Raw genomic sequence first — 72,089 nt, 5'->3', positions numbered from 1 at the left:
TGCACTAAGAGGCATTATGTAGCAGGAGCCTGAAAATAGACAATGTCATGGATGTGGTAATCAAAACGGTTAATTTTATTAGAGCCAAGGGACTCAACCATCAACAATTTAACACTCTTTTGTCCGAAAGTAATATTGGACACGGCCTACCCTACCACACTGAAGTCCGCTGGTTGATCAGAGGGGTAGTGCTCAAAGGTTTTTTTCAATTACGTGCGGAAATTGGACTATTCGTGAACGAGAAAGGGAAGCTAGTGGCAGAGTTGGATGGCCCAGACTGGCTTCATCATCTTGCATTTATGGTGGATATGACAGAGCACTTAAATGTGCTTAATGTTAGCATGCAAGGCCGCAACAAACTTGTTATGGAATACTACGACAGCATTTGTGCCTTTCAAATTAAATTAGGGAGATGCAACTATCCCGGAGCAACCCAGCTCATCTCCCCTCTTTGCAGTCTGTGTGTGTCGCTCATGGGAACAATGACAACATGGACAGGTACAAGGACAAAATATCACGGCCGAAAAGTGAGTTTCAGAATCGTTTCCAAGTCTTCACTCAGCTCGGGAAGGAATTCGCACCGTTTTATCTGAATGGTGTCAAGTTAGGAAACAACGAGATCTGGGTGTCCTAGTGCACCAGTCACTGAAAGGAAGCATGCAGGTACAGCAGGCAGTGAAGAAAGTCAATGGAACGTTGGCCTTCCTAACAAGAGGGCGTGCAGCGTAGGTTTACTAGGTTAATTCCTGGAATGGCGGGACTGTCATATGTTGAAAGACTGAAGCGACTAGGCTTGTATACACTGGAATTTAGAAGGATGAGAGGGGATCTTATCTAAACATATAAGATTATTAAGGGGTTCGACACGTTAGAGGCAGGAAACATGTTCCCAATGTTGGGGGAGTCCAGAACCTGGGGCCACAGTTTAAGGATAAGGGGTTGGCCATTTTGAACGGAGATGAGGAAAAACTTTTTCAGTCAGAGAGTTGTAAATCTGTGGAATTCAGTGCCTCAGAAGGCAGTGGGGACCAATTCTCTGAATGCATTCAAGAGAGAGCTTGATAGAGCTCGTAAGGATAGCGGAGTCAGGGGGTATGGGGAGAAGGCAGGAACGGGTACTGATTGAGAATGATCAGCCATGATCACATTGAATGGTGATGCTGGCTCGATAGGCTGAATGGCCTCCTCCTGCACCTATTGTCTATTAAATCCAAACTGCGCTCACAGCTGAAACACAGACATCGAAATGACATTATGAAAATCACAACTGCCCAGAAACTGGTCCCTGATGTTGACAGGCTGGTTAAAGCAAAGAGATGTCAGGTGTCTGGAAGCAGCAAGTGAACAATGAGTGATGCTGTTCGATGCACTGCGACATGTAAGTTAAATGCATTATGAAATATTGAGTTTCATAATGTTGTGATTCATTCATTTCCTGACTATTCTATTATTGTAAATGTGATCACTTCAATAAAAATTAGAGGCTAACTGTGTTCATTGTCTGAGTTTGATTGCTGGAAGCAGGCTAATAAAAATTAGGTGCAGTTGTGTGGGCTACATTTACAATTTGTTTCGTTTGGTCTACATTTGTGTCTGCTAATGTTCGATTTCAATTGGTTTATTAATGGAAAGGGTGTCGCTCCCAAAACAATCTTAGCCAAAATAGCATTGTTTTTTCTCTCTCTCATCATAACTTTCTTGTAGCTTACGACTGTAAGTTAATACCAATCATAAAAGTAATGCTTGCTAGGCAATCTTCTTCATAAGAAACAAAATTCGTAAAGTGAAACACTTTGTAGTTATAGCAGAGACTGAGACACATGAGAGCAGGTTGAAAAAACGAAGGCAACGAAAGCTGTTCGCACGTGTACTATTGATCTGGCCCGCATTAAGTCACCTTTTGCCCATTCCGGCCCGTGACCTAAAATGAGTTTGACATCCCTGTTTTAGTGCATCTTTAGTTTTGCATTATGTGGGGGTTGGGGATGGGGGAAACTTTTTTTAATCTCTTTCCTTGACGGAGATGCGACTTTTCCGTATCGTATCTCCGTCCGCACTGCAGCCTAACATCGAGGAGCTGGCGGCCTCGCTGGGGATCGACGTCGGGAGCTCCAACCGCGGGAGCCTGCGGACTTAACATTGTGGAGCTCGCAATCCCTTTGTCAGGGATCGGCTTCGGGAACTCCAACCGCGGGAGCTTGCGGACTTAACATCGTGGAGTTCGCGGTCCCTTGGTCAGGGATCGACTTTGGGAGCTCCAAGCCGCAGGAGCTTCGACTGCCCCGATCACGGGAGCTTCGATCGCCGGCTGCGGGAGCTTCGATCGCCCCGACTGCGGATGGTTCGACTGCCCTGACCGCGGGAGAAAAGAAGGTAATACGTCTTTTTCATCATCGCCTTACATCATGCGCCTTCCATCATCGTGCGCTGCGGTGGATGTTTATGTTAATTTTTATGTAGTTGTTTGTCTTGTTGATTTTTGGTATGACTATGGTAGATCAAATTCCTTGTATGTTTTTACATACTTGGCCAATAAATTAATTACAATACAAAATACAATTACAATCCAGTGAGAACCTTTAGGTGGAGCTGCACAAATGCAGAAGTCGCAAACTTTCTCACAGCTGATCAGTGCTGTTCAGGTTTGTAGGTTAATTGGTTTTGTATAAATGTAAGATTGTTCCTAATGTGTGTAGGATAGTGTTAGTGCGCGGGGATCACTGGTCGGTGCGGACTCTGTGGACTGAAGGGCCTGTTTCCACACTGTACCTCTAAACTAAACTAAAGGCTCATGACCTGAAACCTAATTCAATTCTCTCCACAGGTGCTGCCTGACCCACTGAGTTCCTCCAGCACTTTGTGTTTATCTCAAGATTCCAGCATCCGAAATTTCTTGACTCTCCAGCTCAATTGGCTTGTCTACTGACAAGCTTTCATCATGACCCCGCAGTTCTTCTTTAGGCCAATGGTCAGACTGAAATCATCGGAGCCACGAGGAAAATAATCTGCGAGACTCTGTCATCCTCTATCAACATGGAAGACTTTGAGGAGCTTGAATATCTTTAGCTGACAGGAAATCTGTTTGAAAATTTGAAGTAACATTTTTTTGCTGGACCGGCCAACATGTCCCATTTACACTGTGGAATTCTCTGCCTCAGAAGGCAGTGGAGGCCAATTCTCTGAATGCATTCAAGAGAGAGCTAGATAGAGCTCTTAAGGATAGCGGAGTCAGGGGGTATGGGGAGAAGGCAGGAACGGGGTATTAATTGAGAATGATTAGCCATGATCACATTGAATGGCGGTGCTGGCTCGAAGGGCCGAATGGCCTCCTCCTGCACCTATTGTCTATTGTCTATAGTCCTACCTGCCTATGTTTGGCCCACATCCCTCCAAGCCTGTCCTATCCATAATAGTGGTAAGTGATGGAAGTCACACCAGGAATCATCAATATTTTAAGAAATGACGGCCTTACGGCAGTTAAAAGAACTGGTAGTGGAGAAAATAAAATGAGTAAATAGTGAAAATGAGGATGGTAAGAGTAATATTGCAAGAGCATATTGCAACGGCAGCGGCCGACACCAATACAGATAATTTTCCTGCTTCTCTACGCCATCTGTGAAACAGTGAAAATACTGACCTATAATAGGTCTGCCAGAAACAAATTACTAGATGACTGGTTCGAATCCGCATCAGAAATAAAAAGGATCACTGTTCATCAGTTCAGATGTTTGATGATTGAGCCCGTGGGTGAAGTGCTTAAAGTGGCTCCACAAGGGTTGAGGAAGCATTTAGGTTGCGTAGCGAAACAGCAGTGCTCTTTGCATTAAAACATATCTTGACCTTTCCAGTAACTCATGTCTTTGATGCTTGCTCACAGAATTTGCCGAGAGGCTAAAAGTCATACGCGTAGAGTCTGAGTGGCACTTTAGTAAACAGACTAGACAACATTTAGTTTTATATTTCTCTATTTCTCTACATGTTGCATAAATGTAATTTCAAGTTGAAGTCAGGGAAAATTGCTCTTTATTTCATCCATAAGGATAATCTTCATAACCCCGTCAAGGAACAAACTTGTTCCTGTGCTCTTATCGTACATTTAAACACAGTTCAGCAAGAAGCTTCTGAATGTAATTTTGAGGGTTAGACAAAGTGAACGGTTTACTTTGATCATAATAGTCTTTCCAAAGGCAAGTTTTGTTTAACATTACCATTAAATATATACCTTTCCTCAAAAACCTTGTGGTCTAAAAATTCAAATGTACCGGAGACATGTTTTTAAGTGCTGCATAATTAAATTGATGTGTAAAATTGAAGTATTAAGAGCAAAAGGCACTTTCTAATGCCCAACATGACACAACATGGAATATTGAATTGTGTGCTTCTGCGCATGAGGCAACCATGTACAAACCATGCTTCACACAGAGGATGGTGGGTATATGGAACGAGCTGCCAGAGGAGGTAGTCGAGGCTGGTACAATAACAATATCCAAAGGACACTTGGACAGGAACATGGATTCGAAAGGTTTAGAAGGAACGGGCCAAACACAGGCAGGTGCGACTAGCGGAGATGGGGAATTTTGGTCGGCATGGGCAAGTTGGGCTGAAGGGCCTGTTTCCATCCTGTATGAGTCTATGACTCTAAGGCCTTTGGCCAATGCAGTATTGTCCTGAGGTTCTCGATATACATTTTACACAGTTATTACAACATCCATATTCAGTACAACATCCATATCCATATTCAGTATTTGATACCGAGAGAGCAAGTGTAGTGCGTGGAATTCTGGTCAATGGATCGCTTTGATCCTTGCTTCCCTATCCCCACGATGAATGATGAAAGCATTGGAAATTCACAATCCCTCCTCCAAAATCCCGGTGGCTCCCTGTTGGAGCTCTGACTTTTTTTTTCCCACAGATAGTTTTGTACTTTGTTTACAACTGCAGAAACTATGCGTGGATCATTGTACACAACTCAAGGCCTGAGAAACAGGACATTTATGCACAAATTATCTTGCCCACTGGGCATGATTTGGTATTGGTCCCCTACAATCTTGGATGAAACCGCCTCTGGCCTCCTGTGCAGTGCCAATTCAAGAGGCATTTGTGTGCTTGATGCAATATCTAGCCCTCTGTCATAAACTAATGGTCTATAATAATACCGTTGCTTGTACCATATAACCATATAACTATATAACAACTACAGCACGGAAACAGGCCCGTTCGGCCCTACCAGTCCACGCCGACCACTCTCTCTGACCTAGTCTCATCTACCTGCTCTCAGACCATAACCCTCTAATCCCCTCTTATCCATATACCTATCCAATTTACTCATAAATAATAAAATCGAGCCTGCCTCCACCACTTCCACCGGAAGCCCATTCCATACAGCCACCACCCTCTGAGTAAAGAAGTTACCTCTCATGTTACCCCTAAACTTTTGTCCCTCAATTCTGAAGCTATGTCCCCTTGTTGGAATCTTCCCCACTCTCAAAGGGAAAAGCCTACCCACGTCAACTCTGTCCGTCCCTCTCAAAATTTTAAAAACCTCTATCAAGTCCCCCCTCAACCTTCTACGCTCCAAAGAATAAAGACCCAACCTGTTCAACCTCTCTCTGTAGCTTAAGTGCTGAAACCCAGGCAACATTCTAGTAAATCTCCTCTGTACCCTCTCCATTTTGTCGACATCCTTCCTATAATTTGGCGACCAGAACTGCACACCATACTCCAGATTCGGCCTCACCAATGCCCTGTACAATTTTAACATTACATCCCAACTTCTATATTCGATGCTCTGATTTATAAAGGCAAGCATACCAAACGCCTTCTTCACCACCCTATCCACATGAGATTCCACCTTCAGGGAACAATGCACAGTTATTCCCAGATCCCTCTGTTCCACTGCATTCCTCAATTCCCTACCATTTACCCTGTACGTCCTATTTTGATTTGTCCTACCAAAATGCAGCACCTCACACTTATCAGCATTAAACTCCATCTGCCATCTTTCAGCCCACCCTTCCAAAAGGCCCAAATCTCTCTGTAGACTTTGAAACTCTACTTCATTATTAACTACACCACCTATCTTAGTATCATCTGCTTATTTACTAATCCAATTTGCCACACCATCATCCAGATCATTCATGTAAATGACAAACAACAGTGGACCCAACACAGATCCTTGGGGTACTCCACTAGACACTGGCCTCCAACCTGACATACAATTGTCAACCATTACCCTCGGGTATCTCCCATTCAGCCATTGTTGAATCCATCTTGCAACCTCACTATTAATACCCAACGATTTAACCTTCTTAATCAACCTTCCATGTGGAACCTTGTCAAATGCCTTACTGAAGTCCATATAGACAACATCCACAGCCTTGCCCTTATCAATTTCCCTGGTAACCTCTTCAAAAAATTCAAGAAGATTAGTCAAACATGACCTTCCAGGCACAAATCCATGTTGACTGTTTCTAATCAGGCCTTGTTTATCCAAATAATTATATATATTGTCCCTAAGTATCTTTTCCATTAATTTTCCCACCACAGACGTCAAACTAACAGGTCTATAATTGCTAGGTTTACTTTTAGAACCTTTTTTAAACAAAGGCACAACATGCGCAATGCACCAATCTTCCGGCACCATCCCCGTTTCTAATGACGTTTGAAATATTTCTGTCATAGCCCCTGCTATTTCTGCACTAACTTCCCTCAATGTCCTAGGGAATATCCTATCAGGACCTGGAGACTTATCCACTTTTATATTTTTCAAAAGTGTCCGTACCTCCTCTTCTTTAATCCTCATAATTTCCATCACTACTCTACTTGTTTCGCTTACCTCACATAATTCAATATCCTTCTCCTCGGTGAATACCGAAGAAAAGAAATTGTTTAATATCTCCCCCATTTCTTCCGGCTCAGCACATAGCTGTCCACTCTGACTCTCTAATGGACCAATTTTATCCCTCGCTATCCTTTTGCTATTGACATATATCTGTAGAACCCCTTGGGGTTTACTTTTACATTACTTGCCAAAGCAGCCTCATATCTTTTTTTCGCTTTTCTAATTTCCTTCTTAAGATTCCTTTTACATTCTTTATATTCCTCAAGAACCTCATTTACTCCCTGCCGCTTATATTTATTGTATATCTCCCTCTTTTTCCGAACCAAGTGTCCAATTTCCCTGGAAAACCAAGGCTCTTTCAAATTATTATTCTTTCCTTTCCACCGAACAGGGACATAAAGACTCTGTACTCTCAAAATTTCACCTTTAAATATCCTCCATTTCTCTATTATATCCTTTTCATAAAACAAAAAGTCCCATTTCACTCCTTTTAAATCCTTTCTCATCTCCTCAAAATTAGCCTTTCTCCAATCCAAAATCTCAACCCTTGGTCCAGATTTGACCTTCTCCATAATTATATTGAAACTAATGGCATTGTGATCACTGGACCCAAAGTGCTCCTCAACACATACCTCCGTCACCTGACCCGTCTCATTTCCCAACAGGAGGTCCAACACTGCCCCTTCTCTGGTAGGTACCTCTACGTATTGCTGCAAAAAACTATCCCGCACACATTTTACAAACTCCAAACCATCCAGTCCTTTAACAGAATGTGATTCCCAGTCTATGAACGGAAAATTGAAATCACCCACAATCACTATTCTGTGCTTACTACTAATATCTGCTATCTCCTTACATATTTGCTCTTCCAGTTCTCGTTCCCTATTTGGCGGTCTATAATACACCCCTATAAGTGTTGCTAAACCTTTCTCATTTCTGAGTTCCACCCAAACAGCCTCCCTAATCGAGCCTTCTAGTCTGTCCTGCCAAAGCACTGCTGTGATATCCTCCCTGACAAGCAATGCAACACCCCCACCTCTTGCCCCTCCGATTCTATCACATCTGAAACAATGAAATCCTGGAATATTTAATTGCCAATCGCAACCCTCCTGCAACCATGTTTCACTGATCGCCACAACATCATACTTCCAGATGTCAATCCAGGCTCTAAGCTCATCCACCTTTCTTACAATGCTCCTAGCATTAAAATATACACATTTAAGGGACCCATCATTTCTTATTCTCAGTTTATTTCTTTTCACTTCTTTCTCTCCTACATATTGGGTCTGAGTGTTTCCCTTTTCTGCCTCCTGCCTCACACACTGCCTATTAGCTATCTGTGTTTGAGTCCCTCCCCTCAACCGTACTAGTTTACGGTACAATGAGACAGCTTTTTGATATTTGACCAGGACAACATTAAAGAAAATTCAGATCAACAAAGTAAAACAGTAACATCTGCAGAAGTGAATGTCAAAAGTTACCATAAGGAAAATGTGCAGCAAGTGAGCACATTTGATATGGTCAAAACATATGCTTTGTATCAAGTTTTTTGCAAGAAAATTTTGAAAATGGGTTCCTTATATTCTCAATAGAAAACAGCCTGTTTATAGTATCTATTTGTGCAGACGATCTGATTTCAGGAAATACACTTCAGATATTTAATTAATTGTTATATCCTGATTATATGTAGCAAATAGAGGATTTTTTCCTCTTATTTATCAATTAAAGCACCTGTTACTATCATTAGACGTGTTACTACACAGAGTACATCATCAGATACCACATCACAAAATTAGCAACAGGCTATGAAACAGATCGCAGCTTTTAAATATCACGTCAAAAATATATGAACCCAAACTAGTTTAAGGAAAATTCAATATTTAAACAGTCGAAAAGCTTCTTCAGTCAACCAGCTTTTCACCAATCTCAACATTTTCGCATTCACTATTCTAAACCTTGACTAGGGCGTCAGGGTGGAGCAGTGGTGGACTTGCTAACTTACCGCGCCAGAGACCCGGGTTCGATCCAGACTACGGGTGCAGTCTGTACGGTGATGTACGTTCTCCCCGTGACCGTGTGGGTTTTCTCAGGTGCTCCGGTTTCTTCCACTAACTCCAAAGACGTGCAGGTTTGTAGGTTAATTGGCTTCTGTAAATTGTCCCTAGTGTGTAGGATAGAACTGGTTTACAGGTGATGACTGGTCAGCGCGGACTCGGTGGGCCGAAGGGCCTGTTTCCATGCTGTATCTCTGAACTAAATTAAGTATTATTTTTTCGAATTTTCACCATTACATCATGAACATTATTTCAAAAAACTGCGCGAAGCTACGTTCTGTATATGCTTTTCACAATTTTTGTCCTGACTATTCATATTAAAATTCAATACAACTCTCAAGCTCATCCACTTAATTCTTTGCAAGTTACCTTGAAAGGTGTCATTATATTTACCAGTAGCTCGCCGTTCAGTGCTATAAATACATTTTGTGTTAGTCAGCTCTCAACAACCTCGAGCCCATGATATATATGCATAATGAAAACATTACAGAAGTTTGAATATAGATTTAAATCATCTCTTGATCTGGATGATGTAAATCAATTGTAAAATCCATAAATCAGATGCAGACGTTTAAAATGCTGCCCAGTCGCCATTCATCCCATGACCAAACCATCAGTCAAACTTTCAAATGACAGGCATAATTTATGCCTGAAGCACCTGAAGATTATATAAATAGGTTTAACCCTATTAGTTATGGACAGGTCATGGGTGCAAATCCTGACACTCACATGAAATTCACCCTGAAGCCCGAATTTCCTGATTAGACTGAAGGGAATTGACACCTGTCAGAGTTAATGAGCATTGTTCCCTCCTCTCGGGTCTGGGGCCTAGATTATTATTTTTAATTTTGTTGTTGGTCAACTTCATGTGTGAGAATGATCTGGTTGGGGATCTTGCTAGTTTTCAGGGAAGGAAACAACATGATGCAGGATTTAAGGACTCGCTCGTGCTTTAAAGAGTCTGCTGTTATTGCTCATTTCAGAATCTGTGCCAGGACTGCAGAAGGACAACAAAAAAAACCAGAGGGGCCCTCGGGTTCTCTGAATGAGTAGTGGAGATACTAAAGTGAAACCGGCATGAAGGTTATCGCTTAGTGCCAGATATTGGAGCAACACAAAGAGTTCACTCACTCACAAAGGGTGGTGGGTGTATGGAACGAGCTGACAGAGGAGGTAGCCGACACAGGTACTATTGCAATGTTTAAGAAACAATTGGACAGCACACGGATAGGACAGGTTTAGAGGGTCATAAGGTCATGTGAGAGGAGCAGAATTAGGCCATTCAGCCCATCAAGTCTACTCCGCCATTCAATCATGGCTGATCTATCTCTCCCTCCTAACCCCAGTCTCCTGCCTTCTGCCCATAACCCCTGACACTTGTACTGATCAAGAATTTATCTATCTCTGCACTTAAAGAGGGATATGGGCCAAACGCAGGCAGGTGGGGCTAGTGTAGATGGGACATGCTGATCGATGTGGGCAAGTTGGGCCAAAGTTGTTTCCACACTCTATGACTCTATGATTCCATGAGAATCATAGAGTCAGAGAGAGAATGAGACTTTACAGCAGTCTTGACCAATTAGGTGATTTTGCCAGCTTGAAAGAGTAACAGAAACTACCTACATTTTGCAAGAAAGCACTTTCATAACATCTTCCTCAAAGTTTATTAAAGGGCTTTAATTATTTACAATCTGTGCTACTGACACTTCCAATCCTTCACCTGGAAGTATTTCCTCAGGCATATATTAACTGTATTCATTCCCACAAGAGCTATGAATGGAATGCAATTACTTTGTGGATGAACCTGTCAACATTTACATCTGGGTTCCTTGATGCCAAGTTTTGCTACACGTTACAGAAACAAAAAAAACTTCTAATTTTCTAAAATTCTTTTACACTCAACAATGTTAAGTCATTGCTCCATCAAAGTCTTATCATTGACTTGGAAGAACAGAAGATAGGAAAAGCCTACAGAAATGGACAAATCAGAGGGATGACTAACATACCAAAAAGCAGTATTCATGCAAGATTATAGACCTTGAAATGTCAACTGGATTTCTCTCTCTGATGCTGCCTTACCCGCTGAGCATTTACTGCATTTATTTTTTTGGGGGTGGGGAGGGAGGTGTGGGGAAGGGATTTTTTTGTGTTATTTGTCACTAGTGACTTCTCTTATACATTGTCCTATGGTTTATTAACTAACATTGAATCATTTCATGAGTAGCACTCTTTCCACTTAGTTATAAATAAATGTGCTTTACCGGAAATCTGCACAAATGTTAAAATTTCCTAAAATTTCTGTGCAGTACTGTGCACTATTAAAAATGTTTAAAAAAAACAAAACATGATGTTAAACGCGGGCAGAAATTATCCTCTCCAACTGAAAAAAAATCTCATGTTCAAAGAGGAGCAGAATTCTCTTCATTATCCTCATCCCTGGGATGGCGGGACTGTCGTATGAGGAAAGATTGAAAAGACTAGGCTTGTATTCACTGGAGTTTAGAAGGATGAGACGGGATCTTATAGAAACATATAAAATTATAAAAGGACTGGACAAGCTAGATGCAGGAAAAATGTTCCCAATGTTTGGCGAGTCCAGAACCAGGGGCCACAGTCTTGGAATAAAGGGGAAGCCATTTAAAACTGAGGTGAGAAAAAACTTTTTCACCCAGAGAGTTGTGAATTTGTGGAATTCTCTGCCACAGAGGGCAGTGGAAGCCAAATCACTGGATGGATTTAAGAGAGAGTTAGATAGAGCTCCAGGGGCTAGTGGAATCAAGGGATATGGGGAGAAGGCAGGCACGGGGTATTGATTGGGGACGATCAGCCATGATCACAATGAATGGCGGTGATGGCTCAAAGGGCCGAATGGCCTCCTCCTGCACCTATTTTCTATGTTTCTATGTTTCTAAACGCTTACTCATTAGTGTTCAACAAAATAAATGATCTGATCATTTACACTCCTTGTTGTACAGCTTTCCTATGCACAAATTGACTGCTGGATTTCCAACATTATACGAGTGAAAAGATCACTTCAAAAAGTTATCTCATTGGTTGTAAAGAGTTATGGGACATCTTGAGTTTAGTTTAGAGATACACATGGAAACATGCCCTTCTGCCCACCGAGTCCACACTGACCATTGATCACCCGTTCACACACTAGTTCCACCTTGTCACACTTTCCCATCCACCCTCTACACACTAGGGGGCAATTTGCAGAAGCCAATCAACCTACAAAACTGCATGTCTTTGGAACGTGGGAGGAAACCCGAGCACTCAGAGGAAACCAATGTGGTCACAGGGAGAACTTGCAAACTCCACACAGACAGCACTCAAAGTCAGGATCAAACCCGTGTCTCTGGCAGTGTGAGGCAGCGGCTCTACCAGTCCTGCACTATGCTGCTGGAGGTTGTGAATGACAATAGACAATAGACAATAGGTATAAGAGTAGGCCATTCGGCCCTTCGAGCCAGCACCACCATTCAATGTGATCATGGCTGATCATTCTCAATCAGTACCCCATTCCTGCCTTCTCCCCATACCTAATAACCTTGGAAAAGTATACAAATTCATAAGATCGTAAGCAATAGGAGTAGATTTAGGCCACTCGGCTCATCAAGTCTACTCCGCTATTCAATCATGGCTGATCTATCTCTCCCTCCTATCCTCATTCTCCTGCCTTCTCCCCATAACCTCTGACACCCGTACTAATCAAGAATCTATCTATCTCTGCATTAAATATATCCACTGACTTTGCCTCCACAGCCTTTTGTGGCAAAAAGTTCCACAGATTCACCACCCTCTGACTAAAGAAATTCCTCCTCATCTCCTTCCTAAAAGAATATCCTTTAATTCTGAGGCTATGACCTCTAGTCCTAGACTCTCTCACTAGTGGAACCATTCCAAGACATCTGTTCCTGCCAGGAATTTGGATAGCCTGTCACTCACCTGGTCTCTTCCTAACAACATATTGCACATAATTTTCCATGAAATTGAGAGAAATCCATCTGAACCCAGATTCATTTATCCATTCAGAGGGATACCAATGCCACTTTATTCACTGGAACATCTAATTGCTTCTTGATTTCAATTAATCTTACCACTCACTGGTGCGCCCAATGCAAAATAGAGCTGATTCGAAAGCCTGAGACTTAATTTTCCAATTAGGCCTCATTACTGTTCTAATAGAGGCCCATTTACTCACACACACAACAAAAAAAATCAATGGCTAAAAAATTTAGCCCTGCTAGATCTGCAATCTTCAACTAAATATTAAGAGCTGGAACTGCGATGTATGACCTTCTTCACTTCAACACTAATTTGTGATGAGAAAAAGAGAAGCTTAAGAATTGGAGTTTTAAAGGGGAACTGCATTCTCATTTTGGTTTTCAGAACATAGAAAAGTACTGCAGAAGAACAACCCTTCAGTCCACAATGCCTGTGCTGAACATAATAATAATAATAATAATAATGCATTACATTTATATAGCGCTTTTCAAACACTCAAAAACGCTTTACAGGGATTTCTAGAACATAGAGAAGTGAATAAATAGATAAATAAGTAAACGAACAGAGAAAGGAGACAGAAGGTGAGGTGATCTTCAGTGGTTGAAGGCAGTGCTGAAGAGGTGAGACTTCAGTGATGTTTTGAATGTGGTGAGTGAGGAGGAGTCTCTGACGGTTTGGGGTAGTGAGTTCCATAGGGTGGGAGCAGCGATGGAGAAAGCCCTGTCCCCCCAGGATCTGAGTTTGGTCCGGATGGGGGAGGACAGGAGATTGGCAGCAGCAGAGTGGAGGGTGCAGGTGGGAGTGTGCCTGTGGAGGAGGTCAGTCAGGTAGGATGGGGCCAGGTTATGGAGGGCTTTGTAGGTCATGAGGAGGATTTTGTATTGGATTCTCTGGGGGATGGGGAGCCAGTGGAGTTTGTAAAGGACGGGGGTGATATGGTCACGGATCGGGGAGTGGGTGAGTAGACGGGCAACGGAGTTTTGAATGTATTGAAGTTTACTGATGATTTTTGAGGGTGAGCCATAGAGGAGGCTGTTGCAGTAGTCCAGACGGGAGGTGATGAAGGCGTGGATGAGGGTTTCTGCAGCTGTGAAGGAGAGGGATGGACGGAGACGGGCAATGTTTTTGAGGTGGAAGAAGGCTGTCTTTGTGATGTGTTTGATGTGTTTGTCGAAGGAGAGGGTTTGATCAAAGATGATTCCAAGATGCCAAATTAAACTAGTCTCATCTGTCTACACATGATCTACATTCTTCCATTCCTTGCATATCCAAGTGCCAATCGACAGTAAAAGCCTCTTCAACACTGGAGTGCTTACAAGTTTAGCATTATATATTTTTTCATTATTTCTTAAAAACCTAATTTTTGTTTGCCATTATTGTAGAAGAATTTGACGGTGGGGATGGTGTGGGGGTGAAAATCCTATTTTAGTTCTTTTTAGGATAGTTGATGTTTAATGTGCTTCAAGTAGGTTTAGGTTTTGGTGGCTGTGTTCTGCAGCTGCGGCTCACCGGCAGTCTCTCTGTCTTTTTTTTGTTTTGTCTATTGTCATCGTTTAAATGTACGTTTTGATCTATTTTTAACTGTTTATGTGGGGGGTGGTGGGGGGTGGTGGGGGGGGTGGGGGAAACCTTTTTTTCCAATCTCTCCTCAACGGAGATGCGACCTTTATCGTGTCGTATTTCCGTTCGCGCTACGGCCTAACACCGTGGAATCAGCGGCCTCCAGCTGGGATCGACCTTGAAGACTCCGGTCGCAGGGCCTGGACTTACCATCTCGGAGGCTTCGGCCGTGGGCCCTGCAGACCGCAACATCTGGAGTTCGCAGGTCCCTGGCTGGCGACCGGCTTTCGGGAGCTCCAGCCATGGCAGCTTCGATCGCCCCGGAGCGCGAGGTTTGATCGACCCGCTCGCAGGTCCTTCATCGCCCTACGCGGCCTGGCTGCGGCACTTTCCATCGCCCGGTGGGGGCTCAGGACCTTCATCGGCCTGCTCGGCTCGGCCCTGGGGCTTTCCATCGCCCGGTGGGGGCTTCCAAAGTCGGGAGCCTCGATCGCCTCGTGGCACCACGGGAGAAGAATGAGGAGGAGATAAGACTTTTCTTTGCCTTCCATCACAGTGAGGGTGTGCCTGGAGCAATCACTGTGATGGCTGTTTGTGTTAAAATTGTAATTGTGTGTCTTGTGTTCCTTATTGTCTACTGCCGGACCCTGACGTGAGAGGACGCTGGCGCTATTTGCTCGCCGCTTCTCCGTCAGGATAGTTCGTCTGTTTGTTTTTATGTCATGACTGTTTCTGTAAAGTGTCTTTGAGCACTTGGAAAAGCGCTATATAAAATAAATGTTTAGTATTATTATTATTATTATTGTCGATTCAATGATACTGTATTGTCACATGTACCAAGGTGCAATGAAATTCTTTGCTTTTGCATACAATCCGGTAAAATCACACAGAAAACCTCACCTAGGCAGTACACCAAGAGTCGCCACGTTTCTGGTGCCGACAAAGTTTCAAAAGTTCTTGGTACATTCTCATCTTTCTCGGAGCGGTAAACCAGGGCTGCTGCCGCTTGTGGCCATATGTGGCCCCTCTGCCGGGTCTGTTGTTGTCCTTGGTCCCCCCCACCACCGCTGGGTCCCTCTTTGCTCTCGGCGGCCCCTCTGCCAGCTTGCCCCCCCACCTTTCCGAGGTACAGTGAAAAGCCTTGTTTAGCATCAAATCGGATAATACCGTGCACAGGTACAATGAAGCCACACTGGAGGACAATAAGTCGAGCGAAGAAAAAATGATAGGTCACAAGGTCATAAGGAATAGGAGTAGAATTAGGCCATTCGGCCCATCATGTCTAGCCCGGCATTCAATCGTGGCTGATCTATCTCTCCCTCCTCGCCCCCATTCTCCTGGCTTCTCCCCATAGTGCTGAATATTTGGGATATTACAAGATGAAAAGAGATGAGTGAGCCATTTTATGAGCCAAGTTGCAGTAGATTGGGTGTGATGCTGGCAGTACATGGCCTCAGAGTAGATTCTCTCTCAAAGGACAAGGAAACCCGCACTTTCTTTGGCCAAATCACATTTCCAACAATACCTGGCTTGAGCCTCTTGTCTCGTGAGTGCACAAAACAATGGTGGCACAGCGGTAGAGTTGATGCCTTACAGTGCTTGCAGCAACTCTACCGGGTTCGATCCCGACCTCGGGTGCTGGGGGTTAGCAGGTTCTCTCCGTGACCGCGTGGGTTTTCTCCGAGATCTTCGGTTTCCTCCCACACTCCAAAGACGTACAGGTTTGTAAGTTAATTGGCTGGGTAAATGTAGAAAATTGTCCCTGGGGTGTGTACGTCCGTGTTAATATGCAGGGAACGCTGGCCGGCGTGGACAAGGGGCCTGTTTCCGCGCTGTATTTCAAAACTAAACTAAACTAAACTAAAAAGCATTGCAGGATTGTGGACCTGTGTTTGCAACCCCTCACATGGAGGACATAATTTCACTGTGGAAATCTTTTTGTTTTCCCGCAAATGACTACCTGGAACGGCTGGCACTTTGTCTGTGGAGGCCCTATAACTCCCCACGGGAAGAAAGAGTAAAATCATTGATCTGATCACCCAGTGCCTCTGGCATGCACCACAGAGAATTCAGAATTAGTGAATCTTCAAACACTTGAATGGAAGATTATTATCTAGAAAGTTCCTGGTGGTTGTGGGCCTTCGGTGAAAACCTATTGTCTGCTCCATGCTCAAACTAGTATATCACATTTCAGAAATTTGCACTAAGCAGAACAAGAACAGCAGCTATATTCTTAAATCAGCGGTATTATAAAAGACAGATTTATGTACACGGCATGCCCGATAGAATAGGAACCGTAAAATTTTAAGCTTAGTTGCATTTTATAGGGCACAATGGATAAAACGGAATTTTACACCAATAAACTTTGAATTGCCTGTAGCTTTATAGAATCAGCTCTTTGCTCTTTCACTTCTCTTCTTTCTTGAAGGGATTTATTCCTTGCCAGAGTGCGGTTCTGGGCGCGATCTGGGTCGCTCCCTAAACAAGGGCTGTTCATGGGATTATCTTGACATTTAATGTCACCATGTTATCTGATGATCGATCAGCCATGATTGAATGGCTGGGTAAACCCGATGGGCCAAATGGCCTAATCCTGCTCCTACAACTTATGATGGAGATATAGCACGATAAACTATAATTCCAAGATGGCGCCCAACCCAGACGTCTATTTGCGTGCTAACCACAGAAGCAGATCTACACTCACATGGCGGGACTGTCGTATGTTGAAAGGCTGGAGCGATTGGGCTTGTATACACTGGAATTTAGAAGGATGAGGGGGGATCTTATTGAAACATATAAGATAATTAGGGGATTGGACACATTAGAGGCAGGAAACATGTTCCCAATGTTGGGGGAGTCCAGAACAAGGGGCCACAGTTTAAGAATAAGGGGTAGGCCATTTAGAACGGAGATGAGGAAGAACTTTTTCAGTCAGAGAGTGGTGAAGGTGTGGAATTCTCTGCCTCAGAAGGCAGTGGAGGCCAGTTCGTTGGATGCTTTCAAGAGAGAGCTGGATAGAGCTCTTAAGGATAGCAGAGTGAGGGGGTATGGGGAGAAGGCAGGAACGGGGTACTGATTGAGAGTGATCAGCCATGATCGCATTGAATGGCGGTGCTGGCTCGAAGGGCTGAATGGCCTACTCCTGCACCTATTGTCTATTGTCTATTGTCTATTGTCTATTACAATCGCTCCACACTCTTAAATCTCTACTCCTACAGCACCATTTCTGGCTTTATTTTGCACTAACTGTTATTCCCGCACATCATGTCTCCGTACACTGTGAATGACACGATCGTAAACATGTATTGTCTTTCTGCTGACTGGTGAGCACACAACAAAAGCTTGTCACTGTATCTCAGTACACGTGATAATAAACTAAACTGAACTGATGGCATTTAGAAGCTAGGGTTCAATCAGAATACCAAATCTGCAATCCCTCCCAAACGATCTCCCGCAATTGAGATGCATCTACTGTCAGCCGGCTGTGTGTTCCAAACATCGTGAATGATTACTCAAACAGCTGAAAATGAAATATCTTGCATTTGGGTAAGAGTGCACATCATATGGGGTGGAAGATCACTTCTAAAACAATGTCAAGGTGGTACAATTCAAACTATGAGCTGTGTGATATAAACTTACAACAAAACTACACTGCAGCCAGCTGAGGAGCACAAAGAGTCAAGAGAGTAATGCGGTGGATTTCATTGCTGTAGACCATGAAGATGATGCACCTCTACCTGGGAGTACTAATATCCAGATGGGAATGTAGAACAGATGGGAGTGATCATGGCAGGACCAGGAAAGTTGCCACACCATCAACCACACAACTCCAAGCTGAATGTGCAACTATCATTCACTGTACGGGGAAACCAGAAATGCAGGAAGATCATTGAAAGCATCCAAAAATGAAAGGTGTTCAACGATCACAGATGTGCAAAAACACATTGAAAAGCACATGTGAAAAATTAATTCTCCAATTGTGGTAACTTACAACAATCCCCCCCTCCCCTCCCCTTTCTACCACAAACTCCCTGAGCCCCACCTGGACTCACGCCTATTTCTCCCCATCCCACCTCCCACATTCCTTCCTCTGGCTTCACAATTTGCAACTCTGCAATCCTTTTGTCTCACACCTTCTTGTTTTAATCTCAATGGTCAATGGGTTCTTTATTGTCACGTGCACCAGTTACAATGAAATACATTTTCTCTATACAGATCAGCAAGTCTATCCCCTTACATACGCACGATCACCCCTGGTTAGTACAGTATGCACAGAACACAGGCTTGGATAGAGTGGTTGTGGAGAGGATGTTTCCACTAGTGGGAGAGTCTGGGGCTGGAGGTCATAGCCTCAGAATTAAAGGATGTTCTTTTAGGAAGGAGATGAGGAGGAATTTCTTTAGTCAGAGGGTGGTGAATCTGTGGAATTCTTTGCCACAGAAGGCTGTGGTGGCAAAGTCAGTGGATATATTTAAGGCAGAGACAGATAGATTCTTGATTAGTACGGGTGTCAGAGGTTATGGGGGAAGGTAGGAGAATGGGGTTAGGAGGGAGAGATAGATCAGCCATGATTGAATAGTGGAGTAGGCTTGATGGGCCGAATGGCCTAATTCTACTCCTATCACTTACGATCTTATGAACAGGCCACTGTCCATATGCAAGAGGTGCCATTTTGGTGCCATTTTACAGTCCCAGCTACAGCTGGCCACAAAGTCTTTTACAGCCGTCACCCTTTTCCCTAACTATCTGCCTATCAAAACCCTCCCTCGCCCGCTTACAGATGCAAACTCCGTACAGACAGCACCCGTAGTCAGGATCGAACCTGGATCTCTGGTGTTGTAAGGCAGCAACTCTACCTCTGCACCATCTTGCCGCCTGAAGTTTTCAGTAACATCAAAACTCTTATGTTCATCTAATACGATCCTTATTAGTTATCAAACATGGGCCACATTTATTTTATTCCTCAAGAGAATTTATACTGATGGAGAATTCTGAATTATATCTTAAAATATTCACTATTGCTTATCTCTCATCATATTTCTTAATTTAATTGCATAATCTACCATTAGCTGTGTAATTGGCTTCATTTAAATTAAGAACCTAGTTTAGGGCTCAACCATATTATTCCCAAAGTCAAAACGTTTTCATCAAATTATAATCACTCTTTCTCGAAGAATCCTTTGCATTAACTTCACTGGTTATTCTTGTTTCATTAACCAATGCTGAATCTAGAAAAAAAAACTTGCCTCCTTACGAGCTCTTTGTATTAATCTGGAAAATAGTCTGACTTTCCAAGCACTAATCCAGATTCCAACATTTCTATTGCCATGGTTACTGTTTGGCTAACACAACACTCAATGTGAATCAAATCTATGGCAATTCTGAGTTGTCTTTCTTTAACTATGTTCCTACAAATTCTTCATTGGAAACAATTATACTTTAAAATGTAGTTATAAATCATTAAAATAAATTATTAGCTATTCAGCTATTAACAATCCTTTTCAACTGTAAGAAAATCTGTCAGCTGCAGAACTGTTGAACATAGAGCATCGGACAGTGCAGTGCAGGAACAGGCTCATCGGCCCATAATATCCATGCCAAACATGATGGCAAGTTAAACTAATCCCCTCTGCTTGCATATGATCCATATCCTTCCATTCCCTGCATATCAAAAATGTGCTTGTTCAACTTTTCATCCAAAGCTATTGTCTATTAGAAAATAAATTGCTGCACATTTTATGTTCGCCTTCACAGAAAAGAAACAAACTTTGTTTTGTTGAACTCTGAGTATTAAAACCAGATCAAAATCAACAATCATTTCATATGTTCAATGTAAAATGGATGTAATAGATTTAACTTTGGGCTGCCGTTCAAATTGTGGAAAATTGAAAGAAAACAGTTTCCGTTTTTTACAAACATTGAATGTGAACAAATGGAAACAATTTTCTTCCAGAAATGGGGGAGTTATGGCTTACTTTCTTTTCTGATTTCTTGATAAATAGGGTCATGGAGTCATACAGCACTAAAACAGGCCCATTGTTCATGGATCCACGAAGCCCAATCTAAGCTGGTCATAGAATTGTACAGCATGGAAACAGGTCCTTCAACCCAACTTACCCATGTCAGCCTTGATGCCCATCCTATACAAGTCCCACCTGCCAACATTTGCCCTTTATCTTTCTAAACCATCCCTATCAATGTACCTGTCCAGTTTATTAAGGAAAGCTCTAAATTGGTACGAAAAGTTTCATCTATCCACAAAACTTGTGCTTGAGCTCTGCTTCATGAGTCATTTATTCCTACAGAGTTTTGCTGAGCAATAAGTGTGATGTCCGATTTCTGAGGCTTTCAACCAGTGCAGCATTTAGGGGACTGTTGTTCAGCACACTTTGACTATTCCATCCAAACCTCTTCCTGATGGTTTTCCTGTAACTTCTTAATTGCTTCAAAAGCAGACAACCTATTGAAAAATCTACCACAGGAATAGGGCGGCATGGTGGCGCAGTGGTAGAGCTGCTTTCTTACAACACTAGAGACCCGGGTTTGATCCTGACTATGGGTGCTGTCTGTACGGAGTTTGTACTTTTTCCCCGTGACCGCGTGGGTTTTCTCCGGTTTTCTCACACATTCCAAAGACGACAGGTCTGTAGGTTAATTGGTGTTGGTAATAAGATTGTAAATTGTCCCTGGTGTGGAGGATAGTGTTAGTGTGTGGGGTGATCGCGGGTCGGCGCGGACTCGGTGGGTTGAAGGGCTTGTTTCCACGCTGTATGTCTAAAGTCTAAAGGAATTGATTACCAGGTGGACAGAAAAAGAAATGTTAAGAACTTCTCAATGCTCCCTTGAAGAACCACTAAATCCACACTGGATCAGAGAAATCCTTGCCCATGACCTACTAAAGTAGAAAAGGAGCATTTGTGTTGCGTTTGTGAAACCCTCAAGTCCTTGCATCTGAAGCATACAGAAGTGGTATATGAGAAACAGTGGAATAGATGCACCACTTTCCCAAACAAAAACACCGGTCTCTCTATCAATCTCCTCTTAATCCACCTTAATGCCAAAGTCTGCTACTCCCATTCATACTCATCAGTCAACCCAGTACCTGTGGAAACGGAATGGAAGTAAAGTCATCCTTCATCTCATGGGACAGATTAAGAAGAATGCACGCGCTCTAAATGGTGCCTATAATGGTCTTTACAGAGAACTATGTTGTGCTGCTGCAAGTAAGGATATCCTGGTTCCATTTCAGGACATACGACAATAAAGCACTCTGGACTCTTTTGTGTTCTTATGGGGAAGAAGATTATCCAGATATAATAATAAATACCATATTGTTCCTTTACTTAAATCACGTGAGTATAACGTTTAAAAAAATATATTAGAGCAAATTGATAGAGAGACCGGTGCAGATGATCAGCCATGATCACAATCAATGGTGGTGCTGGCTCGAAGGGCCAAAAGGCTCCCTTTTCTATGAAACCTCTTTTCTATGTTTCTCTGTTTTGCAAACAATGTTTTGGACCAGGCTCCAACAGTCACCATGACCAGGTAGCTTTTCCTCGTTCGGTAGCTAGTCGACGATCATTTTTTTCTGATTTCCCTTTGTTACCTGAGCAGAAATATTCAGAACAAAGCTTAAACCTGAAAATTAGTGGCATTAGAAAAAACACAGATGTAACCATTCCCCACCACCAGATACATTATTATCACAATTGCCAAATCATTATAGCTTTAAGCTGTTATATAATCATTTCTGGAACACATGAACAAAGGGATTCAACAGTGATGAATGAAGGAATTTAAATACTGACTATAACTTTTGGAATATAGCCTTTATTGTTTCAAAATCTATCTTGTTTATTTAAAGTTGTACTTTCCTGCACATGGTTTATTTTTCATTTTGTAAACTGTTCACCTTATTGTGTTCTTATGGGGAAGAAGATTATCCAGATATTATAATAAATACCATATTGTTGCTTTACTTATATCACGTGAGGATAACTTTAAAACAAAAATATTAGTTCAAATTGCTTTGTTGAGTATGGGTTCATGGTGAACTTTTTAATCTGAGTTGATTCTAAGTTGATGGTCTGGTAATTCTATTGAACATTACAACATGTTGGTGCATGAAAAAGAAGTTGGTTGTTAAATATGACTGAGCTTTTAATGTAATGAAGGTATTTATTTCACAAAATGCTGGAGTAACTCAGCAGGTCAGGCAGCATCTCAGGAGAGAAGGAACGGGTGACGTTTCGGGTCGAGACCCTTCTTCAGACTGAATGTAATACATTAATACATGTAATACATTACTTTAATGTAATGATATTATATCTCTAAATTAGTTTAGAGATACAGCATGGAAACAGGCCCTTAGGTCCACAGAGTCCTTGCCGAAGAGCGATCCCCATACAATAACACTACCCTGCGCACCAGGGGACGATTTTCATCAAAACCAATTAACCTACAAACCTGCACTTCTTTGGAGTGTGGGAGGAAACCGGAGCTCCCGGGGAAAACCCACGCAGGTCACGGGGAGAATGTACGAACTCCGTCCGTATAGACAGCACCCGTAGTCAGGATCAAACCCGGGTCTCTGGTTTGCTGAGCGCTTTTGGGGTAAATAAAATTGTGTTTAGAAGTTTATCAATGCAGGTGAGGTTTGCAGCCAACAGGTCCATGGGTCGTCTAGTGTATAATAACATCAAGAATTGTGATGTCAAATGGAGCACAATGCCTTCCCTTTTGTTATCAGACTTCTGAACGTTCCTTCCATAAGCTAGGATACAGTCTACCTAACTTATTGCGGGCGTTAGATGTTTTCTCGGGACCACTCATGCCGTGATGGCGAGAATCATATTCTGCACTCTGGTATCTTTCTCTTTGCTCTACCTATTGTACTTGATTGTATCATGTATCATATTTTGCGATCACTTGGATAGCACATGAGTAAAAGTGGGATGGCACAGTGGTGCAGCGGTAGAGTTGGTGCCTGACAGCGTCAGAGACCCGGGTTCGATCCTGACTACTGGTGCTGTCTGCACGGAGTTTGTACGTTCACCATGTGACCGTGTTTGGGTTTTCTCCGCTTGCTCCGGTTTCCTCCCACATTCCAAAGATGTACAGGTTTGTGGGTTAATTGGCTTTGGTAAAAATTGTAGATTGTCGCTAGTGTGTAGGATAATGTTGGTGTACAGGATGATTACTGGTTGATGTGGACCCGATGGGCTGAAGGGCCTGTTTCCGTGCTGTATCTCTAAAAGTCTAAAAAGAAGTGTTTCACTGTACCTCAGTACATGTGGCAACAATAATAAACCTAAACCTAATGATGTTTTGATGTCAAAATGGGGACTGTATAATTTAATTCATGTTCAAAACTACATCATACAGAAAAGGTACATGAAGACTATGAAGTTTGTACTCTGATACACATTGTAACTGCAGGATTGATTTTATTTCAAGAGTTTAACATTATCTGGGATGTTAGTGTGAAGTCCAAGATGTCAATCTCCAATATTTTTATGTTTGCAGAGTGGTAACATTGATTTCAACAACAAGAAGTGTTGACCCACGCCAAACAATAAATCCATTGATTTAAAGTATGAGTGGTGACTAACATGGTTGGTAATGGGTTTAGAAGGAGCTGCTGAGGACAGCGGTGTTAGGTTGTTTAGAGTTAATACTGGCTGAACTATAGTGCACAAGGGAATTGATCTGTCGGCATCAGCTTACTGGTGATGATTGAGAGTATGGGCAGGGAGTTCTATTTGAAAGGGCAGGGTCGACCCCTCGGTGTGATGAAAAGATTAAATGAAGAAGCATGGAAAGAGAGGTGATGAAAAGTGATGAGCACAAGGGAAAAGCGCAAGTGAGGGAAAGTAGAAGCTAGGAACAGAAAATGATAGAAACCTCTTTGAAAGCCAGTGTTCAGGGTGATCACTGGTTGGCCCGGACTCGGTGGGCCAAAGGGCCTGTTTCCACACTGTACTTTACTGGTTTTAAAAACCACAACCAAATAAACATCAAACACAGCACATTAAGAAAAGGGGGTGGAAATGGATATAAAGTGGAGGGGTGTGATTACTCACGGTAAAATGGACAAGAAAAAATCTTTTGGTACCATTTTTATTTATGAAGCTATTATAGTGTCATAGAATCACGCAGCATGGAAGCAGGCTCTTCGGCCCAACTTGCCCGCACCGACCAACATATCATATCATATCATATATATACAGCCGGAAACAGGCCTTTTCGGCCCACCAAGTCCGTGCCGCCCAGTGATCCCCGCACATTAACACTATCCTACACCCACTAGGGACAATTTTTTACATTTACCCAGCCAATTAACCTACATACCTGTACGTCTTTGGAGTGTGGGAGGAAACCGAAGATCTCAGAGAAAACCCACGCAGGTCACGGGGAGAACGTACAAACTCCTTACAGTGCAGCACCCATAGTCAGGATCGAACCTGAGTCGACGGCGCTGCATTCGCTGTAAAGCAGTAACTCTACCGCTGCGCTACCGTGCCGCTCTGTCCTATCTACACTGGCTTCACCTGCCTGCGTTTGGCCCATATCCTACTAAACCTATCCATGTACCTAACTAAATGTTTCTTAGACGTTGTGACAATATTCCCACAATGAGTTATGAAAAACAAATTATTTCCTCGGTTCATGGTGTCTTACTATGCATGTATATCTTAAATTGATCTCATTGCAAGAAATTTGTATTTTACAATCTTCTATGTTTTAATTCATTTTAAAACCCATTTTAATTCATCTTACTAGGCATTTCCAACACGACCAGCATGTATTAAGCATCTCAAATTGGTTTTGAGAACGTGGTGGGTGTATGGAACGAGCTGCCAGAGGAGGTAGTTGTGCCAGGTACAATATTAATAATCAAACATACAATATCAACATTGGACAGGCACATGGACAGCAAGTGTTTGGATGGATATGGGCCAAACATCGGCAAATTGGGCATATTGGTCAGCATAGATGCGGCATATTGGTCAGCCGAGATGGGGCATATTGGTCAGCATAGATGAGTTGAGCCGAAGGGCCTGTTTCTGTGCTTTGTGACTCTACGACTCAAAGCTGTGGTGATCTACTTTCTTGAAATACTGCAAGTCTTCTATGAAGGCATTTGTAATCACGTATAGTCTTTCTGCAGACTGGATAGCACGCAACAAAAAGCTTTATGTACACCTGACAATAGACTAAACTAACTAACTGTGCAAGAAGGAACCAGCTAACTGGATGAGGAGTTGCAGGGTTTAGAGATTGTGATGACGATGGAAAGATGACAGGTTTCCCAGTCAGTTTGGTGAGAGACATGGTGGTGGTCCCAGGGATCTGCTGCCTTTGAACTTCGAGGTTAGGAGGTGATGACAGAGGAGCCTGAGGGAGTAACTGCAGCTCACTTTGCAGGTGATACCCATTGCAGCTTTGAAACACAGGATGGTGGAGAGAATGAATGCTTTGTGAGGCTGACAGGGTACCAGTCAAGTAGGCTGCTTTGGCCTGGATGGTTTTGAGCTTCTTGAATGTTGTTGAAGCTGACCTCCCAAGTGGAGGGTATTCCACTATGCTCTAGACTGGTGCCTTACAAAAGGTGTAAGGATCCAGGGGGGTGGGGGTTAGGAGCTGGGCGACTTGCCACCGCATACAAGGGCGGCACGGTGGTGCAGCGGTAGAGTTGCTGCCTTACAGCGAATGCAGCGCCGGAGACTCAGGTTCGATCCTGACTACGGGCGCCGTCTGTACGGAGTTTGTACGTTCTCCCCGTGACCTGCCTGGGTTTTCTCCGAGAGCTTCGGTTTCCTCCCACACTCCAAAGACGTACAGGTATGTAGGTTGATTGACTGGGTAAATGTAAAAATTGTCCCTAGTGTGTGTAGGATAGTGTTAATGTGCGGGGATCGCTGGGTGGCGCGGACTCGGTGGGCCGAAGGGCCTGTTTCTGCGCTGTATCTCTAAATCTAAATCTAAAATCTAAATCTAAATCTAAAAATACTTTGTACTCTGTACCTGACCTGTTCTTCTAGCCACAGTTTTCGGTAACATTTGTGGTCAATCATGACCCTCAACATATTGAGCGGGGCACTTGAAGATGGGAACACTATTGGATGTCAAGTCAGGCAGCATCTCTGGAGGACATGGATAAGTAATGTTTCGGGCCGAGATATTGGATGTAACTGGCCTTAAATGTTCTGGAGTTGACATTGGCTCCTTTGCCAACTGTGCACTCAAATGTTTCTGAGTAATTTTATCTACAGGAACAGATTTGTAGCCTCACATTGAGGGATCAGGAAGGACGAATGAAGAGCGCCAGAGACCTGGGTTCGATCCTGACTATGGGTGCTGTCTGCACGGCATTTGTACATTCTCCCCATGATCTGCTCCCCACGATGTAGGCTTTCTCCAGGATCTCCCATTTCCTCCCACACTCCAAAGGTGTACACGTTTGTGGGTTAATTGGCTTGGTATTATTGTAAATTGTCTCTAGTGTGTGTAAGACAGTGCTAGTATGCGGGAATCACTGGTCGGTGCAGACTTGGTGGGCCGAAGGGCCTGTTTCCATGCTGTATCTCTGAAGTAAACTCTAAACTAAACTAAAGAGAAACACGATGATTTAAAACAATAATGTCATGAAGGCAGCTCACATCCATAACAGGAGGTTAACATGTCAGATGTTCTTGTATCAGTTGGACATGAACCCACGAACCAAAACTGCCCTCACCATTTCAAATCCGATTGTGATAATTGACTTAAAATCAATGACTTCAAAACAAAACTGGCTTCATTACATAATGCGAATTGTATTTAATCTGATACATAATGAAACACATTTTTGCCTCTGGATAACTTTACTTTTATTGTCGATTATTTAATAATGTGTCATTTACAGCAGATTACAATGGCTTAAACTGAAAGATATTTTTGTCACCGGATTTTTAAAATAAAATTCATGTAATTGGTTCTCTACCATCTGATATAATCGGCAAATATAAAAGTTTCAGGAATAGTGTTGTAGATTGCATTTACATAGCTGCTGATGTCCAGCAGTTAATTTATTTTTTATATTGTCTATTTGCTATTTTCCCTGTCTAACTTATTTATTGGAGTTGGAGAGATATTGCTCCTAGTTTGGAGCTACAGTGGCACAGCTGGTAGAGCTGCTGCCTCACAGCACCAATGCTCAGGTTCGATCCGGACTTTGGATGACGTCTGCGTGGAGTTTGCACATTCTCCATTGAGTCATAGAGTGAAACAGTCCCTTCGGCCCAACTTGCCCACACCGGCCATCATGCCCCAGCTACACTAGTCCCACCTGCCCGCGTTTGGTCCACAACCCTCTAAACCAGTCCTGGAAATTGCCCCTGGTGTGTGGGAAGTGGGATAACACAGAATTAATATGAACAGGTGATCATACAGGCCCAAACTTTCCATGCTGTATTTTACAATCAAAAACCATAATTTTATAATCTGTCAAACAATTACATGTATTTTCTTGCAGAGAACAAAAATAATTTTTCAGTGCAGTTACATTTTAGTGCACAAGGAATCATAGTTGTGTAAGGCCATTTCGTCCCTCAAGCCTGCTATGCCATGCACTAAGACCATGTTTCGTCTTTCAGAGTGCCACTGTCCTGCACTAACCTTATATACTTAATTATCTTAACGTCTAAAAAAATATTGTCCCTTTAGAGTGATCCAGCGTGGAAACAGGCCCTTCAGCCCAACTTGCACACACCAGCCAACATGTTCCAGTTACTTTAGTCCCACCTGCCCGCGTTTGGCCCATATCCCTCCAAACCTGTCTTATCCATGTATCTGTCTAACTGTTTCTTAAACGTTGGGATAGTCCCTACCTCCTCTGGCAGCTTGTTCAATATATATGCTCTATCTTGAGCATATTCAGTAATTGAGCCTCTAGAGCTATTTTCTAACATCCAACGCCCTCTGAATGCGGAAACCTCGTCTCATCTCTGTCCTGAAAGTCCAATCCAATTGAGACTGTTAGCTTTAACTCTAAACATCTCAAACAGAGGAATCATTAACTCCTCATCTGCCCTATCAAGCCCCATAAAGATCTTATATGTTTTAAAGAGATCATTTCTCATCCTTCCCCTGAAGAGATTACAGGTCCAGTCTATTTATACGCCAAACTTGACATTCTGTGAATCAATCTGGTGATTTTTTTTGCATTCCTTTAAGCATAAGTATGGGTGAACCCCCATCTTACGTTTCTTCAGGTAACAGACGTTTGCTCTTATAGAATAAGAAAATAACTGCAGATGCTGGTACAAATCGAAGGTATTTATTCACAAAATGGTGGAGTAACTCAGCAGGTCAGGCAGCATCTCAGGAGAGAAGGAATGGGTGACGTTTCGGCTCGAGACCCTTCTTCAGTCTGAAGAAGGGTCTCGACCCGAAACGTCACCATTCCTTCTCTCCTGAGATGCTGCCTGACCTGCTGAGTTACTCCAGCATTTTGTGAAATAAATACCTTCGATTTGCTCTTTTAGAGTTCACAAACCTCTGCTCAAAAATGTGAAATATCATATCATATCATATATATACAGCCGGAAACAGGCCTTTTCGACCCACCAAGTCCGTGCCGCCCAGTGATCCCCGTACATTAACACTATCCTACACCCACTAGGGACAATTTTTACATTTACCCAGCCAATTAACCTACATACCTGTACGTCTTTGAAATACGTAATAAAATTCACCATTAAGTGCAAAAAAGTAAATAACTTTTTTCTATCCTACACACTAAGAACAATTTTACAGAAGTCTTTAACATAAACCCGCACGTCTTTGGAATGTGGGAGGAAATCGAAGCATCCGGGGAAAACCCACACGGTCACCGGGAGAGCGTGCAAACACCGTACAGACAGCACCCGTAGTCAGGATCGAACCGAGGTCTCTGGCGCTGCAAAACAACAACTCTACCGCTGCGCCACCGTGCCGCACTTGCCCTTTGCTTAGCACATCTAATTCCACCAAAGGCTCTTTACATCCTCGTCACAACCCATAGATACTGTCACATGGCTTCATATCATCAGCAAACCTGGTTATTTTTATAGGCTGGAACTGGATGTCAAGTATCCCGACAGGCTTTGGGACGATGCTACCAGCTAGAGACAGACAGAGCGAAACGCTGGGAACAGGAGAACAAAGAAACACTGTGAAAATGATCACGTGATGGACATCTGGTGAGAACAGAGCTGCAAGTAACTTAATGGCTAGGCAGTACATGGCCTTGAGATGATAAGGTGGCTGGGAACGGCCATTTTGCAAAGGAACTGTATGATGAGAATGAAAATATGAACAGGCAACGTAATTAAGAACTCCCCAGCCTGATAAGGAATGAAGAAGCGTTTTGTTTATTCAGCACTTGGATGAGTGACAACTCGAGATGATTGACTTTAGAATTGTGAGAGCCTTGGGTGAGAACAAAGACTTCCTTTAGGAGTATAAGAAAATAACTGCAGATGCTGGTACAAATCGATTTATTCACAAAATGCTGGAGTAACTCAGCAGGTCAGGCAGCATCTCGGGAGAGAAGGAATGGGTGACGTTTCGGGTCGAGACCCTTCTTCAGACTGATGTCGGGGGTGGGACAAAGGAAGGATATAGGTGGAGACAGGAAGATAGAGGGAGATCTGGGAAGGAGGAGGGGAAGGGAGGGACAGAGGAGCTATCTGAAGTTGGAGAAGTCAACGTTCATACCACCGGGCCGCAAACTGCCCAGGCGAAATATGAGGTGCTGCTCCTCCAATTTCCGGCGGGCCTCACTATGGCACTGGAGGAGGCCCATGACAGAGAGGTCAGACTGGGAATGGGAGGGGGAGTTGAAGTGCTGGGCCACCGGGAGATCAGTGGCGTTAATGCGGACCTTTAGGAGATTGAAGAAAAATTAGTATAAAAGAAGGGCGGGCCGAGACATCGGCAGCGACAACCTGGGAACAACCATCGCAAGGAGGAGGGTCCCTGAGTTCGAAGCTCAGAGAAGACGACCCCCTACCACCAGAGAGAATCAGGCCAATTCATTCATAAGGGTAATATCTGACTCCAAGTCACGAGTTTTGTGATTTAGTTTAAGAAGTGATAAGTTGAAATAGTAAAGTAAATGAGAAGTTATTAGAAGTCAATTGTTTGCATGCATGTTAGACAATAGACAATAGACAATAGGTGCAGGAGGAGGCCATTCAGCCCTTCGAGTCAGCACCGCCATTCAATGTGATCATGGCTGATGTTTAAGTGATCATGTGATCATGGCTGATGTTTAAGTTACTCGAGTGTTAATAAAGATTAAGTTGTACTAAACCTTGGTTTAGAGTCTTTTGTTCGACACGTCAGTTGATACCCTATAGAGGTAATGGGGTCAACATTTTACACTTGATCCCCTCTTCCAAATTACTGACACAGAGTGGAAACACCAAGGTCCCCACACAGATCTCTAGGGCACCCTTCTGGTCACAGCCTTTCAACCCAATAAGCGTCCATTTGTTCATTCTCTTTTTTTTTGTCTATTAGTCAATCCTCAATCCATGTCATATTTTATGCCCAATATTGTGAAATATTTTTTACTATAGTCTCTTCTGCAGTACCCTGCTGAAGGCCAAGACTACCTTCTCAATTGGTTTACCCTCATTGATTGTTTAGATGCAACCTTAAAATAATCTACCAAATTTTACAAATGTGGTTATTCCATGTAGACTCTGCTCAATCCTACTACAATTAAACACTATTAATCTGCACCCACACGGCTCATGTGGTGGTGGACTATTGGATATTACTTCACTTAATACACCAACACATTTATAGTGTAAACAAAAAAAGCTGGAGTAACCCAGCGGGTCGGGCAGCATCTCCGGAGAAAAGGAATAGGCGACGTTTCGGGTCAAGACCCTTCCTCAGACCAAGAGTCGAGGGAGTGGAAACCAAGAGATATGAAAAGGTACATAGAGGCTGTTGATCTTAGATGTCACATGGTGGTTTGGTATAAGGCATTTTCCAGTGAACTAGGAGAGTTAACGGGAGTATACTGACCCCTAAAGCTCCAGCGAGTTTAAAGGAAGTGCAGGAAATGGAATCAAGTGAACGATGTGCTGAACATTTGAATTTCTGAACAATAGGATTGTTTCAGATTTTTACTATATATTCCAAGTGCCTGTTTGCCACTTCCTTAGTAACAAATTGCAGCTTTTTACCTGCAGCTGAAAAGCTCATTTCTCGGCCATTCAAAATGTAACAAAAGCACTAAAGTCAAATACCAATTTTCATTGCTACTACTAAACAGTGTGCATGTGTTAAAAAGGTTTGGTAAGTCATTGCTAAAAAAGCACAAGGGGTTGCTGTCCACTCCTCCCTTCTAATGTCATAAGGTCAAGTCAAAGATTCCCCCAGGGTCATATAAGTATAAGAAAATAACTGCAGATGCTGGTACAAATCGAAGGTATTTATTCACAAAATGCTGGAGTAACTCAGCAGGTCAGGCAGCATCTCGGGAGAGAAGGAATGGGTGACGTTTTGGGTCGAGACCCTTCTTCAGACTGATGTCGGGGGGCGGGACAAAGGAACGATATAGGTGGAGACAGGAAGATAGAGGGAGATCTGGGAAGGAAGAGGGGAAGAGAGGGACAGAAGAACTATCTAAAGTTGGAGAAGTCGATGTTCATACCACTGGGCTGCAAGCTGCCCAGGGTCATGTGATTTGATCCTATTGAAATACCTATGTTCATGTTCTCTTGTGACAGGGCCTTCAGAAAGAAATTTTAGGCCATATTTTAGATCAATAGACGGTCATCAACCTGAAACATTAACTGTGTTTCCTTCTGCATGGAAGCTGTTTGACCTGTTGAGTGTTTCCTGCTTTAGTTTCGTTTAGTTTGGAGATAAAGCAAGGAACAGGCCCTTTGGCCCACCGAGTCCGCACCGACCAGCGATCTCCGCACACTAAAACTTTCTTACACACACTAGGGACAATTTACAAGTTTACCAAAGTCAATGAATCTACAAACCTGCATGTCTTTAGAGTGTGGGAGGAAACTGGAGCACCCGGAGAAAATCCACGCGGGTCACGGGCAGAACGTACAAACTCCGTACAGAAGGCACCCACAGTCAGGATCGAACCCGGGTCTCTGGCGCGGTAGGGCAGCAACTCTACCGCTCTACTGTTGCTCCACTATGCCGCACTGTGCTGTTTTGATTTAATCTCTTCTTTTTTTAAAATTTATATTTTTATTAAGAAATATGACACATGAAAATGAAAAACAATGTCAGTTCAATGATGAGAATCACAGTCAAAGGATAGAGACAAAAATGGCAATACTACAATCAAAGTACTGTGTATCTCAATAGATTGAAATAAAAACTAGTCATACTTTCTGTTTTGACAATTTCGAGATGTCCTTAAATTGAGATTAAAATATGTCTCACAACAATAGTTTGTGGGCAAAAAAAAAGTCCTCATTCTCTACCCCATTTAGCATTTTAAACACTATCGTAAAACTGTCATTTGGCTAGTTTCTTTTCAAGGATGAAGAAGTCTAATTTCAAATCATATAGATTTTGGACTTTAGCAATACTAGCGCAGAAACAGGCCCTTTTGCCCACCGAGTCCGTGCCGACCAGCGATCACACCGTACGTTAACATACGCACTGGAGACAATTTTTACAACTTACCGAAACCAATAAACCTACAAACCTCTACACCTTTGGAATGTGGGAGGAAACCGGAGCACCGGTAGAAAACCTACATGGTCACAGGGAGAACGTATAAACTACATATGGACAACACCCGTAGTCAGGATCGAACCCGTGAGGCAGCAACTCCATCGCTGCGCCACCGTGCCACCTAAAACTCACCCTCGTTCTTTCTTCTACATTCCATTCAAGCCCAGGAAGGCAAACCGACTGGACAATGGACCCCATTGAAGGAGGCCCAAGGTGCTTGACAGTTTTGCCACAACATACAGGCATTGAACTTCAGCACATTCGCTGTGCCTGTTGGCAGCAGCCGCAGTCAGGATCGAACCCGGGTCTCTGGCACTGTAAGGCAGTAGTTCTACCACTTCACCACTGTGCCTCCCCTTTTTTTAGTTGCTCTGCTACTTATGAAACCCTGATGATAGCCAATTAAAATTTAACAATAGACTTTGTTGTAATATTTACATCTTCAGAATGTTTTTTGTTAAACAGAATCAAATCTGTGAAAAGCAGTTTGCCTCAATAGCAAGAAATGTGTCTTAATTTACAGCAAATAGATTGTTACAGCTTGAGAAAGATTTTACTCCACACTTAAAAACTACCAATAAAACTAAAATAGGGAACAGATGAAATTGTTTTCCTTTGCACAATAAAAGCTTTATGGCTTAAGATTGTAAGTGATGCTATTCCAATAAAAAATGTTTCTGAAATTCTCTTTTGCATAACAACTGGTGACTATCACATGTTATTTAACATAATTTATATTTTAAGAAACATCACAAACTAATGCATTATTTATTGCCCCGTGCATTTTCTGGATTCCATTGATACACTTGCAAAACAGATAAAAGATGCTTATGGACAGGTCTGGTCCTTAAAGACACATTGAATACCACCGTTCACACTAGCCCAAACATCAGAAGGAAACAAAAAGAATAAACAGGGAGATATTTTTCAGATTGTAAATCCTCATCATTCTGAAATTGGTCCAGCTAACTTCAAGGGGTTTATAGCATCATAAATATTCAGTGAAAATGCTGTTGATGGCACTTCTACCAAACCCACACACTTCCCACAAGTTCCATCTGCTAATCCTAACGCTACACAAGACATGCCAAGATTCACTGAGAGTGTACGCCTTGCTTTTTTTTGTTGCAAAATATACATTGCCTTCAACCATTTTATCAAGCATCAAAACAAAGCTTTGGTTTCAAAATGAATCCTGCTACTTCTTATTGACAAAGATCAGGCACATGAGGAATAGTTTGGGTAGGTGCACAGAGTCTTTTGCCCAGAGCAGGTGAATCGAGGACCGGAGGACATAGGTTTAAGGTGAAGGGGAAAAGATTTAATAGGAATCTGAGGGGTAACTTTTTCACACAAAGGGTGGTGGATGTGTGGAACAAGCTGCCAGAGGAGGTAGTTGAGGCAGGGACTATCCTAGCGTTTAAGAAGCAGTTAGATAGGTACATGGATAAGACAGGTTTGGAGGGATGTGGGCCAAAGGTGGGCAGGTGGGACTAGTGTAACTGGGACATGTTGGCCGATGTGGGCAAGTTGGGCCGAAGGGCCTGTTTCCACATTGCATCATTCTATGACTCTATGACATAAGATGAGCCCGCTGCCTTTTAGTGCTGCTGCTACTGTGTGCAGCCAATGAACTGAATGGGTGGCATGAAGATATCAACTGTAACAGCTTTCAGCAAGAATTTATTGTGCTGTGGATGTCGGAGTTAATCGCATACTAAGTATACTTTCACTTTTTAAATTATCCACTTTAACATCTAAATGCCCATAAGTTGTGTTAGCCATACCAAAATCCCCAGAATAGGGTATAAGATTTATACTGGTGACCAGGTCAACCAATACAGAGTGGCAATAAAGAGTGCAACAATGATCATAGATTACTCAAGGTAATAAAGTAAATTGACTGCTTTGTCTATAAATATTGTTGAAATTCCCATTTCATTCATAGTTCAGTTTAGTTTAGTGTGGGCATACAGCATGAATGGAAACAGGCCCTTCGGCCCATTGAGTCCACGCCGACCAACGACCACCCTTGCACAATTTCTATCCGAGGGGCAATTTACAGAAGCCAACTAACCTACAAACCTGCACGTCTTTGGAGTGCGGGATGAAACCGGAGCACCCAGAGGAAACCCATGCGGTCACGGGAAGAACGTACAAACTCCTTACAGACAGCACCCATAGGTCAAGATCGAAGCCAGGCGTCTGGTGCTGGAACTCTACTGCTAAAGTTGGTGCATTTACATTGTACACCTTAACAGCAGTGAGGAGATACCATGCTATCCACAGTTGAGAAATCACATAAGAAGTATATGCTTATTGCTACAAGGTGGATGCATGCGGCAGTTATTGTTTAGGCAGCGATATCCCATAAACAGCAATGAGATGAACGACAAGCAAGTCTATATTTTGGTAAAGGGAACAGAAGGAACTGCAGATGCCGATTTTGAGAGTGTTGTTTGTGAGTCTAGGCAACAGATGAACATGCCCTGCACCGAGACAGACAACAGCTGGGAAAGTGCTGGTGAATATTTATCAGGAAGTTTGGGGCTCCCAAGTTCCCTGACAAGTAATACAAGAAACAGAACTGCCAGGATTTCTTAGGAACATTTTCAGATCAACAGAGCGATTCAGCTTGGACACCCACCTGAGTCATTCCAAGCAGGAATGGGAGATTTAGCTGTTGAATTATTTGGGTTTATTTGGCCTTGTAGTTGCCCCACAGCACAGCAAATATTTTGGAAACTTTACGTATACATTCCTTGCACACAAAACATTAACTGTCTGTGTGCTTTTATTTAAAGCACACATTTCAAATTATATCCTGCTGCTGATTATTTCAGTTTTTTGATCATTTCTTTTAAACTCAACCCCATTGCATCTACTAAGCCGGCATCCAGCAACTGTTGTTTATTAGATTAACTACTGGCACTCTATTAAAGTACAGCAACTTTGGATGCCAAAATACTTTACGTTATTTTGTCTATGCATTTTGAAATTATATTTTCAATATCCTCAAGGTTAGCTTACCTTGTGGCTTCATTTATAATATAAGATTTATATAATATAATAAGTGAAAATGGTACAATTATGGAGGGCTTTTACAAAACCAGCTTTTGGTATGGTCAGACAGAATCTGTGGATAGGTTTCACTTGTTCTTACGAACAAAGATTTCTTTAGTGTGTCAGATGCAGAAAGATGGCAGAAGCTTGATGGATCATAAGAACATTATATTTAGTTTAGTTTAGAGATACAGTACAGAAACAGGGCCTTCGGCCCACTGAGTCCACGCCGACCAGCGATCCCCACACATTACCACTATCCTACATGCACTAGGGACAATTTACATTCATACCAAGCCAATTAACCTACAAACCTGTACATCTTTGGAATGTGGGAGGAAACTGAAGATCTCAGAGAGAAAACCCATGCGGTCATGGGGAGAACGTACAAACTCCATACGGACAGCACCCGTAGTCAGGATCAAACCCGGATCTCTGGCTGTAAGGCAGCAGCTCTACCACTGCGCCACTGTGCCACCCCTTGTTAGTAAGCAATGTTCCTGCTCCACCGTTCAAGATGATAATGGCTAATGTAATCTTTTTTCTCAGTATTATTTTCTTTCTTGATCCCCATTAGAGCAACAAAAAACATGTGTGTACTAATAGAAATAACAGTACCTTAACTATTGCCCCCATCATGACATAAAGAGATAGGATGTAAAATTCTGATTGGGTAGACAATCAGACCTTTTCCCCCATTGTGGAAATATTCAACACGAGAGGGCATAGCCATCGGGTGAGAGGGGGAAGGTTTAATGGCGATGTGAGGGGCAAGTTTTTTATTACACAGAGAGCGGTGGGGGCCGGGAACGCACTGCCAGGGGTGGTGGTAGTGGCATTTAAGAGGCCTTTGGATAGATACATGGAGGTGCAGGGATTAGAGAGATATGGATCATGTAGAGTTAGATGAGATCAGGTTAACTTGGCATCATACATGGCACAAACATTATGGGCTGAAGGGCCTGTTCCTATCCTGTACTGTTATATGTTATATGTTATATGTTATGTGTTATGTGTTATGTGTTGTGTGTTATGTGTTATGTGTTATGTGTTATGTGTTATGTGTTATGTGTTGTGTGTTGTGTGTTATGTGTTATGTGTTATGTGTTATGTGTTGTGTGTTGTGTGCTGTGTGTTGTGTGTTGTGTGTTGTGTGTTGTGTGTTATGTGTTATGTGTTATGTGTTATATGTTATATGTTATATGTTGTCTGCCCTCTGCCCTCTGCCCTCTGCCCTCTGCCCTCTGCCCTCTGCCCTCTGCCCTCTGCCCTCTGCCCTCTGCCCTCTGCCCTCTGCCCTCTGCCCTCTGCCCTCTGTCCTCTGTCCTCTGTCCTCTGTCCTCTGAAATATTTTTCTAAATACCCATGGGGACATTTCATGGAATTTCTCTTTTGGCAACAAAACATTGCTGCTCATGTTTAGTGTGGAGATACAGCATGGAAACAGGCCCTTCGGCACACTGAGTCCACGCTAAGCCTACACAATTTCTATCCGAGGGGCAATTTACAGAAACCAACTAACCTACAAACCTGCACGTCTTTGGGGCGTGGGAGGAAACCGGAGCACCCGGAGGAAATCCCACGCGGTCACGGGAAGAATGTGCAAACTCCTTACAGACAGCACCCAAAGGCAAGATCGAAGCCGGGTCTCTGGCGCTGTAAGGCAGCAACTCCACTGCTAAAGTTGTACACTTTAACAGCATCAGGAGATACTATGTTATCCACAGTTGAGAAATCACATTGCTTTAGCCACAAAACAATGCTACTCAGGTTTTGAAAACAGATAAACCTGCAACTGAAACAATACGAACCAAGACGGAATGGTTTTTACCAATAGAGAGAGTTTACGGTCTTTGGGAGGAGATTTTTTCTGAGCTGCAATTACCTGTCATTCCCAGGTAATATAGTACATGCTATTAAAGACAATTACCGGTGAGCATTAAGCATTTGATGTTCATTATCACCATCATTTCTACGGATGTATGAAGATATGATTAATGGAGATGTTGCTGCTTTATAAATTTCAAGTATTTAGTCTTAGTCCATTAATTTTTTGAGGACAAAGTACTTTTCCTCCTCCATCTGTTACAGTGATTTTCAATTAGTATTCTATGATCCACATACAAAATTGGCTGAAGTGTGGATTTTTTCCTAACTGCGGATGTCAATGCACTCAATTTAACATGGAATCATTGAGTCATTGAGTAATCTGGCAGGAAAACAGGCCCTGGGGTCTATGCCAACCATTCTGAAGAAGGGTCCTAGCCTGAATCGTCATCTATCCATATTCTCCAGAGATGCTGCCTGACCCGCTGATACAAATACACCTCACGGACCATCTGATGTTTGATGGATATAATTCAGCCCTCACCCAAAGCAATATTACTTTGTAGTTTTCATCATAATAATCAATAGAAATCTTACAGATTAAGATACTAAAGTAAGGAGGGATGAAAACCTAAGATATTTATGAACTAGAACTCCTGTAAGATGGCCTGGAAATATAAGGCAGGATCCAATGAACGCCTGCCTCTAGCAGTTGTAGCTGTAATTTGTACCGCATAGAATCATCGACAAGCACCACCAGCTCATGTGTGGGAAGCAACTGCAGATGCTGGTTAAAACTGAAGAGAGACACAAAAAGCTGGAGTAACTCAACTGGACAAGCAGCCTCTCTGGAGAGAAGGAATGGGTGACGTTTCAGAGCGCGATCCTTCTTCGGACTTCTTTCTTCCCACCAACTCATGCCTACGTTCAATAGGTTGATCCTGTGGCATCTTCCATGCAGTGCTGGCCACATTGGTACAAGGGGGAGAGAGATCACCCAGCTATCTCTCATGTGTTAGCTGAACCATGTTAACTGTGTGTGGGGTGGCACAGTGCCGTGGCGGTAGAGTTGCTGCCATACAGTGTCAGAGACCCAGCTTAGATCCTGACTATGGGCGCTGTCTGTACGGAGTTTGTATGCTCTCCCCTTGACTGCGTGGGTTTTTCCCAGATGCTCCAGTTTCCTCCCACACTCCAAGGATGTACAGGTTTGTAGTTTAATTGGCTTTGGTAAAAATTGTACATTGACCTTAGTATGTAGGGTGATGCTAGTATACAGGAATTGCTGGTCGGCACGGACTCAGTGGGCTGAAGGGCCTGTTTCTGCGCTGCATCTCTAAACTAAACTAATTAAAAATCCCAACATTAGTGGTGTTATTTTTCAAGTGCTTTGAGGTGTGCACTGTAAATCTTGAAAGCAAATAAGTGAGCTGGGAGCACCATTGGAAACTTTGAGCTTTGTGCTGGGTCTTATATTTTGAAACCTTTTAGTGAGAGAGATAAAATCCAAATTGCAGACAAAGTGAAGATAGGCACAAAATGTTGGAGTAATTCAGTGGGTCAGGCAGCATCTCTGGAGAAAAAGGATAGGTGAGGTTTTGGGTCAGGACACTTCTTTAGACTGTTCCTCATCTCCTTCAATACATCAGAGGGGCCTTTGGTTAAGTGAGGAAAAGAGTGTAAGATCAAAACACAGTTCAAACCTCAAGGTCTACTGGCGACAGTAATCCTTGCCCTCTGGAAGCATAGAGGAGAGGCAGCCCAGTAATTGACTCACTGAACAGTGAAAACACTGGGAAAATCATATTGTCCCAGGAGTGGCCAACAGTGGGTGATCCTAGGATGACACAAAAAAGCAGGAGTAACTTAATGGGACAGGCAGCGTCTCTGGAGAGAAGGAATGGGTGATGTTTCAGGTCGAGAACCTTCTTCAGACCTCAGCGGGAGAGATAGATCAGCCTTGATTAAATGGCGAAGTAGACTTGATGGGCCGAATGGCCTAATTCTACTCCTATTCCTTATGACCTTATGACATGGTACAAGTTCCTCAGTGGGGAATGATGACATCTTGCAAAATGTAAAAATCATTATTATTATGCTTTTCACTGCAAATAAGTCCATCTTCAATTGCATGAACATTATGCAGCGAATGTGTAGTTGATTTTCTTTGTCTCCCTTGCTCTATCATTTTTCCAGAAAAGCAATCACAAGCAAACCAAATATTCCATGAACAGCCAATATTTTTGCAGCACATTTTGCAACCAAATAATTGTGACTATTTGTGTTTTCAAACGACTTCATTTGTATCTCACACCATACTCAGTACACTGCATTGCATAACATAGAATATGTTATTTTGGCACACATTAATCATTGTGCAATGTTGTAACATAGTTGTGTTTATTTCACTGCTGTGCTGCAAAATTCATATAAGTTAATATCCCTTTTCAATGTAAATATACTGCAACAAATATCAAGCATGATATCAATACCAAACATATCTTAATGCTGGAATCTTTTTGCCTACTAGACTCCTTCAAAGCATTGTTGAGATAAAGGCCATTCTATGTATACTCCAGGTTTTGATACACCACAAAATTGTTATCTTGACATTGCCTTGAGTTAAAAGTTCATCGACAGACAGTTTTACCTAATTCCCCTTCTCCTTCATTATGTAGCTCCATTTGAAGTTATTTCAATTAATACAAAATCATTCCATCTCTTAACTGCCCCTTCATATTACATTGTATTTCCATTACCTCATGGAAGCAGGCCATTTGGCCCATTGGATCTATACCAGCTCTCAGAACAATCCTATTAATCACCATTTATTTTCCTGTAACCTATTCTCTCCTTCATAACTCAGTAACTCCCTCTAGATTCTCTTAACACCCAACCAGATCAGAGGCAATTTACAGAAGCCGATTAATCTGCCAACCAGCAAGTCTTTGGGATGTGAAAGAGAGCTGGTACACCTGGATGAAAACTGTGCAGTCACAGAGAGTGTGTGGACGACACCCAGAATGAGGACTGCACCCAGGATTGCACCCAGATTGCTGGAGTGATCAGGCAGCAGCTCTCCTTTGAGATGGTCCAGCAGCTCGTTCAGTTCTTCATAAGTTTGTAAATACCGGGAGCAGAATTAGGCCACGCGGCCCATCAAGTCCACTCCGCCACTCCATCATGGCTGATCTTTCTTTCCCTCTCACCCCCATTCTCCTGCCTTTGCCCCATAATCCCTGACACCCGCACTAATCACGAATCTGTCAATCTCCACCTTGAAAATATACATTGACGCCCTCTACAGCCGACTGTGGCAATGAATTCCACAGATTCACCACCCTCTGACTACAGAAATTCCTTCGCTTCTCCTTTCTAAAGGTATAAAGGTACATCCTTCTATTCTGAGGCTATGCCCTCTGGTCCTAGACTCCCCCACTAGTGGAAACATCCTCTCCACATTCACTCTCTGCAGGCCTTTCACTATTCAGTAAGTTTCAATGAGGACAACCCCCCCCCCCCCCCTCCATCACTCTAAACCCCAGCGAGTACAGGCCTTATCAAGTTCTGTCAACTTGTCAGTCAAAACTAAATGAGAATAAGGCTGGTCAGACCATCTACCATCACCTTGGTCCCTGAATCAGAAATGGTAAAGGAACATCCAGTCCAGTTGATCCTGTGAAATACTCCCAAGGACCATATGGGTACCTCTGCCCAAAGTCGTGGCCTTGAAAACTTACCAGGATTTACAATGGTTCTGACTGTTGAAAGCATCAAGGACAATGCGAGCTATTGACAGGTACAGAAATGCATTTTTTAAAATGCAGTGGTCCGTCACTTTAATGTTATCACTGCTTCAGTTCGCAGTGAAGAAAGATAGCAGCACAGGGTTGGGAGGCTTGCAGATCTAGAAATGAAATGCCAACTTGTTAAGTTTCAACATGCCAAGCTGACTAAATGGAAAAAGCAGCGAACAAATGTCAAAGATAAGTGATGCCATATGCAATAGATCAAATCACAGCTCTGCAGTCCTGTGACGTCCAACATTGAATGATGGTGAAAAAAAATTAAATGGCCAATGGATAGAAGAATCTGCAAAAGCAGACCGAGCTTCAATGATGTTGGGCCCAGCACACGTGCCAAAACCAAGGAACAAGCATCTGGAAACATGTTCAACCTGCGTTGAGTGGATTTATTTCATGTGTTGATATTTTGTCCTTTAGCTTCTCTGGCAAACTTTCCTTTGGTCAACCGAGTCCACGCGGACCAACACTCAGCCGTACGCCAGTTCTATTCCACACACTCACTAGAAACAATTTGCAGAAGTCAATTAACCTAGAAACCTGCACTTCTTCGGAGTGTGGGAAGAAACCAGAGCACTGGAGGAAATCCACACAGTCACAGGAAGAACATACAAAATGCGCAAGGTCGAGACAGACCTGAGCCTTTGATGCTGTAAGGCAGCAACTCTAACGCTGCGCCACTGCACCAACATGAACAGAACATTTAGTTATTGCATTGTGTGTTCATAAAATATGCCATGTCAAGAACTTTGGTAGTGATATACTTGCACTGGGTAGTAGTTGGGTTGGGTAATAATGCCGAAGATAGACACAAAACACTGGAGTAACTCAGCGGGACAGGCAGCGTCTGTGGAGAGAAGGAATGGGTGACGTTTCAGGTCGAGGCCCTTCTTCAGACTGGTTAAGGATAAGGGAAATGAGAGATATAGACGATGATGTAGACAGATAAAAAACAATGAATGAAAGATATGCAAAAAAGTAACGATGATAAAGGAAACGGGCCATTGTTTGCTGTTTGTTGGGTGAAAACGAGAAGTTGGTGCAACTTGGGTGGGGGAGGGATAGAGAGAGAGGGAATGCTGGGGCTATCTGAGGTTAGGGAAATCAATACTGATACCACTGGGCTATAAGCTGCCCAAGGTAAATATGAGATGCTGTTCCTCGCAGTACTGTGCTGTACTGTGAAGTGTTATTTTAGAATTGTTCACCAGAGGGCAGCAACATATTGAACAATCCACGCTGCTAACTTTCTCAATTCCAAAATGAAACAAGTTGATAAATTTAGATTCTCCAACTTTAGATAGTTCCTCTGTCCCTCTCTTCCCCTCCCCCTTCCCAGATCTCCCTCTATCTTCCTGTCTCCACCTATATCCTTCCTTTGTCCCGCCCCCCTGACATCGGTCTGAAGAAGGGTCTCGACCCGAAACGTCACCCATTCCTTCTCTCCTGAGATGCTGCCTGACCTGCTGAGTTACTCCAGCATTTTGTGAATATATACCTTCGATTTGTACCAGCATCTGCAGTTATTTTCTTATACGATAAATTTAGATTACTCAGCAGGATTAGTTTAGAGATACAGGCCCTTCGGCCCACCGTATACACACCGACCAGCGATCCCGCACATTAACACACACACACACACACACACACACACACACACACACACACACACACACACACACACACTTTACATTTATATCATGCCAATTAACCGACAAACCTGTACTTCTTTGGAGTGTGGGAGGAAACCAAAGATCTCGGAGAAAACCCACGTGGTCATGGGGAGAACGTACAAACTCTAGTCGAGTATAATATTCTTTGTAGCAAAGAAATTCCTTAGAAAAGGCAAGCTATTGAATTCCAACAGGTTCGATGTCAAGGTAAAAGAATCTGTGCACTAAAAGTACATTAATCAATCAGCCAGTACTTTATAATAGACCGACAAACAGAAATACAGTAGTATCGATTAGACATTGTCAGGAAAATGTTAGTCCTAATATTTCAGGTGAAATGAAACAAAATTCCAAATGTAGTAACAAGGAACTAACTGCAGGTGCTGGTATACACATCACAACACAAAATGCTGGAGTAACCATTACAGATGTGTGATTTATTTGCATCAATTTGAACTTCGTCTCTAAAAAATTCTGCAACCAAAAATGTACGATTGTTGCAAAGTTTTATGGATTTTCCAAGACTGCTTTGACTGCACTGATCAACTAATTCACTTGTTTGGTCAGGTGATGATGATAAATAAATAAAATCTGATTTTATTTATTCTCCAGCTGAGCATGAAAGGAGTCGTTTTCTGAAGCAAATTCCTTTTACAGCAAATTGTACCATTCCTCCACACAGTTTCTCTCACACTTTGCACCGCTCCCTCCCTGCTACTTTATAGCACCTCTTTGCTCCTGTTGCAGGAATCTGACACCTAAATAAAAAGTGAGAAAGACACAGTTCTCATTTTCATCCTTTGGTCCTGATAGGCGCAGACTTGGCTTTTCTGCATTCCTGAACGCCTGTGTTCAGGAATAGCTTCTTCCATACAGCCGTCAGGCTATTTAACACTACAACATAGAAACATAGAAAATAAGTGCAGGAGTAGGCCTTTCGGCCCTTCGAGCCAGCACCGCCATTCAATGTGATCATGGCTGATCATTCAAAATCAGTACCCCGTTCTTGCTTTCTCCCCACATCCCTCGATTCCGTTACCTCTAAGAGTTATATCTAACTCTCTCTTGAAAACAGCCAGTGAACTGGCCTCCACTGCCTCTGTGGCAGAGAATTCCACAGATTCACAACTCTCTGGCTGAAAAGGTTTTTCCTCATCTCAGTCCTAAATGGCCTATCACTTATTCTTAAACTGTGACCCCTGGTTCTGGACTCCCCTAACATCGGAAATATTTTTTCCTGCATCTAGCCTGTCCAATTCCTTAAGAATGTTATATGTTTCTATAATATCCCCTCTCATACCTTCTATATAATCTCCATATAAGCTCCGAACTACATAGACTTGGGGGTATTGGTTTTGTCGTTATGCACTATTATAGTTTGTAGATATATATATATATATATATATATATATATATACTGCTGCAAGTAAGGATTTTATTGTTCTGCCTGGGACATATGACAATAAAACACTCTTGAGTCTTGACTCCTTAGCTATCAATGAAGTACATAACAATTAGTGGTGTTTTTTGGCTTAAAATTGAAGAATGACATTCATCAGTTAGTGAGTGAAGACTCAGCAGATGGAATCTAATCTCGATAATGGTGATGATGATGTTTTGGGAAGTTTAATAGGGGTAAGGCATACACCATTAAGAATAGGGCCCAAGGGAGCATTATGGAATAGAGATGCCTCAGTGACCATATTCCTAAAGTGGCCAGCACTGGTAGACAGGGTGACAAACAAGACATACAGGTCATTGGTGACCATTCTTGCTTTACAAGCGGTAGAGCTATTGCCTTACAGCGCCAGAGACCCTGATTATGGGTGCTTGTCCGTACGGAGTTTGTACATTGTGACCTGCATGGGATTTCTCAGAGATCTTTGGTTTCCTCCCACACTCCAAAGACGTACTGGTTTATAGGTTAATTGGCTTGGTGTATTTGTAAAATTGTCCCCTGTGTGTTTATGTGCGGGGATCGCTGGTCGGTGCAGACTCAGTGGGCCAAAGGGCCTGTTTCCGCGCTGGGTCTCGAAACTAAACTGGACACATTGTTTTACCCAATTTCTCCCGCAATCCTCGAGTTCAACCTATTGCTTATCGTCTAGAGCACCAGTAGAGGGCAGGCTTGCGCTTTCAAACACCCTTCCACCAGTCAACATGATCTATTTTTCCATGGTTTTGCTCTAAAAATGATACCAAGAGTCTCAGCATTTGATGGCAATAAACCACAGCATAAAATAGCTTCCTGTTCCTCATCCTGTTACTTCAGAAAACCAGAACAAAGATTCACATTTTATTTACACTGACAGATCTTAATCCTGCATCCTTTCTCTCCAAATTTGGCAACTCAGCGGGTTTAAAGATCAACAAGAAAGATGTTAATATCCCAGATGAAAAAGGATACTGCTGTTCTACAACTGGAACTCTGCTACTGAGTCTGAGATGAGCATTTCTCCAATCACATCATTTTTAAATAGAGGAGCTATCAAATTGCTAAGTTGCCAGAAAGTATAACCATCACGAGGAAACAAGAAGTATCAGAAAAGAAATGTCACAATGGTTCAATGATACTTTATTGTCATAATAAATGGGGAGAAGGCAGGAACGGGGTACTGATTGAGAATGATCAGCCATGATCACATTGAATGGCGGTGCTGGCTCAAAGGGCCGAATGGCCTCCTCCTGCACCTATTGTCTATTGTCACGTGTACCTAGTTTTGTGTACAACCCGGTAAAATCATAGAAACAGACCTCACCTAAGCAGTACACAAGTGTCACCACATATTGGTGCCGACAAAGTTGTAAAAGTTCACCGAGCATTACCATCTACTGCCTCTCTCTCCCTCCCCCCCCCCCCCGTTGGGACCCCTTTGTTATGTGTGTGTGTGTGTGTGTGTGTGTGTGTGTGTGTGTGTGCGTGTGCGTGTGCGTGTGTGCCGGCCCCCATCTGCCGTCCCCCCCGCCGGGTTCAGCAAAGTGCTGGAGTAACTCAGGGGGTCAGACAGCAGCTCTGGAGATCATGGATAGGTGACATTTCAGGTCAGAACCCTTCTTCAGACTCCTGACGAAGGGTCTCGACCTGAATCGTTGCCTATCTATGTTCTCCAGAGATGCTGCCCGACCCGCTGAGGTACTTCAGCACTTTGCGTCATTTTTTGGTAAACCTGCATTGACTTGTTTCTAAGTGTCAGGAAATCCCGGGGCCCAGACCTTCAGTTTGAGCGCATTGATTTAAGTACTGAAGAAGGGTCTCGACCCAAAACGTCACCCATTCGTTCTCTCCTGAGATGCTGCCTGACCTGCTGAGTTACTCCAGCATTTTGTGAATAAATACCTTCGATTTGTACCAGCATCTGCAGTTATTTTCTTATAAGTACTAAAGGTTTATTCCTTGGGTGCAATATATGTGGAGTTTACACATTCTCTCTGTGATACCCCTGGGTGATCTATTTTCTTTCCAGATGCCGGAGATATCTTGGTTGATGGTATAATCGAGGACAGTAAATTGTACATGTGCGGCAGGATAATCTGTGTGGGGGACAGAGATGGAGAAGCGAAAGGCAAAATGGGATTAGTACAGATTGGTGCTTAACAGACTGCAAAGCTGTGATGGACTGAAGGGCCTGTTTCCTTGCGACATGACTCCATAACTCCATGAATCAGACTCAATGTACACTCGCTCAACACCGATGCCCAATTACCTCCCTCCCTCCACTGAAAGCCGACTCCCTTCTCTGGGGTTGATAGTCTGTGTACTGGCACTCACTCAAGTACCTTTCCAGCCTTGGTCACTCCATATGCCAGGCCCAAGCCTCTGCGCATTAATTTGGTCCACACCAGACCACCATTGGGGCCCCTGATGGTCAAGGCCTGAGGGGGACATCTTTCCTTCGGCGTAGCTTGATAGAATTTCTCGGCCCACATATTTAAAAACTAAGGAGTTCCTCATCTCTTGAAACAATTACATTAAGGTTTGTTTTTATTACAAAGAACCTTTGGACATTAGAGATTTAGATTTTAGACTTTAGAGATACAATGCAGAAACAGGCCCTTTGTTGCACCAAGTCCACACCGACCAGTTATCATCCCATACACTAGCACTACCCGACACACTAAGGACAATTTATAATTTTACCGAAGCCAATTAACCTTCACACCTGTATGTCTTTAGAGCGTGGAAGTAAACCAGAGAGAACCCACGCAGTCACAGGGAGAATGTGCAAACACCGTACAGACAGCACCCTTAGACAGGATCTGGCGCTGCAAGGCAGCAACTCTACCGCTGTGCCACCGTCTGCTCCTTGAGCACTTTGCAAACTAATGTTAAGGAGTTGACTCCTCTGCATTTTTACCAAGGCAAGGATTCAGTTTCCCTCAGCAGTCAGGTCAGTCTTGACTTTGGATTTATTTTACATGGTGCAGGGCCAAGAATGATTTGCACCATATCTGTGCTGACACTGACCGGGGACAGTGGGAACTTGCTGAGCCTGTGACGTAAGTGCAGCCTGCCTTTACCTTATTTCAGTGAGTGGTCAGGAAATAAAGTGGTGCCGTCAAGGCTCCTCGATGCTCTTAAAGCAAAGGGCTGGATCGTCCAACCTGTGGGGCAGGAGTTACTTAGCCATGAATTTTGGTTGGGAGGTTGCCAGATCGGCAGAGTGACTCAGAGATGACTGAACCACCAGCCTTCTGTTGCTGACAAATCCCGTTCCTTGTCATTGTCTCTAGACCATGACTACTGCAGCTCATGAATCACTAGGGAGTCCCTTTCTCCCCCCCCCCTCCCCCATTCAGCGACCCAGGTTCGGCTGAATACCTCTCTACGCATGGAATGCTGAGTTACCACAGGCCGCTCCGAGTGAAACCCATGGATGCAATGGGATCTTCGGGGTAGTCTGTGACGTTCACACGGGAGGGTTTGGAATCCAAAATGAAGCAACTCAGACTAGACCCGAAGCAACCAGACAGGAGGTTCCAGAATGGAATAGGTTCAACTTTATGCTGAGAATGTCTTGAAAATATTCCATGTATTCTATCCTTATTCAGGACTATGCAATTCAAACTTAACCAGATTTAGTTTCGTTTGGAGATACTGCGTGGAAACAGGCCCTCGGCACACCGAGTCAACGCTGACCAGCGTTCCCTGCACGCTACCACTATCCTACACACACTAGGGACGATTTACAATCTTACCAAGCCAATCAGACTACAAACCTGCACGTCTTTGGAGTGTGGGAGGAAACGGGATTTGAAATAGGTGCAGGAGGAGGCTATTTGGCCCTTCGAGCCAGCACCACCATTCAATGTGATCATGGCTGAATGTGCAAACTCCATACGGACAGCGCCCGTAGTCAGGATTGAACCCATGTCTCTGGTGCCGTAAGGCAGCAACTCAACTGTTGCACCGCTGTGCAGGTAATTATATTCCACTCATGATGCCCCTACAATATTTTACAAAAATCCAGACGAGTATCTGTACCAATGTAAACAAACACCACACGGTGGCACAGCGGTAGAGTTGCTGCCTTACTGCGCTTGCAGCGCCAGAGACCTGGGTTCGTTCCCGACTACGGATGCTGTTTATATGGGGTTTGTATATTCTGCCTGTGACTTGCAAGAGTTTTCTCCGAGTTCTTCGGTTTCCTCTCACACACCAAAGACGTACAGGTAAGTAGGTAAATTGGCTTGGTAAACGTAAAAATTGTCCCTAGTGTGTGTAGGAAAGTGTTCATGTGCGGGGATTGCTGGTCGGCGCGGACCCGGTGGGCCAAAGGACCTGTTTCCGCGCTATATCTCTAAACTAAAAAACTAAACTAAACATAGTAATTTCCTAAAAGTTAATTCCTATAAAGTCTATTGATGGTCATCTTTAAAAAGTGCTTGTTAGTTCCACATCACACCTGGGAGGTTATAATTTTTTTTTTTAAAGCACCATGTAATGGAAATAGGCAGAATTAACATCTGACGTTTGGTCTGTTGATGCTGTTAAATGAATTTTAAGTAATGTTTCACTCAGCTATTTCAACTTCAATAGACAATAGACAATAGGTGCAGGAGTAGGCCATTCGGCCCTTCGAGCCAGCACTACCATTCAATGTGATCATGGCTGATCATTCTCAATCAGTACCCCGTTCCTGCCTTCTCCCCACATCATTGCTGTGAACTGCTTCAACTGAGAACATGTAGGAAGGAACTGCAGGTGCTGGTTTTATATCGAAGATAGACACAAAATGCTGGAGTAACGGGACAGGCAGCATCTCTGGAGAGAAGGAATGGGTGACGTTTTGGGTCGACCTGAAATGTCACCCATTCCTTCCCTGCAGAGAGGTCATGTCCCATTAGTGTTCTACTGAAGAATCTTCCACAATCCATGGCTATTACGTTAATCATGAACTAAAACCTCACTTCAAGTAACTTCATCTTAAAAGCTATATAATTTGTTGCATTTTGCAATTGCAAATGCAATAATTTCCAGGGTGTCACGGTGGCGCAGCGGTAGACTTGCTGCCTTACAGCGCCAGAGACCCAGGTTCGATCTTGACTACGGGTGCTATCTGTACGGAGTTTGTACATTCTCCCCATGACTGCGTGGGTTTTCTCCGGTTTCCTCCGACACCAAAGCCGTACAGGTTTGTAGACTAATCGGCTTGGTGTAATTGTAAATTGTCGCTAGAGTAGGTAGGATAGCATTAGTGTGCGGGGATCGCTGGTCGGCGTGGACTCGGAGGGCCGAAGGTCCTGTTTCCGCACTGTATCTCTAAACTAAACTAAATATGATGTTCTTATGATCCATCAAGCTTCTGCCACTTTTCTGCATCTGACACACCGAAGAAATCTTTGTTCGTAAGAACAAGCGAAATCTATCCACAGATTCTGTCTGACCATACCAAAAGCTGGTTTTGTAAAAGCCCTCCATAATTGTACCATTTTCACTTATTATATTATATAAATATTATATTATAAATGAAGCCACACGGTAAGCTAACCTTGAGGATATTGAAAATATAATTTCAAAATGCATAGACAAAATAATGTAAAGTATACAATTTAAATGCTTAAGTAAAACCAAAAGGATTTTTATATTCTCTATGTTCTCTCTCCATCGTAGAGAGGAAAATGAATGTGAAAAGAAAGACAGATGTATATATTGCAGAGGGGGAGCATCATGGAGTCAGAGGGAAGGAAGAATCACAGAGGGGGAAGTCTGAAGAAAGGGTCTCAACCCGAAACGTCACCCATTCCTTCTCCCCAGAGATGCTGCCTGTCCCTTTGAATTACTCCAGCATTTTGTGTCTACCTGTATACATTGCAGCTGCACAATAAAAAAGTGACTACTAGCTAGACTTTGCAACTGGATTATATCACTATTTTATTTTGCTTAGTAAATTACATTGTTAAATAACCCTATATAAAATTAATCCCAAGAGAAATATTTTAGGTCCATTTAAAAACCCTGACCCGAAATGTCACCTATCCATGTTCTCCAAAATGTTCTCCGGAGATGCTGCCTGATCCTGATAAGTTACTCCAGCACTTTGTGTCTTTTCTTTGTAAGACAGCATCTACAGTTCCTATTAGTTTAAGGTCATAAGAACTAGGAGTAGAATTAGGCCATTCGGCCCATCAATGCACTGCCATTCAATCATGGCTGATCTATCTCTCCCTCCTAACCTGATTCTCCTGCCTTCTCCCCATAACTTCTAACACCTGTACTAATCAAAGTTTAGTTTAAAGATGCAGCATGGAAACAGACCCTTCAGCCCACCAAAACCATGCCGGCCATCGATCACCTGTTCACACTAGTTCTAAGTTATCCCACTTTCGCTTCCTCTTCCTGCACACCAGGGGCAATTTACTGAGGCCAATTAATTTACAAACCCATATGACTTTGGGATGTGGTAGGAGACCGGAGCACTGGGAAGAAACCCACAAGGTCGCAGGGAGAACGTGCAAACTCTACACAGCCAGCACCCAAGGTCAGGATTGAACCCCAGTCTCTGGGGCTGTGAGGCATCAGCTCCACCAGCTTTTCCACCCACACATTCCACGTGTCTACAAATAATACAAGTTTGTCATGAAATCTGCTTGTACTTCTTACCACAGACATTGATGATTATTCTACCCTCGCTGTAAGGCCTTCTGTCCAGAACAAAGTTTTGTGTATACATAATCCTACCACTGACTCTATTCCTTGCAGTGCAGAAGGATGAGCGGTGATTTTCTATAGGTGTATAAAATCATGAGAGGAATAGATCGGGTAGATAGATGCACAGGGTCTCTTGCCCAGAGTAGGTGAGTCGAGGATGACAAAGGGTGGGGAGGGGGGGGGGGGGGGGTGTATGGAACAAGCTGAGCCTGGGACTATCCCAATGTTTAAGAAACAGTTAGACAGGTAGATGGATATGACAGGTTTGGAGGGATATGGATCAAACGCAGGCAGGTGGGACTAGTGTAGCTGGGACACATTGGTCGGTGTGGGCAAGTTGGGCCAAAAGGGGCTGTTTCCACACTGTATCAGTCTATGACTCTATGAATGACTTTGCTGTTGCAACAGAACATCAGCAATGAAAGGACACTATGAAGAGTTCAGCTAATCCGAATATTCTATATGAAGATCAAAATTTTAACTTTATAAGTCCATCCAATTTATATCATTAGTTCTTTTTACTGTACTGTATTTAATCATGGCAAAGTTTGAAGCTGATTTAAAAAGTATCACATTTAAAAGTAATAGCATTGCAATATATCACCTCATTAAAACATGACATCATTCTTTTAATATATATTACTTTAATGTACTTTTACTGTTACCATAGAACAAGCAGCAACTGAAATGTTTAAACCTTATTAACGCCTGTAATTTATAGCATTGGTATGTGGAACACAGTTCTCATCAGCAAACAGCTGGGTAATGTTTGTATAAATGACACCTAATTAAGCACAGAAACATGTATACATACATGTTGCACTTGCTAACAATCTTAAAGGATTTCCTGCAGTTTGCTGAGAAGGTTAGTTTATTGCAAAGTGTTGGTAAATGACTGAAGAATCTGGTACAGGTGGCTACTGATGTGTTGACTTGATTCACAACCTTCTACGTTATGCGGCACCTGTAAAATCACTTTCCTCGATTTCTAATTATATACATTAGAACACGGGTTAGAATAGTCTCATCAATCACGAGAAGGTACATTTTACCTTCTGCACATTTTAATTATTTTTATTAAAACAGAAAAAAATCCAGTCAGGTATTATTCGAAAGAAGCTGACTAAACACATTTTGTGGTGGCACACTTTTTAAAATGAGCTGTTGTGAGACGCCATATGACAGTCCCTCCCTGCCCGTTTAGTTCAATCCACATTTAGTAATGCAAACACCACACTGTCCATGTTTCACTCACCTTACACCAAAGATAATCTCAATCTGCGTCTCATTCTCTCAACAAAAATTGATTAAATCCAATAAATACACATCTAATTTCAGGATTGTGTGCACTAGACCCCAAATAAACGCTTTTATTTTGTGCACACATCGATTTCATATGTCGTAGCTTACATAAAGCTTATTTCCATTTGAGGGTAGTTGATCAGGCATCTTATATGGTAAGCAAAGCAGAATTTAGACCAGTAAAGCACAACCTCGTAGTATTTAAGTTCATAAGTTACAGGGGCAGAATTAGCCAATATAGCCCATCAAGTCTACTCTGCCATTCATTCAATCATGGCTGATCTATCTTTCCCTCTCAACCCCATTCTCCTGCCTTTTCCCCATACCTCCTGACACTGGTTTTTATTGTTAGAACACATACAATCACCACAGTAGTTCTCTCCAGAGATGCTGCCTGTCCTGCTGAGTTACTCCAGCTTTTTTTGTCTATCTTCGGTGTTAACCTGCATCTGCAGTTCCTTCCTACACTACAGTAGTTCTGTTTAATATTTAAAAATGACTCACCTCTGGTGTAGATGGTCAAACTGCATTGAAATCCATATTATTTGCTTATCACGGGATTAAAGGTCAGTAATGTATTCCTACTAGCATTAGATAATGGATGTCTTAACATGATACAGAAATACAGCTGCAGTTTTAGCAGGATCAAAAACATGGATGCATGCTTACACATCTTAATAAGTAAGCAGTGAAAACTACAAGAAAAGAATAATGAAACATAGAAACATAGAAACATAGAAAATAGGTGCAGGAGTAGGCCATTCAGCCCTTCGAGCCTGCACCGCCATTCAATATGATCATGGCTGATCATCCAGCTCAGTAACCTGTACCTGCCTTCTCTCCATACCCCCTGATCCCTTTAGCCACAAGGGCCACATCTAACTCCCTCTTAAATATAGCCAATGAACTGGCCTCAACTACCTTCTGTGGCAGAGAATTCCACAGACTCACCACTCTCTGTGTGAAGAAATGTTTTCTCATCTCGGTCCTAAAAGACTTCCCCCTTATCCTTAAGCTGTGACCCCTAGTTCTGGACTTCCCAACATCGGGAAACAATCTTCCCGCATCTAGCCTCTCCAACCCCTTAAGAATTTTATATGTTTCTATAAGATCCCCCCTCAGTCTTCTAAATTCCAGCGAGTATAAGCCTAGTCTTTCTTCATATGAAAGTCCTGCCCATCCCAGGGATCAATCTGGTGAACCTTCTCTGTACTCCCTCTAAGGCTAGAATAACTAATGAGAAGCATAACATATTTAATAAGATTCAATTTGGGGCAAAAGAACAGGTATCAGTGATAATTGACTTACCTGAAAATTCCACAGAGTTCCTGCTAATTAAAGAGGTAAGTTAATAAGTAATTTGAAAAACGTGTCACTCCATTAGGCTGAATGGTGTGAGCACACAGTTAACAGTCCACTCTGAGTTTTTACCTTTAAATTACGTTCTGAGTTATGTTGAAAATTAAGTTATATTTAATAGACAATAGACAATAGACAATAGGTGCAGGAGTAGGCCATTCAGCCCTTCGAGCCAGCACCGCCATTCAATGCGATCATGGCTGATCACTCTCAATCAGTACCCCGTTCCTGCCTTCTCCCCATACCCCCTCACTCCGCTATCCTTAAGAGCTCTATCCAGCTCTCTCTTGAAAGCATCCAACGAACTGGCCTCCACTGCCTTCTGAGGCAGAGAATTCCACACCTTCACCACCCTCTGACTGAAAAAGTTCTTCCTCATCTCCGTTCTAAATGGCCTACCCCTTATTCTCAAACTGTGGCCCCTTGTTCTGATTTCTAAAAGGTGACCTTTTATGAAACAAAACACCAAGGAAAACTAAAATATGAAATTGCAGTATATATGGAAACATTCAAAAAATATATTGTGTAGGAAGGAAATATATTGTGCTTGCTTACACCGAAGATAATAGACACAAAATGCTGGAGTAACTCAGGTGGACAAGCAACGTCTCTGGGTAGAAGGAATGGGTGACATTTCAGGTTGAGACTCTTCTTCGAGACTGAAGAAGGGTCTCGACCCGAACGTCACCCATTCCTTCTATCCAGAGATGCTGAGTGTCCTAAAATATTATTTGTTTTTTAATGCTTTACTTTAATTACATCATTGTTTTTGTTCTTTCAAACAGATTTTTCCTTTCAGTGCAATTATTTCACATGTTTGTACCAATTTCAATTAATTCTAAATCTTACATTTTATGAGACATGATAAAACATTTTTTTTTTTACCATGGATTATTCAAATAAATTCAAAAAACCTTTCAAAAATTCCTTGAATTAAAAGATAAATAAGAACATAGGAATAAAAATATGTATTTCCAGATGGCAACTTTGGCAGTTTGTTTTGACAAATCATAATAAAAAATTACACAGAAATAAATTAATAGAAATATGCCACCATTTGTGAGAAATCATTATGTTACCATTGGCATAATGTTCAACAAAGGTATAAATTCAGTATCCCTTCCCCAGTTGTCCATCCGAAGAAAATTAAATGCCTTTTAGTTCTACTGCAACGCTGTTTTACTACACTGCGTTGAGCTTTGAGAGGGATACACACATACTTATATCAGCATCACGATAGCAATTGTATTTTCATGTTGCAGTTCACTTCAGCCAAAACAGACATTTGCGATTCTTCGGTGAGTGACAGATTTGCCCCGAGGATCAGCAAAGTAAACTCTTAATAAAACATCATGAAAGTGCTTTCGCAAACGTTTCACGCCCCCCCCCCCCACCGCAAATTGTCACAGTTCGTTGGCCTTTCGTAAGAAATTTTACATGAAATTACACCTACATTCATTACACTGATTAACTACAATATTGTTTGAGTAAATATTTGCACGAAACGTGTGCAGTTGAAGACTCTGGAGATGTGAGTCATTCCATAACCTGAAATATTTAAGCTTGTCTTTCTTTCTTTCTTTCTCTCTCTCTCTCTCTCTCTCTCTCTCTCTCTCTCTCTCTCTCTCTCTCTCTCTCTCTCTCTCTCTCTCTCTCTCTCTCTCTCTCTCTCTCTCTCTCTCTCTCTCTCTCTCTCTCTCTCTCTCTCTCTCCTCTCTCTCTCTCTCTCTCTCTCTCTCTCTCTCTCTCTCTCTCTCTCTCTCTCTCTCTCTGTCTCTGTCTCTCTCTCTGTCTCTCTGCGTAGGCTTGTGTTTGATATTATCTTGATTGCTTCCTTGGCATTTTTGATGATCCATAACTGTCTTCTCTGATTATTTCCAATATCCACCCAAGCAGGGATAAAAGGAAGAATATGCTGCCTTCGACAACTCCCCTAGAAACTCCATTAGCTCTGGAAAGCACATATGACTGCAAAGCATCCAATCAGTGCAGTGGCAGGCAGTCCACAGGGGCATCCACTGTAGCAGTGGAAAAACTAAGTTGTTGCCAGAGACAAAACCTAAGCCTTGGCTTCCTATGAATATTTGAGTATGTTACTAAAAACAGCTCAGTGTGCCCTTACCCACAGTGACAGCTGTAACTGCTAAGAAAACCAAAAGTCTATCAGGACCATTACAGAAGACCCAAACAACCAAATATTTAAGCAAACAAAGCCGCCATCTTGTGGCACATCGCCAGCCAGTCAATCCTTTGCAGTATTCAATAAAACACACGCAGAGACATTTTAATTCAATTAAACCAAGTAAAGATGTTAGATTTTTTCAGATTTTTGTTTTGGACCGGCCTTTTTCAATATTCTGCGTAGTTTGATCAGGTGGTTTGTCGGCAGAGTATAATTGCCTTTTCCCCAGATTGTAAAATATTTATATTACTGTTGCTCATCTTCACAGAAAATTGGCCCCTGTGAATCTTTTATGAATGTCTTTCAGTCAAATATATGTGACAAGGGCATGTTGGGAACTGCGAGCTTCTTGGCCAAAAGGTAAAAGAATAAAGGGGACTGTAAAACTACTGTATGTCCTGAATTAAATAATGAGCCCGAGTGATTTAAAAGAGCTTAAGTGCCAAAGATGACACACCCACTCGCATTTAAAACAAACAAATATACCAATAAGCTGAATAATTTATGCCGCAGCGTAAGGTTGCTCGGTGTTGCACTGTTTCAAATTCGAGGCTGTCAAAGGTGAGGCAGCATAATCCTTTTGTGCCACAAATAGATGCATGTACAAATGTCCAGAAGGTGAACATTACATCGGTAAATAAAGTCCCCATAAATAACATATGTTAGCGTCATTTTGAAATTTCAGATCTTTAGTCTCAGAGCCACTTGTTTGCCTCCATTAACCCACACATGTTCGATGAAGACAGGCAGGCTGATCTGATGCAGAATAAATGTCACCTGCTCGCTCGGGATTCAAATGCTGAATTATATCCAAAATGTTTTTATTACCACGACTATATTTTTCACAATGCTCGAGGGTCTGAGCTATGGGGAGAGGGTGATCAGGCTGGGACTCTATTCCTTGGAGCGCAGGAGGATGAGTGGTGATCTTGTCGAGGTGTATATGATTATCAGAGGAATGGATTGGGTAGATGTGGTCTGAAGAAGGGTCTCGACCCGAAACGTCACCCATTCCTTCTCTCCAGACCCGCTGAGTTACTCCAACATTTTGTGATACCTTCGGGTAGATGCACAGAGTCTCTTGCCCAGAGTGGGGGGAATGGAGAACCAGAGGACATAGGGTTTGGGGTGAAGGGGGAAAGGTTTGGTAGGAATCTGAGGGGTAACTTTTTCACACAAAGGGTGGTGGGTGTCTGGAACGAGCTGCCATGGGAGGTGGTTGAGTCTGGGACTAGCCCAACGCTTGGGCAATACTTGGACAAGTGCATGGATTGGACAAATTTGGAGGGATGTGGGTCAAATGCAGGCAGGTGGGACCAGTGTAGATGGGACATATGGTCGGTGTGGGCAAGTTGGACCAAAGGGGCTGTTTCCATGCTATATGACAATAAAGCAATTATTGAAAACGTCTATGATGTCACATTTTTAAAATTACCAAAAATAATCTGGATTTAAAATAATAATGGAATTGGAATTTCTATTGCATTTTTTTGTAGCAATTGTCTCTTGTTACAATTACATATGTGAGGACTAGGATTTTGTTTTCTCAATGTACTCACTGACACAGGCACGAATTGAACAAGGTAGCACCCTTAAATGAACATAGATTTCCGTATAGGTCCAGATTTTTTAATCTGTCCATTATGTCATACATGACACCAATTTATCTTGCCCATCCTTCTCTATCAATCTCTTAACTTCTATCGCACTGAATTCAACTCCGGACTGTGGAAACAGGCCCACCCAGTTCGCGCCAATCAACTTTAGATTTAGATTTTTTTAGATTTAGAGATACAGCCAGAAACAGGCCCTTCGGCCCACCAGGTCCATGCTGCCCAGCGATCCCCGTACACTGACTCTATCCTACACACAATAGGGACAATTTACAATTCTACCGAAGCCAATTAATCTACAAACCTGTACTTCTTTGGAGTGTGGGAGGAAACCGGTGAACTTGGAGAAAACCCAGGCAGGTCACAGGGAGAACGTACAATCTCTATACAGACAATACCCGTAATCAGGGTCGAATCTGGGTCACTGGCGCTGCAAGGCAGCAACTCTACCATTGCGCCACTGTGCCGCTCACTGACATCAGACTCTTAAACAGACTACTCATATGGATGAACCTCATTGGGATAAATTTCCAATCTTACAATCTACATCGGTGTGATCCTTCGACTTTTGTAATCTACACTTTCTCTGTTACTGTAACACTACATTCTGCACTCTGTTTATTTTCTATTTCTGCTACCAGATGTGGTTATGCATGACTGTGATTTACCTGGATAACGCACAAAACAAAGTTTTTCACTGTATCTTGGCATATGTGACAATAGTAAATCAATACCAATTGTTCAAGCTGTCAGAATTATTCAAATATTTTCAAAATGTAAGAAATAATGCAAAATTAAAAAATAATTGTGAACTAAAACAACTTCAAACTAATAACCAATGAATGAAAATGCATTTCCTCCCCCACTCCAAAGACGTGCAGGTTTGTAGGTTAATTGGCTTGGTATAAATGTAAATTGTCCTTAGTGTTTGTAGATAGTGTTAATGTGCTGGTCGGTGGCGACTCGGTGGGCCGCAGGACCTGTTTCCGCTCTGTATCTCTAAACTAAACTAAACTAAACTCTGTGTAAGAAGGAACTGCAGATGCTGGTTTAAACTGAAGATAGACACAATATACTCGGTAGCGCAGCGGTAGAGTTGCTGCTTTACAGCGAATGCAGCGCCGGAGACACAGGTTCGATCCTGACTACGGGTGCTGCACTGTAAGGAGTTTGTACGTTCTCCCCGTGACCTGCGTGGGTTTTCTCCGAGATCTTCGGTTTCCTCCCACACTCCAAAGACGTACAGGTATGTAGGTTAATTGGCTGGGTAAATGCAAAAATTGTCCCTAGTGGGTGTAGGATAGTGTTAATGTACGGGGATCACTGGGCGGCACGGACTTGGAGGGCCGAAAAGGCCTGTTTCCGGCTGTAGATATATGATATGATATGATACTAGAGTTACTCAGCGGGACAGGCAGCAGCTCTGGAAAGAAGGAATAGGTGACGTTTAGGTTCGATACCCTTCTTCAGACTAAACTCTCGTAGCTCGTTCCCTATACCCACCACCCTCTATGTGGAAAAGTTGCCCCTCAGGTTCATGTTAAATATTGCCCCTCTCACTTTCAACATATGTCCTCTTGTTTTTGATTCTCCTATCCTGGGTAAAAGAGTATGTACATTCACTTTATTTATTTTATACATGATGCAACTATATATTTTTTCAAATGCTTTAACTTTAAAAGATAACTTCTGCTAACACCATCAATGCACTTCGGAAAACAGAAAGACCATATCTTTCTTAACTCTTCAGGGGGCTCACTTTGAATACATTGATCAAACAAAATATGGCCTTTTGTAAACTATACTAACAGATGTTTAGCGAAACAAAAAAACATTATTTTTGAAACAAATATAAATATATTTACAAATATATATATATATATATATATATGTGTGTGTGTGTGTGTGTGTGTGTGTGTTTTATAGGAGCAGAATTAGACCATTTGGCCCATCAAGTCTACTCCGCCATTCAATAATGGCTGATCTATCTTTCCCTCTCAACCCTATTCTCCTGCCTTCTCCCCATAACCCTTGACAACCGTACTAATCAACAATCTGTGAATTTGCGTCTTAAAAATACCCAATGACCGCCTCCGCAGCCTTCTGTGGTACAGAATTCCACAGATTCACCACCCTCTGGCTAAAGAAATTCCTCCTCATCTCCTTTCGAAAGATACGTCCTCTTACTCTGAGACCGTGCCCTCTGGCCGTAGACTCGTGCACTAGTGGAAACATCCACTCTATCCAGGCCTTTCACTATTCAGTAAGTTTCAATGAGGTCCCCCTCGTCCTTCTAAACTCCAGCGAGTACAGGCCCAATGCTGTCAAACGCTCATCACATGTTAACCTAATCATTCCTGGGTTCATTCTCATAAACCTCCACTGGACTCTCTCCAATGCCAGCGTATCCCTCCGCAGATACAGGGCCCAAAACTGCTCACAATACACCAAATGCGGCCTGACCAGTGCCTTATAGAGCCTCAGCATTCCACCCCTGTTTTGACTAGTCTACAGCCATGAATTGATTTTAGCATCTTACATTTGAGTAGAGATCCTGTAAAAGAAACGGCTTGAGATATCTGAAAACATCTCTGAGTAGCCACGGTCTCAGGTTATGTCAAACACAATTCTTGTACGATTTTTCTGACAAAATGGCCTTCCTTCTTCACAATTGGACAAAGAGCACCCTATTTACCATGACCTTTCCAGTAATCTGACAGAATGTGATTGATTGTGGTTATGTGTGTCAGAAACAAACAGATGCTAATGAACTCCACAAAACAAATAAAGGTAATGTCAATTTGGAAAAGTTGCAGATGCAGGGCAGTTTTCAGTAATGAAACGTGATCACTTTTGAGTAGATGCCAGCATTACATTGTATTACAATAGCATTGCAGTAACATGATCCAGATAAATTCAGCAGACCATTTTTTTTCTGTTTGTGTGCAGTTGGCGTGTTTAGTTTTGTTTAGAGATACAGCGTGGAAACAGGCCCTTCGACCCACCGGCCACGCGCCGACCAGCGATCCCCGCGCACTAACACTATCCTACACACACTGGGGACAACTTACAATTTTACCAAAGCCAATTAACCTCCAAACCTGTACATCTTTGGAGTGTGGGAGGAAACGGGAACACCCGGAGAAAACCCACGCAGGTCATGGGGAGAAGGTACAAACTCCGTACAGACAGCACCCATGGTTAGGATGGAACTCGGGTCTCTGGCGCTGCAAGGCAACAGCTCGACCGCTGTCGAGCGAGGGGTTGGACACGTTAGAGGCAGGAAACATGTTCCCAATGTTGGGGGAGTCCAGAACAAGGTGCCACAGTTTAAGAATAAGGGGTAGGCCATTTAGAACTGAGATGAGGAAAAACTTTTTCAGTCAGAGAGTTGTGAATCTGTGGAATTCTCTGCCTCAGAAGGCAGTGGAGGCCAATTCTCTGAATGCATTCAAGAGAGAGCTGGATAGAGCTCTTAAGGATAGCGGAGTGAGGGGGTATGGGGAGAAGGCAGGAACGGGGTACTGATTGAGAATGATCAGCCATGATCACATTGAATGGCGGTGCTGGCTCGAAGGGCCGAATGGCCTACTCCTGCACCTATTGTCTATTGTCTATTGCTGCGCCACCGTGCCACTCCAACTGCTGTCTGATCTTCTCAAGCTCCAATCTCCCATAATATTCCCAATATTAAATAAATATTTTGCTGCCCAAGAATATGGATTGAGCATGTTTATGTGAGATTTCAACTGCAAGTTGGATAGTTTGATAGTTTGATAGTTTATCTCCAAACTAATTGTCTGGCTATCCAAGCTTCAGGCTTTTGTGGGAAAGAGGAAGGATAAAAGCCCTTTCAAAAGCAGCGTTGCTAGCAAACACTTTGTGAGAGCCTCGCAAATTGTTGCCACTATGAGATCTGCAAGTGATGCTAAACATAACAAGCTGGAGTGCACTTTTTACTGTTAAATAAAACTGTACTGCTTCTACAAATGTAAAACATACCGAGCCTCACAGCGTACTGTTCTTTCCGCCAGTTGTTTTGCTGTAAATGGAAGAGACATAACATAGGTTGTATTTGACTGAGCAGCTGTAGAATAAGAGCTAGGCATTCCTTTGTGCAGGGTGCACTCTGGAGATTTTGAACTAAGTTCACTTAATGCCTGCAATCTCCGTTCATTTTGTCTAGCAGCAAGCTGAAGCTGCTGCAATGTTATGCTCGTGTTAAAACTCCTTTGCCATTTGCTTTCCTGCCAAATGGTAGAACATATCGAAGATGCCTGACTCCTACTCTCAAAAAGCTGCTTGTTGTGTAATGTAATCGCGGTTAATAATGCCACCGTCTTATGAGATCAGACTGTTGCTGTTGCCAAATACATTATTTCTCTCTGAAATATGACCGGCACCTTGTCTAACTCCACTGTTCCTCAGCTGTCACTGAGAATTCCTACTCCTGTCTGAATTACATCAGTCACAAAGATCTCTGCCCATCTTGACAAACATCCTAGGAATTGTCTCCAGAAAATTTAGACATGTTAAGCAACAGATACTAGATATGTTTTAGGTTTCTCTCCCACCAGGTGTTTTCTTTTAGCATCCAGTGAAAAGCCCTCAGAATGTGCCAAGTATCCTTCTTCTTGGAATTTCCTTTTATTAATAACACCACAAATCTATTGGATTAGTCTGCCAGCAGTTAAATCTAACGAACAATATATCATTTATTTGCAGATTATTCTTCTCCTGAGTCTCATCCTCTCTCCTCCAATCCAGCAATTAGATACGATGCCTGCTGTCCTTATCCTCCAACCCACCACAGTCAATGGATCGAAGGTATTTATTCACAAAATGCTGGAGTAACTCAGCGGGTCAGGCAGCATCTCAGGAGAGAAGGAATGGGTGACGTTTCGGGTCGAGACCCTTCTTCAGACTGAAGAAGGGTCTTGACCCGAAACGTCACCCATTCCTTCTCTCCTGAGATGCTGCCTGACCCGCTGAGTTACTCCAGCATTTTGTGAATAAATACCTTCGATTTGTACCAGCACCTGCAGTTATTTTCCTACATTCAATGGATCAATACCCACAAGGTAATGCCGCCACTAGACGCATCTTCCCCTTCCCTTTCAGCTTTCTGAGGGAACTGTTCCCTCTGGGACCCACTGTCCAGTTTAGTTTAGTTTAGTTTTGAGATGCAGCATGTAAAGAGGCCCTTCGGCCCACTGTACCCACACCGACCAACAATCACCCGTTCACTAGTTCTATCCTACACACTCGGGACAATTTACAGAAGCCAATTTGCTTACAAACCTTGTAAGTTAATACAAAATTCATTAACCACATTTAACTTATAGATAAGGCCAATGCATAGAATTTTTTTCCCAGGGTAGGGGAATCAAGAACTGTAGGGCATAGGTTTAAGGTGAGAGGGGATATATTTAATAGGGACCTGAGGGGTAACTTTTTCACACAAAGAGTGGTGATATATAGCACAGACTGCCGGGGGATTTAGCTGAGGTAGGTTAGATAGCAGCATTGAAAAGGCTTTTGGACAGGTACAAGGATGAGAAACGTTTAGTGGGATATCAGCCAAATGCAGTCAGCGTTGACTCGATGGGTCGAAGGACCTGTTTTCCGCACTGTATCTTTAAATTAAACTAAACTAAAGTCTGCAAAGTAACCTTCAAATACCAAGCCTGCCGAAATGATGACCTGACAAGTTCCCATAGCAGTTTTTTTTAGTCAATGTCCAAACCACTGTGGCACTTCCACGGCAGCCAACAGGAAAATAGCCTTGGCATTTTGTATGTCTAAACGTACAGTAAAAGGGGCCTTACATCTTTACTGTCCACTCATAGCCGATTCCTTTTCGAAGCAGGGAAATAAATGACACAGGTTGTCACATGTATCATAAATTACATCCTACTGGCTTTGAAAGGCTGTAATTTTTCAATCTCATCTTTTCTGAAGTAACTAAGGAGTCGTTTACTGATGGGTTGTGTTGTAATCAGTCAAGAAAAACTCAGAAGCCAACATTTGCCTGACATTGAGACTGTTAAATTTATAAGTGGATCAATGGGAAAATGATACTGCAGCTCAGAAACTGACATTAATAAACCTGCCCTGGCAGCCGTATGCAACAAAGTAGTTTATAATGTCGGTTCCATTGGCTTTATTGGTTCATTGCAATGCTGGGGCTGAAGTCAATAAGATTTGCTTTGCAGACAAAATTTAGTCAACATAGAAAATAACCTTAGCAGCTTAATTCTGACGGACAACTGGATTATCCATCCATTTCCAGATATGGCCCCATGATATCAAGTCCCAGCAAGGATTTTTCCCATTTAAAAAAATTGTTCCTCATTCCAGGAAGTAATTCCACAAATGATTCTCTCCGCCATCTTACTGTTGCTACCTCTTCTTAAAACTCTCTTCTTATTCCCAGTAGCCACAACTCGAGTGGAAAGTGAGAGAATTCCTCAACTTCTTTTTCATGAGGACTGAGGTCGTCTGTTCAACCACCTCTGCCGAATCTCAGTCAAGAGATCAATCTATTGCCCTAACTCTTGTTGTCTTTCATTGGCTTCTGACTCCACCAAGCCCTCCAGTTCATAATTTGCATCTTTTTGTTCAAATCCTTTCCTGACTTTGCACTTTCCTACTTACATTCACCCTAAGGGGCGGCACGGTGGCGCAGTGGTAGAGTTACTGCCTTACAGCGCCAGAAGCCTGGGATTGATCTTTACGACAAGTGTTGTCTGTACGGAGTTTGGACGTTCTCTCTGTGTCTGCGTGGTTACACACGGGTGCTCCGGTTTCCTCTCACACTCCAAAGACGTGCAGGTTCATAGGTTAATTGGCTTCGGTAAAGTTTGCAAATTGTCCCTCGTGTGTAGGGTAGTGTTAGTGCACGGGAATTGCCGGTAGGTGCGGACTCGATGAGCTGAAGGGCCTCTTTCAGTGTTGAATCTCTAAACTAAACTAAATCACCCTCCATTCCTCAGACATGTCCCTTCTGTAGATACCACACTGCCTTGATGATTTTGGATACCAGAACCCTAAACCCTAAACATCAGGACCACCTTCCCCACATCTCTCAACCTCTGTACCTGGCCTTTTCACTATCGTTCATAAACAAACGTTTTTTCACCATCACCCCCCCCCACCCACCCAGGGCCGTCTTAACGCATGGGCCTGATGGGCACTTGCCCGGGGGCCCACGAGCATAAGGGCCCCATGCTGATCTGTGTATGTTAAGTGACTTGCAATGAATAAATACTACTTTAAAAATGTAGGTTCAATAAGTGCTTTTTTCGCAACATTTTCGGTCACTAAGTGCTTCTCACAGCGATCTGTAAGTGCTTTTCGCAACAATGTAGCACCCTAAGTCCATCGCTAAGTGCTTTTCGGTAAGTGCTTTTCGCCGGCACGACAGGGGGGGGGGCTGGTAGGGAAAGGGGGGTGGGGGAGAGTAACGGTAGGGGCCCCAGTACACTGCTTTGCCCGGGGGCCCATAATGCTGTCAAAACGGCCCTGCACCCACTCCCCCCACCCCCCACCTCAATTTTTCTACCTTTGGACACATTTCCTTAGTAAAGCCCTTCTATACAGGCAATTGCAGGGTGTCAGAGGTTATGGGGAGAAGGCAGGAGAATGGGGTTAAGAGAGAGAGCTGGATCAGCCGTGATTGAATGACGGAATAGACTTGTTGAGCTGAATGGCCTAATTCTACTCCTATCTTTTACGATCTTATGATTTTTTTTTAGTGAAGGGTTTTTCTTCGGTAGTATTTACGCAGCAGATCCCAAGTGGTATGTTAATTCCAGTTGAGGGAAGATGGATATTAGTTTTGACGCTGTGTATGCTTTGATGAATTAATGGCAATTAATCGGATATGAATTTTGGAACGTTTCCAGCACCAAAATGATTTTCTGCAATTTTATAAATCATGATTTTTATTTAAACAAAGATAAAGACTGTGTTGCTGCATAAAAATACCTGCCTAGAATCCATTTCTGAAATTACTTTTTCAAAATGATAGGTCAGGCTAATAAAGCTAAAATCTTAAAAGTATTGCCAAGTTGTAAACATGTTTTTCATGAATTGATCAGAACATTCTGCAACTGAAATCACAGATGGTACAGAGCAAGCCTCCCAACATAAACTGCACATTTGTCTTCACGATAATTTGGGACAATAACCAGGTTTCGCTGAGGCAAAAACACAAGGATGAAAAATGTTTTTATTCATTTTATAAGACCTCGGTAAAAAATAAATCAATAGAGTAGCATTGGTATTCTTACAAGGCAAAAGCTGTCAGATAGATTCAGAGTTATTATCTCGGTTGAACTCTATATCAAAGATCATTTTGCAAACCATAGCAGGCATGGCAGGCAGTATTGGGAGTGAAGTTAAACAAAACAAAAAAAAATTAAACAAAAAAAGATCTTGTTTCATTTTGGTTGCTCCAACAGGTTATTCAATAAGAAAGACACAAAAGTGCTGGAGGAACTCAGTAGGGTGGCATGGTGGCCCAGCGGTAGAGTTGCTGTCTTACAGCGCTTGCAGCACCGGAGACACGGGTTCGATCCCGACTGATGGTGCTGTCTGTACGGAGTTTGTACGTTCTCCCCATGACTGCGTGGGTTTTCTCCGAGATCTTCGGTTTCCTCCCACACTCCAAAGACATACAGGTATGTGGGTAAATTGGCTTGGTATAAGTGTAAATTGTCCCTAGCGTATTTAGGATAGTGTTCATGTGCGGGGATCGCTGGTCAGGTGCGGACGCGGTGGGCCGAAGGGCCTGTTTCCGCACTATATCTCTAAACTAAACTAAAAAAACTCAGCGGGTCAGGCAGCATCTGTGGGGAAAATGGGTGAAGTAGTCAGGTTAGAAACCCTTCTTCAGACTGCAAGTAGGTGAAGGAGGTGAAGAGATGGAAGCAAGAAAAGACCAGGACCAATATGTAGTGAGCAGGCCCAATATGTAAAAAGTTAATCTTATTACATAATACAGCACCAGAGACCTGGGTTTGATCCAGACCACGGGTACTGTCTGTACGGAGTTTTATATTGTCCTGGTTATTGTGTGGATTTTCGCCAGTTTCCTCCCACATTTCAAAGACGTGCAGGTCTGTAGGATAATTGGCTTCTGCAGATTGTCCCTAGTTTGCACGATGCAAAAGTGGGATAGCAGAACCAGGTGATCGTTGGTCAGCACAGACTCAGTGGGCTGAATAGCCTATTTCCACGCTGTGTCTCTAAACTAAACTAATCTTCAATGACATAGAAGGTTGGACATTCTAATCTTCATTAGATTCGAGATGAGGAGGAATTTCTTCAGCCAGAGGAAGGTGAATCTGCGGAATTCATTGCCGCAGACAGCGATGGAGGCCAATATATTTTGTATTTTTAAAGTGGAAATTGATAGGTTCTTGATTAGTAAGGGGGTCAAAGATTACTGAGAGAAGGCAGGAGAATGGGGTTGAGAGGGAAAAATAGATCAGCCATGATCGAATGGTGGTGCAGACCCAATGGGCTGAATGGCCTAATTCTGCTCCTATCTCTTATGAACATGGATTTAGCTCAACATGTCCATGCTGGCTCCAGGGAACAATCCCATTGCTTCCATTCAGCTCCTCCTGGTTTCCCTGCACCCCATCAACTTCCCATCAATTTCTCACCCATTTACACCCTTGAATTTCGTTTTGAACCTTTTTGTCTTAATCTACAATCAGGAATAGTTTACAGTTGTCACTCCACCAGCACATATTCAAACAGCATGGAAACACCTCATTCAGGCCAACTCTTCCATGCCGACCGACCAAGATGCCCCATCTAAGCTAGAAACAAGGAACTGCAGATGCCTGTTTACACACAAGGTCAGTGGGTCAGGAGGCATGGCTGGAGAACATGGATAGGTGACGTCACCTGTACCTGCTCTTCAGAGATGCTGCCTGACCTGCTGAGTTACTCCAGCAATTTGTGTCCTCCATAAAAAGCCAGTTCCATTTGGATTATGGGAAGTAATCAAAGCACCTGAAAAAAACCCTGACGTGGTCAACTAGGGAGTGTGATTACCGTACACATCAGGGTTAAACCCTGTGAGACATTTCAATGGAGCGCAGCGGTTGAACACTGTAAGACATTTGCTTGAGGCGCAGGTTTCCTCCCAAGGAAAATTAAGAGGTGGGTGTGGGGTTACAGAGGGGGAAGAGGCCTTGGAGGTTATGTTGCTCTTGGTAGTTTTTGCAAGTGTGTTATGTGACACTGCATTACAGTGTTGTGGCAGTTATACAAGTATGTGTCGTGTGACAATTATTGCTGTGTGTTTCATGACCTCTGTGTGAACATACACAGTCATAAGAGTCACACAGCACGAAAACAGGCCCTTCAGCCCAACTTGCCCAAGCCAGCCAAGCGGCCCCATCTATACCAATTCAACCTGCACATGTTTGGCCCATATCCCTCTGAACTTTTCCTATCCATGTTCCTGTCCAAATGTATTTTTAGTGTTGTTAGAAACAACAACCCTTGTTCAAATTGACACCAAGACTTGGCAGCAAGGCTTGTTCCATCCTCTTTCACTGCTAATTTTTCCATCATGATATTCTCAACATTTCCCCAATTTCTCTTCATTTAAAAATAATGGGCTTCACCTAGTTTTGTTTAACACATACAGAGGCATCTTTGAGTGCAATAGCTTCCCCTGTCCAGGCAGAGTGGTTATATCTGCTGGATTTCTCACCGAGATATAAAATAATTTTTAATTAATTGGGAAAAAGAAATAATAATTTTTTTGCAAATTAGATTATGGAATGGCATTTCACTTTATGAAATTATAGGCGCAAATAAAATGCACATCTTTGAAATTTGCATCCTCTTTGCACACCCAGTTCTATAATCAAGTACTAAAATCATAAAAACATATTTTAATCAATATCATTACTACCTTCCCTCAACAGAAACATCAATTCTTATTGGCCTGACAGATTACTATAAAACAAAGTAGTTTAATAGTTCAATTTAACGTTTACAGCTTTGGTGTAACAATATGATGGATTGCATTAACAATATATAATTATGTTTTCCTCATAAAATATCCTGTAAGGAAGAATTGATTGGGTTCCCAGGGAAGATCAAGTTCAGCCATGAAAATTTTAATTAAAAGCTCTGATTAAATGTAAAACAACACTTAAATCATCTTTGTTGTTGTAAAGTACTTAGAGAAAATTCCTGTCAACCCTATACTTTAAATATGGCTTGTTCCGCGTTTATATTAAGTGACAGATAGGAATAAGAATGAAATCTCCACAAAGCAATACCAAATAAATTTTGTACATAAAGTTGCTTTTTTTTGTTTATTCTCTTCGGTATTTGTGATTGGGAATAAATATTCCAAACCGATGTTTGAATTATGTTTTTTCGGCTAAGACAGTGTTACAGTTCTTCAACGCGATAGAAACCTTTGCTTTGCAGATTTATAGAATCTCTGAACATTATCAGTAAATCATATGCATCGCATTTATTCAGGCTGACTGTAAATCTCGTTATACAATGTAAATCCAATGATTTCCCCAGTGTAAAAATGTGTTGATGGAAAATATATTCACCAGCAGTTGGCAATCAGTTTGGACAATTACAAGGCAGTCATGGTGGTCAGTGTTTATTCAGTGCTACAAGTTGGTATTCAGAGGATGTCACAGCTTTCTGTGTATTGAGAAACTGTGCAGATTGTGTCATTTTATGTAAACAGTTGTTGTTACTCTTGGTTAAGCTGAGGTGCAAAATGAAATTTCAGTTTCTAATCATATTCCGTCATATCAAATATTAGATTTACAAATCTGGGTATTTAGATGGGGATGTTAGATATCACCAGCGTTGCTGTATTCAATTAAGCTAAAATGTCAATTAACAAGATTAGCCGAGTTGAAACTTGCATACAATATTAATATTAATGTATTCTCTGCCATAAACAAGAAGCAGACATTTGTGATTTTGTTTGTAATAGAAAAGTATAATTGGATACTGGAGACAGGACCGAGAGAGAAAAAAAAAATCAAGTGTGTCTAGCTGGAGGCATATGAGATTATTTTTACTAATTTTTGCAGCATCAAAACAGCTAATGGATCTTTGATGCAAGTCTTTCTTTGAAGTAAAGGAATGTGACATGGATGGTAGTGCTGATCAAGTAATATAATAAATGCCCAAAGGTTCAGCCTTGCTTTGAAAAGTTATTGTTTCTTTGACTGGGATAGCAGACAATGCTCCATTAAGATCCATAACCTAATAAGAAAGCACTGGAGATAGACGCGAAAAGCTGGAATAAATCAGGGGGTCAGCCAGCATCTCCAGAGGAAAGGATGGGTGACGTTTCGGGTCGAGACCTTTCTTCAGACTGAGAGTCGGGGGAGAGGGAAACGAGAGATATGAAAAAGGAACATTGAACAAATGAATGGAAGGTATGCAAAAGGACATATCAAAGCCAGCAACGATGATCAAGGAAAGGTGGAGCCCACAGCGGTCCAGTGTTGGCTGTGGAGAACGCGATAACGAGTGATGCAAACAGTGAAATGTAGCAGGACAACAGTGAAACTAGTACGACGATGAGGGACGGAGAGAGGGGAGAGGGATGGAGCGTGAGGGGATGCAAGGCTGGCCTTGGCTGTCAGGGGTGGTAATGCTGATATAATAGTGGTGATTAAGAGGCTTCTGGATAGGCAAATGTAAATGCAGCGAATGAAGGGATGTGGATCACTTGCAGGGGGATGAGATTACGCATCTTGCCATTACGTACAGCACAGATATTGTGGGCCGAATGGCCAATTTCAGTGCTCTACTTTTCTGTGTCCTATTTTCTAACCAAAAACTCTGTGATCTATATCACTCTTCTAACCCTTAGCCCTGCTAGTTTCACCACTTTGAGGAGGGGAAGAAAGGGTCCTGACCTAACCATTTTCTCCAGAGATGTCACCTGACCCTCTGAGTTACTCCACCATTTTGTATCTATCTTTGTCTTAATTAAATGGCTGGCTTTACTTTGAGGTCCCACAAAGACGTGTTTGTTACAGTTTTATATTTCCCATATTTAATTCCCAGCACAAGGAGAGCATGAAAGCAACTTGTGTTGAACAGTGCATATTTTAATCCTCCATCCTCCTATATTATTTGAAACATTAATCTACCAGTTCATTCTGCACAAATTGTAACCTGTGCTCCATCTGCTTTTAGCGTGCTGTAGGAGGTGAGAAGTGCTACACTGAAACTATTTCTGCTACTGCCCAAGCAATGAATCAAATGTCACTCACTAAAATGTCTCCCTGAAAAATTAATTTTGCATGAAAGTGCCGATAACCTCGGGCTATGCGAAATATTGTCTGCTCTAATATTTCTTGAGTTACAGTAGTTATTTGTGTAGAATAAATTAAATTCTATAAGTTTAATAGATCTGCATGCGGCTTCCGTTTGTAATAAAAGAGCACAACACAATACAAATCAACTGAAGTTAAGTATTCTTTTCATGCCCTGAAGTTTCCTTGCAGCTATTGTGGTGAAATATGGGCATTTTTTTATTTATTGATCATTCAGCTGGGAAATGTCAGGCAACATCTGGAGAAGTAATAGTGGCCCAGCATCTCGAAGGTCAAGTTAATTGATACATCATAAACCATCTGCATGGATTTTTTTCACCATGCTTGTGAGATAAGAACATTAAAAAAGTGCAGCATGAGTGAAGACCAAAGAGCAGACCAAGTCCGTGCTCTCCAAAGTCCACAGATGTTTACCTTGATTTACTTTGAACTCTTTTTCCCCAACCTACTGTATATTACCAACTTAAACTCAGACTAATTTCTTATGGTAACATGCCCTGAACAGCTTGGTATTGCATAAGATGTCTGCTATAGGATTAAC

The sequence above is a fragment of the Rhinoraja longicauda genome, chromosome 13 (assembly GCF_053455715.1).
Source record: "Rhinoraja longicauda isolate Sanriku21f chromosome 13, sRhiLon1.1, whole genome shotgun sequence".
Lineage (NCBI taxonomy): Eukaryota > Metazoa > Chordata > Chondrichthyes > Rajiformes > Arhynchobatidae > Rhinoraja > Rhinoraja longicauda.
The sequence above is the reverse complement of the archived record's forward strand: the minus strand, read 5'-3'. Positions refer to the sequence as shown.